This window comes from Heterodontus francisci, chromosome 17, assembly GCF_036365525.1.
Source record: "Heterodontus francisci isolate sHetFra1 chromosome 17, sHetFra1.hap1, whole genome shotgun sequence".
Lineage (NCBI taxonomy): Eukaryota > Metazoa > Chordata > Chondrichthyes > Heterodontiformes > Heterodontidae > Heterodontus > Heterodontus francisci.
In genome coordinates this window covers 90,127,656-90,199,744 of record NC_090387.1, presented here as the reverse complement: position 1 = coordinate 90,199,744, position 72,089 = coordinate 90,127,656, and the positions used below count along the sequence as shown (strand labels likewise).

General features: G+C 43.4%; 2 protein-coding genes across 5 annotated transcripts; both read right to left on the bottom strand.

Moving 5' to 3' along the window:
* Window positions 1-15,162: 15,162 nt before the first annotated feature.
* LOC137379266 (immunoglobulin lambda-1 light chain-like) lies at window positions 15,163-31,837 on the bottom strand. Of its 2 annotated transcripts, none has more exons than XM_068049986.1 (5): window positions 31,754-31,837; window positions 31,100-31,411; window positions 20,266-20,574; window positions 19,512-19,625; window positions 15,163-15,603 (listed from the first exon to the last, which is right to left on the bottom strand). In XM_068049986.1, exons 1-5 carry the CDS (start codon window positions 31,797-31,799, stop codon window positions 15,500-15,502), a joined length of 885 nt encoding a protein of 294 aa, XP_067906087.1. In that variant the 5' UTR covers window positions 31,800-31,837; the 3' UTR covers window positions 15,163-15,499. The 2 variants fall into 2 exon arrangements, with proteins under 2 accessions (XP_067906087.1, XP_067906088.1); XM_068049987.1 differs by having other exon boundaries at window positions 15,524-15,947.
* Window positions 31,838-58,375: 26,538 nt separating this feature from the next.
* LOC137379265 (immunoglobulin lambda-1 light chain-like) lies at window positions 58,376-68,939 on the bottom strand. 3 transcript variants are annotated; one of them, XM_068049983.1, is made up of 6 exons: window positions 67,726-68,939; window positions 66,043-66,218; window positions 65,575-65,895; window positions 63,273-63,578; window positions 62,525-62,637; window positions 58,376-60,075 (listed from the first exon to the last, which is right to left on the bottom strand). In XM_068049983.1, the coding sequence occupies exons 2-6, from the start codon at window positions 66,095-66,097 to the stop codon at window positions 59,998-60,000; spliced, it is 873 nt and encodes a 290-aa protein (XP_067906084.1). In that variant the 5' UTR covers window positions 66,098-66,218; window positions 67,726-68,939; the 3' UTR covers window positions 58,376-59,997. The 3 variants fall into 3 exon arrangements, with proteins under 3 accessions (XP_067906084.1, XP_067906086.1, XP_067906085.1); XM_068049985.1 differs by having other exon boundaries at window positions 65,758-65,895; XM_068049984.1 differs by lacking the exon at window positions 62,525-62,637.
* Between the last annotated feature and the right edge of the window lie 3,150 nt (window positions 68,940-72,089).

The following is a 72,089-nucleotide window of genomic DNA, read 5'->3' as shown; positions in this document are numbered from 1 at the left end:
CTACACCAAACTATAACTACAGACTTACTGCCCGCTTTCTACCCTGTATCTATTACAATTGCAATATATGTTCTCCCCTGACATCTCCCCCGAATGTTACTATATTACTGTTTATATCCTATAGTTAGCATAGAGAGCTGCATTAAAGGAAAAGGGATAGAAACCATAGCCATACATTGGGCATGATGCAGCAGAAAACTTTGAACATCTGATGAGAAATAATGATTAAATCAATAACAATACAAACTTTAGCACTAATATCTATGTGGTGTGATGAGAATGTATACCATGCATTTACAGCACATAAAACAGGCCGACATGTCCCTACCGGTGTTCCGTACAACTGTCCTTCCATCCTCTTCATCTAACTCCATTAACAAATCCTTCTATTCCTTTCTCCCTTCTCTGTTTATTCAGATTCCCCTTAAATGCGCCTGCACTATTTGCCTCAACTATTCCATGTGGCAGTGAATTCCATAGTCTAACCATTCTCTGGGTAAAATAGTTTCTTCTGAATTCGCTATTGGATTTACTAGTATTTTGTATTATCTTTGGTCCATACCATAAACTCTGCTTTCTAGTTACCTACTCTGCCCCTCTCACTACAAACCGCCTCAGGCTGAACCAGACTATTCGTAATCTTGGTGTCTTATTTGGCTCGGAGATACATTTCTTATCCGATATCTGTCGCAATCCAAAGACCACCTATTTCCACTTCCATAGCATTGTCTGCCTTTGCTTGTTTTAGTTGGTCCATGCCATTGGCACCTCTGGCTTGACTATCTCAATGTACTCAATGTCCCCACCTTAAATGTCCCCACGTACTTCACATGAGCATTATCAAACAAAATTTGACGCCAAGTCAATGGGGATATTAGGGCAGATGACAAAAAGCTTGGTCAAAGCGATAGGATTTAAGGGGCATTTTAAAGAAGAAAAGATAGGTAGAGCTGCAGCAAGTAGCAATGAGGCTATTTCAGAGCTTCGAGGCAAACAGCTGAAGCAGTGGTGGAGTGATTAAAATTGGGGGTGTGCAAGAGGTCAGGATTGGAAAGTGTGGAGATGCTACAGGGTTGTAGGACTGGAGGAGGTTCATAAGATAGCGAGGGGTATGACTATGAGGTATTGGAAAACAAAGATGAGAATTTTGAAAATGAGGCATTGCTCAATTAGTAGACAATGTAGGTGAGCAGACACAGAGGTGAATGGGAGTGGTGTAAGTTAAGATATGGGCAGCAGAGTTTTGGATGAACTTAGGTTTATGGAAGGTGAAAGATAGGAGGCCGGCCAGGCGTGTGTTGGAACAGTCAGGTCTGGATCTAAAAGCATGGATGAGGGTTTCAGCAGCAACTACAGGCCAGTTACTTTAATATCCCTGGTGGTTAAAGTTTTAAAACAATAATTAGGGATGAATGAATAGGGATAAAACATAAGAAAACTTGCACGCTGGAAAGTTAAGTGCCAAATGAACTTTCACATAAATAAGTTTGAGGTAATACATTTTGGTAGGAAAAAGACTAACAACACCATTCCTTAGGAAATAAAAAAGTAAATGGGGCAGAAAAATAAATGGATCCGGGTGTACAGGTAAAAATAAACAATTTAAAGCAGCAAAACAATTAACAATTCCAACAAGGCACCGTGACTTACTTCTTGGGGAATATAATTCCAAGGAAGTAAAGTTGTATTAAATGTGGATATGACCTTGGTCAGGCTGCACTTAGTGCACTTAGCACAGTTCTGGTATCCATCTCATAAAATGGACCTGTAAATGCTGGTAAAAGTTCAAAAAGGATTTACTTAAATAGTACCAAAACTGATAGATTACAGTTATTGGGAATGATTGAACAGGTTGGGGCTTTGTTGTTTACAAAAGATAACACTTAAAGGAGACTTGATAGAGGTCTTTAAAATCATGCACGGGTTGAGCAGGATTATGTGGAGTTCCCACTTGTGGAAGAATCCAAAACTAGGAGCCATAAATACTATTTAGTTAAAAATAAACATTAAAATAAGAAGAAATGTCTTTAGTCTCAGTGGTTAGAATGTGGAACTCGCTACCACAGGAAGTGATTGAGGCAAACAGCTTCGATGCTTTCAAACGGAAACCAAATGAGTGCAAGTGAGAAAAAGGAATTGGAAACATATGCTGAAAGGCCGGGATGAGGTAAATGGAATGGGAGGAGTCTCGCACGGGGAATAAACACAAGCACAGACGAGTTGGGCCAAATGGCCCGTTAGAGTCATAGAGTTATTGCAGCACAGAAACAGGCTCTTTGGCCCTTCGTGTCCGTTCTGGCCATCAAGCACTATTCTCATCCCATTTTCCAGCACTTGGCCCGTAGCCTTGTATGCTATGGCGTTTCAAGTGATCATCTAAGTACTTCTTAAATGTTGTGAGTGTTCATGCCTCTACCACCCCATTCAGGCAATGTGTTCCAGATCCCAACCACCCTCTGGGTGAATTTTTTCCCTCAAATCCCCTCTAAACCTCCTGCCACTTACCTTAAATCTATGCCCCCTGGTTATTGACTCCTCCACTAAGGGAAAACGTTTCTATCTACCCTATCTATGACCCTCATAATTTTGTATACCTCGATAACGCCCCCCTCAGCCTTCTCTGCTCTAACGAAAACAACCCTAGCCTATCTGGTCGCTCTTCATAGTTGAAATGCTCCAGCCCAGGCAACATCCTGGTGGATCTCCTCTGCACCCTCTCCAGTGCAATCACATCCTTCCTATAGTGTGGCAAACAGAACTGTGCACATTACTCCAGCTGTGGACTAACTACTGTTTTGTACAGCTCCATCGTAACCTCCCTGCTCTTATATTTTATGCTTCGGCTAATAAAGGCAGGTATCCCATATGCCTTCCTAACCACCTTATCTCCCTGTGCTGCTGCCTTCAGTGATCGATGGATAACTACACAAAGGTCCCTCTGACCCTCTGTACTTCCTATGCTTCAAGCATCCATTGTATATTCCCTTGCCTTGTTACTCCTTGAAAAATGCATCACCTCACACTTCTGAGAATTAAATTCCATTTGCCACTGCTCTGCCCATCTTACCAGACCATTTATATCTATATCTATGGCTCTCCTCCTCACTATGACACCACCACTTTTCGTGCCATCTGCGAAGTTACTGATCATACCTCCTATATTTACGTCTAAATCATTAATGTACAGTACAAACAGCAAGGGACCCAGCACCAATCTCTGTGGTACACCACTGGTTACAGACCTGCAATTACAAAAACAACCCTCGACCGTCAACCTCTGCCTCCAGCCACTAAGTCAATTTTGGATCCAATTTGCCAAATTGCCCTGGATCCCATGGGCACTTAACTTCTTAACCAATCTCCCATGCGAGACCTTATCAAAAGCCTTACTGAAGTCCATGTACACAATATCAACTGCTTTACCCTCATCTAGACACCTCGTCACCTCCTCGAAAAATTCAATCAAATTTATTAGACACGATCTCCCCCTGACAAAGCCATGCTGTCTATCCTTGATTAATCCATAACTCCCCAAGTGGAGATTAATTCTGTCCCTCAGAATTTTTTCCAATAGTTTCCCTGCCACTGATGTTAGACTCACTGGCCTGTAATTTCCTGGTTTATCCCTGCTACCCTTCTTAAATAACGGTACAACATTCGCTGTCCTCTAGTCCTTTGGCACCTCTCCTGTGGACACAGAGGATTTGAAAATTTGTGTCAGAGCCCCTGCAAACTCCTCCCTTGCCTCACATAACAGCCTGGGATACAACTCATCTGGGCCTGGGGATTTATCCACTTTTAAGCCTGCTAAAACAGCTAATACTTCCTCCCTTTCAGTGCTAATTTGTTCAAGTACACTACAATCCCCCTCACTGATCTCTACACCTACATTGTCCTTCTACATAGTGAACACTGATGAATAGTAATCATTTAAAACCTCACCTATGTCCTCTGGCTCCACACGCAGTTCATCATGTTGGTCTCTGATGGGCCCCACTCTTTCCCTGGTTATCCTTTTGCCCTTAAATGCTTACAAAACACCTAACGATTTTGCTGTATCTTGCCCGCCAGTGTTTTTTCACGCCCCCTCCTCGATCTCATAATTACTTTTTAAGTACCCGCCTACACATTCAATACTCGTCCAGAGCCTCCACTGTTTTCAGCCCTCTGAATCTGCCACAGCCCCCTTTTGTTACCTTATCCAATCCTCTATATCCCTTGACATCCAGGTCTCCCTGGACTTGTTGGTCCTACCTTTCATCTTTATGGGAACATGTTGGCCCTAAATTGTCACTTTTTGAATGACTCCCACTGGTCTGATGTAGACTTTGCTTCAAGTAGCTGTTCCCAGTCCACTTTGGCCAAATTTTGTTTTTTCATATTGAAATCGGCCTCCCCCAATTTAGTACCTTTATTTCAGGTCCATCTTTGTCCTTTTCCATAACGACCTTAAATATTACAGAGTTATGGGCACTATTCCTGAAATGCTCCCCCACTGACACTTCTACCAGTTGTCCGGCTTCATTCCCTAAGATTAGTACCAGTACCGCCCCTACTCTCGTAGGACTTTCTAAGTGCTGGCTCAAAAAGGTCTCCTGAATTCACTTTCAAAATTCTGCCCCCTTTAAGCTTTTTGCACTAAGACTATCCCATATTGGGGAAGTTGAAGTCCCCTACTTTATTACTCTATTATTTTTACAACTCTGAGATTTTCCTACATATCTGCTCCTCGATCTCTCCCTGACTATTTGGAGGCCTGTAGCACTCTCCCAGCCAAAGGATTGCACGCTTTTTATTTTTATGTTCTACCCAAATGGCCTCATTTGAGGAACCTTCGAAGATATCATCCCTCCTTACTGCAGATCCTTGATCAATAGTGCAATGCCACCTCCTCTTTTAACCACTTCCTGGCACGCCTGAAGATTCTATACCCTGGAATATTAAATTGTCAGTCCTGACCTTCCCTCAACCATACCTCTGTGATAGCAAAAGTATCATATTCCCATGTGTTAATCAACACCCTCAATTCACCTGCCTTACTTGTAAGACTCCTTGCGTTAGAATAGATGCAATGCAGCCTTGCATTATTTGCTTGTGCCTTAGCAGTCGATATTTGCTCTGCCGTCCAGACTGACATCGTTTTTCTTCTATATTTGGCTGTGCATCAACCCCTACAGTACCTTCACTCTGTATCCCATCCCTCTGCCCAATTAGTTTAAACCCCTCTAACAGCACTGGAAAACCTCCCTGCAAGGAAGTTGGTCCCGTTGTGGTTTAGGTGCAACCTGTCCGACGTATAGAACATAGAACATAGAACAATACAGCACAGTACAGGCCCTTCGGCCCACGATGTTGTGCCGAACCTTTAACCGACTCTAAGATCAAACTAACTACCTACCCTTCATTCTACTATCATCCATGTACCTATCCAAGAGGCACTTAGATGCCCCTAATGTATCTGCTTCTACTACCACCGCCGGCAGCGCATTCCACGCACCCACCACTCTCTGTGTAAAGAATCTACCTCTGACATCTCCCTGAAACCTTCCTCCAATCACCTTAAAATTATGCCCCCTGGTGATAGCCCTTTCCACCCTGGGAAAAAGTCTCTGGATATCCATTCTATCTATGCCTCTCATCGTCTTGTACCCCTCTATCAAGTCACCTCTCATCCTTCTTCGCTCCAATGAGAAAAGCCCTAGCTCCCTCAATCTTTCTTCGTAGGACATGCCCTCCAGTCCAGGCAGCATCCTGGTAAATCTCCTCTGCACCCTCTCTAAAGCTTCCACATCCTTCCTATAATGAGGCGACCAGAACTGAGCACAATATTCCAAGTGTGGTCGAACCAGGGCTTTATAGAGCTGCAGCATAACCTCGCAGCTCTTAAACTCAATCCCCCTGTTAATGAAAGCCAACACACCATACGCCTTCTTAACAACCCTATCAACTTGGGTGGCAACTTTGAGCGATCTATGGACATGGACCCCAAGATCCCTCTGTTCCTCCACACTACCAAGAATCCTGTCTTTAAGCCTGTATTCCACATTCAAATTCGACCTTCCAAAATGAATCACTTCACACTTTTCCAGGTTGCACTCCATCTGCCACTTCTCAGCCCAGCTCTGCATCCTGTCAATGTCCCGTTGCAACCTACAACAGCCTTCCACACTATCCACAACTCCAGCAACCTTCGTGTCATCGGCAAACCTGCCAACCCAGCCTTCCACTTCCTCATCCAAGTCATTTATAAAAATCACAAAGAGCAGAGGTCCCAGAACAGATCCTTGTGGAACACCACTGGTCACCGAGCTCCATGCTGAATACTTTCCATCTACTACCACCCTCTGACTTATATGGGCCAGCCAATTCAATTTTTCCTACTAAAGTGGAAAACCTCGCGTTTCTCCACATTGTATTCCCTGTGCCAATTTTTTGCCCATTCGCTTAGCATTCCAAATCCCCTTGAAGCTTCTTTGCATCCTTCTCACTACTCGCACTGCCACCTAGTTTTGTGTCATCTGCAAATTTGGAAATGTTACGTTGAATTCCCAGATCCAAATCATTGATATCGATTCTGAATAGCTGGGGCCCAAGCACTGATCGTTATGGTACCCCACTAGTCACAGCCTGCCAATCCGAAAATGACCCATTTATTCCTATTCTCTGTTTTCTGTCTGTTAACCAGTTATCCATACCAGTATATTTATCCCAATCCCACGTGCTCTAATTTTGTTTACTAACTTCTTATGTGGGAACTTATCAAAAGCTTTCTGAAAATCTAAATATACCACATCCACCCATTTCCCCTTACCTATTCTTCTAGACACATCCTCAAAAAACTCCAACAGGTTTGTTAAACATGATTTCCCTTTCATAAATCCACGTTGACTCTGCCCAATCCTACCATTATTTTCAAAGTGTCCTATCATGCATCCTTTGTTATTAATTCTAGCAGTTTCCATACGACTGATGTTAGACTAACAGGTCTGTACTTCCCTGTTTCCTGTCTCCCTCCTTTCATAAATAATGGGGTTACATTTGCCACCTTACAATCTGTAGGAACCATTCAGAATCTATAGAATTTTGAAAGATGCCCAATAATGCATTTACTATCTCTACAGCCGCCACTTTCAACACTGTGGCATATAGATCATCAGGTCCAGGAGAATTATTTAGTTTAAGTCTCATCAATTTCTCTTGTTTCTTTTTTACTAATATTAATATCTTGCAGTTCCTCGGCTACACTAGTTCCTTGATTCTCCATTAGTTCTGGGTGTTTTTTAGTATTTTCTTCCAGGAAGACAGACACAAAGAATTTGTTTAGTTTCTCTGCTATTTCCTTATTCCCCACTATAAAGTCTCCTGACTCCGCTTGTAATGGACCCACATTTGTCTTTGCTAATCTTTTCCATTTAACATACCTATCGAAGCCTTTACAGTCCATTTATATTTTTCTCGCTAGTTTACTCTTATATTATATTTTCTTTGTCTTATTCTTTTTTTGTCCTCTTTGCAGAATTCTGAAATGCTCCCAATCCTCAGGCTTACCATTTTTTGGGACAATTTTATATTCCTCTTCCTTTGCTCTAACACAATCCTTGATTTCTTTCATTAGCCACGGTTGAAACACTTTCCTTGCTGGGTTTTTGTGCATTAAAGGAATGTAGTTTTGCTGTAAACTGTGTACCAGTTCTTTAAAAGTTAGCCTTTACCTGTCTACCATCCTACCTTTTAATGTAGTTTCCCAATGAACCATAGCCAATTTGCTCCTCATACCTTCATAGTTACCTGCTTAGATTTAACACCCTAGATTCTGATTGAACTACATGCTAGTCACATCCTCAAAAAGCTCCAACATGTTTGTTAAACATGATTTCCCTTTCATAAATCCATGTTGACTCTGCCCAATCCTACAATTATTTTCTAAGTGTCCTATCACGTATCCTTTGTTATTAATTCTAGCAGTTTCCATACGACTGATGTTAGACTCACAGGCCTGTACTTCCCTGTTTACTGTCTCCCTCCTTTCTTAAATAATGAGGTTACATTTGCCACCTTCCAATCTGTAGGAACCATTCCATCATGTTATGGTCACTCTTTCCTAAAGGCTCCTTTGCAACAAGATTATTCATTAGCCCTTTTTTATTGCACAATGCTAGATCTAAAATAGCCTGTACCCTAGCTGCTTCCTCAACATGCTACTCTGGAAACCATCTCACATACATTCCAAGAATTTGACCTCCACAATAATAGTACTAATAAGTTTTCCCAGTCTATATGTCGATTGAAATCCCCCATGATTACTATATTACCCTTGTTACATGCACCTCTGATTTCCTGATTTATACTTGATTTACATTATCACTGCTGTTTGGTAGCCTATAAACAACTCTGAGAAATGTTTTATGCCCCTTGTTATTTCTTAGTGCCATCCAAACTGATACTACATCTTGATCTTTAGAAATCATGTCATCTCTCACTACAGTACAAATGCCCTCTTTAATGAACACCACCCACCACCTATTCCCAGCTTCTTTTCCTTCCTGAATGTCATGTTCTCTCGGATATTCAGGTCCGAGCTTTGGTTTCCTTTTAGCCACATCTCTGTAATGGCTATCAGGCCATACATTTGAATTTCTATTTGAGATGACAATTCACCCGTTTTATTGCGAATACTGCAAGCATTTTTATAAAGAACCGTTAATCAATTTTTTGTACTATTTTTGAAACCTCTGGCCCTATCTGCTGGCACACTGTTAAGTTTACAATCACTGTCCCTTCCTGCCATATTCTGATCATTATTACGTTTATTGCTACCTTGATCTATTGCCTTGTCATTTCCCTTTAATTTACTCAATCTTCTCCACTGATCCCTTCCCCCCTCTATTTAGTTTAAAGCTCTCTCTACTTCCCTAGTTATGCAACTCGCTAGAACACTGTTTCCAGCATGGTGCAGGTGAAGTCCTTCCCAACGGTATAGCCTCCACTTACCCCACTACTGATGCCAGTGCCCCACAAACTGGAACCTACTTTTTCCACACCAGTCTTTCAGCCATGCGTTCATCTCTCTAATCTTATTTACCCATGCCAATTTGTACGTGGCTCAGGTAATAATACAGACATTATTACCTCTGAGGTTCTCCTTTTTAATTTAGTGACGAGCTCCTCATATTCCTTATGCAGTACACTTTCCTAGCCCCATCTATGTCATTGGTACCTTTGTAGACCATGACCACTGGATCCTCCCCCTCCCATTGCAAGTTCCTCTCCAGCCATGAGCAGATGTCCCGAACCCTGGCACCAGGCAGGCAGTACAGTCTTCTGGACTGTCGCTCTTGGCTGCAGAGAACAGCGTCTATCCCCCTGACTATATTATCCCCTCCTACCACTACATTACTTTTAACTCCTCTCACTTGAATAGCTTTCTGTACCATGGTGCCATGGTCAGTCTGCTCATCCACATTACAGCCCTCACTCTTGTCCATACAAGCTGAAAGAACCTTGAACTTGTTGCTCACTCACAAGGGCCGAGGCTGCTCCACTCCCACCTTTTCAATTCCCTTACCTGTCTGACTCACTGTCACACCATCCTGTCTCTGACAACTGACCAAATCAGATCATCCTATCCTAAGGGGTGCCTTCTGGAGCAAAGTGTCCAGGTAACCTTTCCCGTCCCTGATGCATAGCAATGTTTGCAGTTCAGCTCCAGCTCATCTACTCTGAGTCAAAGCCCCTCAAACCGCAGACACTAACTAGAGACGTGGTTGCCATGAATTACCTTGGTATCCAGGAGCTCCCACATGCTGTAACCTGTCCCGCCATCTTTATTGTATTAATTATAGTAAATTCATTTTCATTAATTATTTTATAGTTCTCCTCTTCACTGAACCCTCTCACTCACCAAACACCCTTCTTCACACTCCGCAGCACTCAGTGCAGACAGTGCAAAAATCAAAGACGTTTCTGGTGAGCTCTGGACATTAATTAGTCAGCAGAGTGCGGTATGAATCCAAGTGGATCAACTGCAACTAAATTGAAGATCTACAGAAATAGTGTTTGAATAAAAATGTATAAATATCTGTATGTTATTATTGGAAATGCAGTTTTTAAAAAATTTGTAACTGCGTTCTGCACATTTTTCTTCCTGTTTGGAAAGTCTGGCAATTCACTATAAGTAATAAAATACCGTTGTGATCCTTTGAATTTAAATAATTCCGAGAAAACGAAAAGCAGTATCACCTCTTCTGCACTCAGTGAGAAACTGAATTGTGACTTACTTTTTAGCTAAACGGTGCTGCAACCGCTCTGGGAGTGTTTGGTGGGACAGTGTTGATGGAGGATTACTTTGTATCCACCCCATGCAGTACCTGGTCTGGAAGTGCTTACCGAATGCTGTAAGTGCTTTACTCTGTATCTAGCCATACTGTAGTGCACATAGAAGTGTTTGATGGTTCAGGGTAGAGGGGGCTTTATGCTGTATCTAAGCTGTCCTGTGCCTGGCCTGAGAGTGTTTGATGAGGCAGTGTAGAGGAAGGTTTCTACTGTATGCAACCCTGGAAGTGTTTGGGCAAAAGATGCAAGGGAAATTTGAGGAAACACTTTTTTTACACATTGTGTGGCAATGGCCTGGAACTCGCTGCCCACAAATGTGGTGGCAGCGGAGAGAATCATTGACTTCAAGAGGAAGTTGGATGGCCACTTGAGAGAAATAGACTGGCAAGGCCACAGGGTTCGAGCCCGGGACTGGGACTGACAGCATGTCACTGTGGCGAGCCAACATAGACTTGATGGGCCAAATGGCCTCCTTCTGTGCTGTAAATGACTCTATGATTCTTACTAAGGCTGTAGAAATATTGGGCTGAATTTTATCAGTGCTGCAAAAGCAGCAGCCTTCCGACCTGGAAGTGCCGCCGCACAGCCCCTGCACCGGGGCTTATTTAAATGGAGGAGCTGGAGCGGCCGCCCCCGATGCGGTACAGCCGGCAGCCGCTGGCTCTCCGGCAATGGCGTCCGACGCCGCCATGCAGGCGCCAGCGCCATTTTAAAGAGCTTCAAACCCTTAGCAAAAATTTACATTTTTGAATGTATATTAAAGAATTAGAAGATGGAGGCCCTTTCGCAACATCCTCGCCCCCCCCCCTCCCCACCCCATCATTGGTCATTTCATTGCCCTAAATCCACAAAACTTATTTTATTCCCGACCTGAACGTTCCACCCCAACCATCTGACATTTACCCTTCAACCCCTTCCCAATATCCCCACAGCCAATAAAAAGTGTTTTCCCCACTCCCCATCCCTCCTGCCCTGATAATTTCATTCCTCCCCACCAGTGTCTCGCCTGGGAACTCCAATGGTGTTCGGAAGCTGCACGAATGTAAATTCGGCGTGGGATGGCCGCTGTCAGCAGGCAAGTTAATTTTCATTTTATTAATGCTCATTTAAATATTTAGATGAACGCCCCACCACCCAGCATCGTGGGGGCTGCACCGGGGCCTATCTGCCACTGCTAATATCCAGCAGGGCCTTCTTGACTTTGCGGATCGAGGCAGGCCTCTCCCGGTAGAATTTTATGCCCCCCACCCACGCCATGACCCCTGACGTTGAGAGGCTTGTAAAACTCAGCCTATAAGGATAGAAGAAATATCAGCAGGTGTAGGCCATATGGCCCTGGCACCTACTGGCTATTCAATACAATCATGCCCGATCTTCTGCCTTAACTGCACTTTCCAGCCCTTTCCCAGATCCCTTGATTCCCTGAGAGACCAAAGATCTATCTCAACCTTTAATATACTGGAGGATAGAGCATCCACAGACATCTGAGCAGAGAATTCCAAAGACTCACAACATTTCTCCTCCATCTCAGTTCTAAATGATCGGCCCCTTATCTTGAGACTGTCCCCCCTATTCTAGCCTCATAAGCTAGGGGAAAACACCTCCTAGCATCTACCCTGTCGACCCCCTTTGGAGTCTTGTATGTTTCAATTAGATCACTTCTCCTTTTTATTAAACTCTAGAGAGTATAGGCACAGTTTACTTAGCTTCTCGCCATAAGACAGCTCTGTCATCCCAGGAACCAATCTGCTGAACGTTCTCTGTACCATCTCTAAGGCAAGTAATTCCTTACTTAAATACAGTACTCCTGGTATGGTCTCACCAAATTCCTATATAAATGCAGCAAATTGTCCTTCTACTTGTACTCCAATAAAGGTGAACATGCCATCTGCCTTTGCAATTGCTTGCTGTTACCTGCATGCAAAATCTTCAGTGTGGCCTGTACAAGTAACCCCAGGTACATTTGGACAACAACATTTAAGAAGTCTTTCACTCCTTAAAAAAAAATCTGCTTTTCTGTTCTTAATGTCAAAGTGAATAACCTCACATTTCCCCACATTATACTCAATGCACAATGTATTGCCCACTCACGTAATTTGTCTCTAGCTCTTTGCAGCCTCTCACTGTCCATCTCACAGCTTACATTCCCACCTAACTTAGTATTTTCGGCAAACTTGGATGCATTACTCTCGGTTTTCTTCTTCTTAGTCATTAATATAGATTGTTAATAGCTGAGAACCTAGCACTGATCTTTGTGGCACTTCACTTATTACTGCCTGCCAGCTCGAAAATGCCGTATTTATCTCTACTGTCTCCTTCCTGTCCATGAACCAATCTCCCATCCTAATGCTGCTATATTGCCCCGACATCCATGAGCCCTTTACTTGTATATTAACCTTTCATGTGGTAACTTATTGATTGCCATTTGGAAATCCAAGTATTCTACATCTACTGGTTCCCCCTTTATCACTTCTACTCGTTACAGCCTCAAAAACCGTAACACATTTGTCAAACACAATTTCCCTTTCGTAAAACCATGTTGATTCTGTCTGATCACGCTATGATTGTCAAAGGTAATTGTTAACAATTTTAACACGACTGATGTCAGGGTAACTGGCCTGTAGTTCCCTGTTTTCTCTCTCCCTACATTCTTGAATAGAGGCGCTTTATTTGCTAACTTCCAATGCACCGGGAATGTTCTAGAATCTAGGGAATTTTGGAAAATCGTAACCCGTGCAACCAGTATCTCTGCAACTAGATGTAGATCATCAGATCCTGGAGATTTTTCGGCTTTTAGTTCCTTAAATTTCTCCAATACTTTTTCTCTGCAGTTATTAATTACCTTAATTTTCTCCATATTATTAGCCCATTGGTTACCCTCTATTTCTAGTATGAAATTTATGTCTCCTACTGTGACGATGGACACAAAATATTTGTTCAACATCTCTGCCATTTTCTTATTATCCGTGATAATTTCTCCTGTCTCTACCTCTAAGGGACATTTGCTTTAGCTACTGTCCTCATTTTATATACTTTCTAAAGCTCTTAGAACTATCTGTTGTTTTTTAGATTCCAGGCTAATTTATTCTCATATTCTTTTTACTCCTTTTCATCAACATTTTGGTCACCTTTGCTGGTTTCTAAACTCTTCCAATCACTAAACTTACTATTCTTCTTTGAAGCCTCTTTTAATCTAATATTATTGTTAACTTTTCTAGTAATCCATGAATAGATCTTTCTCGTGGAGTTTTATTTTGTGTTTAACTGGAATGTATTATCGTTGAACGTTTTGAATTATTTCTTTGAATGTTTTCCACAACTTATTTAACATCATACATTTCAGTCTATATACCCAATCAACCCTACTCAGCTCTCACCTTATACCTATGTAATTGGTTTTGTGTAAATTTAAGTGCTTCTTTGCGACTGGAGTATGTCGCTCTCAAACTTAATATGGAATTCAATTGTATTATGATTACTTTTTCCCAGAGGATCTTTTACTATGACATTACTAATCAACCCTACCTCAGTGCATAATACGAGATCTAAATTAGCTTTATCCCAGTTGATTCCACGACGTATTGTTTCAGGGAAATGTCATGAAAGTGTTCTACAAACTCAGCTTCCAGACTACTTTTGCCAATTTGATTTGTACCATCTATATGAAGATTGCAGTCCCCCACGATTATTACATTGCCTTTTTTTACAAGATCCAATTATTTCATGCTTAATGCGCTGTCCAATGGCATAACAACTGTTGGGGGGCTTATAAATTACACCCACCAGCACTTTATGATCTCCACCATACTGATTCTACCCCCTGATCATCTGAGCCCAAATCCTTTCTCACTACCATTCTGATATGATCCTTTACTATCAGGGAGACTCCTCCTCCTTTTCCATTCTGCCTGTTGTGTACCCCGGAATATTTATTTCATAACCTCAGTTACCTTCTAACCATGTCTCTGTAATGGCGATTAGATTGGAACCATTCATCTCTATTGGTGCAACTATCTTATTACAAGTGCTTCATGCATTCAGATAACGAGCCTTTAATTTTATTTGTTATTCATTACATAGATTACATTCATTACATAGATCTTATTGACTAATGCACTATTACCATTAAACTTTCTTTTTCTGTCCTACTTTGCTTGTCTTATTCGTCACTGCTCTGTTGCCTCGACTTTTCTTTTTAGCTTTCTAAATCTTCCTTCACATGACCCCCTCCCCCACCTCTTTTAGTTTAAAGCTCTATCCACAGCCCTAGTTATACTATTCACCAGGCTACTGATCCCAGCCCAGTTTAAATGGAGCCCATTCCAACGAAATAGCTCTCTTATTCACCAGTATTGGTCTCAGTGCCCCATGAATCGAAACCCCCTCGTCCCACACCAACTCTGTGAGCCACGCATTTAATTCTCTAATTCGATTGACCCTATACCACTTGGCCTGTGGCTCAGCTGACAATCCAGAAATCATTACCTTTGAAGTTCTGCATTTTAATTAGGAGTCTTAACTCCTCAAACTCTCTCAGCTGAAAATCATTCCTAGTTCTCTCAATGTAGTTAGTTCCTACGTGGACCATGACAATTGGATTGTCCCCTTCACACTATAAGTTTGTCTCCAGCAATGGGGAGATGTCTTTAACCCTAGCACCTGGTAGCCACCCAGCTGCAGAGAGCAGTATCAACTGTTACAGCCCCAGTGAGGCTGTTCACATTAAAACACGACATACAAACTCCCTGGACCAAGTTAAAGAATTAGACAGCAAGATTTAACATTTTAAAGCTTTTATTATAACAACGAAACTAAAATAAAATCACCATTAACTAAATAGTACTTAGTAAGTAACTGATACTCCAAGCTATAGAGAAAGATATTTTCTTCACTTAATAAAACACCTCAAAATTCACACATTTATACATTACATTGTCCTCCTTGAAGCAAAATCTTTGCAGCTAAAAGACCCAAACTCCTCCCAGTTGCAGTGGGCTATATCTCCCAGACAGTCTCAAAGTCAATGTCCTCTTTGCTCACATCTTTCAAGCACTTTTAATTTGGACTTCTGTGAATAAGGCGTTCTCTGGTGACCCTGTTGTTCTTTTCCTTCTCTGCAAACCTCAACTTTCAACTCAGTTTCAAGTTTTTGTAGCCTTTCGCTGTATCAGTGTTCCAAGAGCAGGTGTACTCTGTCTCTCTCCCTCCTGAGGCTGCCAGCACTACTCGTTGTCTTCCCATCTTCCTTACAGCCTGCAGATTTCTCAAAGTCTGTAGAATTTATCCAGAATCAAAAGGGCAATAGTCATTTGCTTTTTAAATATACAGAGCCCACAAGTCTGGCTATAGCAGAACCACTCAGGCCTTCCTTTGTTTCCAGATGTTAGCAACTGTAACTCGAATTTGCATTTTCAGAGCCACTGGCTCCCTGTTTATGATCTGAGAGTCTGGGAAACCGAAACCCATCGTCTGTCGGGTGTTATAATCTTGCATTATGTGCTTTTCAAAAGGATCTTTGATCTGGGTTTCTTCTTGTCCAAGTAACCAATATTCCTGTCATGTCTTTTAGCAGAGTTGATATGAGGTTGCATGCCTCCTCCAGCTCTATCTTTACACTACATTAAAAATCATTTTAAAACAATCAAGTTACAAAGTCCGGTATTCATAACACTCTTCCCTATGTGCCCTATCACTACCACATTCTTTTTTATTCCACCCACATGATTGGCTTCCTGCACCATAGTTCTATGGTCCGTTTATCCATCCAACCTGCAGTTCTTGTTCTCATCCACAGAGGTAGCAAGTACATCAGTACATCCTAGATCCTTGTGCCTCACTTGCAGTCACACCCACCTGTTCCTGACTATTGACCAACTTTAAAGTTCTATTTAACCTAACCTAAGGGGTGTGACTGCCTCCTGGAACAAAGCGTACAGGTGACTCTCCCCTCCCTGATAGCCCACATTGTCTGGAGCTTAGACTTCAATGCAACAACTCTGGGCCAAAGTTACCGGAGCTGCAGATACTTACCATGGATATGGCTGTCTGAGATGTTTTCCATAAAATCCCACGTGTTGCAGTTATAACACACCACCTGCCCTTTCAAATGTGTCTCACCTTATGTATGTATTTATTTGATTATTTAATTTGTTGCTAATTTAGTAAATTAAAGCAATATCAAGTTAATCTCCTAGTTTAGAGACAAAAGAGTAACACTCATCAGCTACAGGAGTTAACGACAAACAAAAAGCAGCATCTCCTTACCCCTCTGCACTGACTTACCACTTGTACCAATTTCCCGACTAATATGAAGCACTCCCCGATCACTCGATGCTTCACACTCTGGAGAGGCAGATTTATTCTGAATCTGCATTGTGAATATGTGATGGGCTGGTGCAGAGGCAACTTTCCTTTAGACTTTCTGCTTTGGGCATAATTAGCGAGCGGACGCAAAGTCCGTTCACAAATGTGCCAGTTTTGAGAAGAATGTTTTCCTCACGTTTTCACTGAACCTAATTTGCATATTGCCGAAACATTGCCATGAACCAGCGCAAACAGGCAGCATATTAAAGTGCAATTTAAAACGTGCATTAAATAACATTCATTGATACATTTAAGAGTGATGCTGTGGTGCAACTTTATTAATACAGCTGAAAATGGAATTATGACAAAACTAAATATTTTTAATCGAAGTGTCTAGTCCCGTACTTGTGAGTAACCCGATTTTAAATAATTGAAAATAATAGAACACAGAATAGAACATAGAACATTACAGCGCAGTACAGGCCCTTCGGCCCTCGATGTAGCGCCGACCTGTGAAACCATCTGACCTACACTATTTCATTTTCATCCATATGTCTATCCAATGACCACTTAAATGCCCTTAAAGTTGGCGAGACTACTACTGTTGCAGGCAGGGCGTTCCACGCCCCTACTACTCTCTGAGTAAAGAAACTACCTCTGACATCTGTCCTATATCTATCACCCCTCAACTTAAAGCTATGTCCCCTCGTGTTTGCCATTACCATCCGAGGAAAAAGGCTCTCACTATCCACCCTATCTAACCCTCTGATTATCTTATATGTCTCTATTAAGCCACCTCTCCTCCTCCTTCTCTAACGAAAACAACCTCAAGTCCCTCAGCCTTTCCTCATAAGACCTTCCCTCCATACCAGGCAACATCCTAGTAAATCTCCTCTGCACCCTTTCCAAAGCTTCCACATCCTTCCGATAACGCGGTGACCAGAACTGCACGCAATACTCCAGGTGCGGCCGCACCAGTTTTGTACAGCTGCAGCATGGCCTCGTGGCTCCGAAACTCGATCCCCCTACTAATAAAAGCTAACACACTGTATGCCTTCTTAACAGCCCTATTAACCTGGGTGGCAACTTTCAGGGATTTATGTACCTGGACACCAAGATCTCTCTGCTCATCTACACTACCAAGAATCTTCCCATTAGCCCAGTACTCTGCATTCCTGTTACACCTTCCAAAGTGAATCACCTCACACTTTTCCGCATTAAACTCCATTTGCCATCTCTCAGCCCAGCTCTGCAGCCTTTCTATGTCCCTCTGTAACCTACAACATCCTTCGGCACTATCCACAACTCCACCGACCTTCGTGTCATCCGCAAATTTACTAACCCACCCTTCTGCACTCTCATCCAGGTCATTTATAAAAATGACAAACAGCAGTGGCTCCAAAACAGATCCTTGCGGTACACCACTAGGAACTAAACTCCAGGATGAACATTTGCCATCAACACCACCCTCTGTCTTCTTTCAGCTAGCCAATTTCTGATCCAAAGCACTAAATCACCTTCAATCCCATACTTCCGTATTTTCTGCAATAGCCTACCGTGGGGAACCTTATCAAATGCCTTACTGAAATCCATATACACCACATCCACGGCTTTACCCTCATCCACCTGTTTGGTCACCTTCTCAAAAAACTCAATAAGGTTTGTGAGGCACGACCTACCCTTCACAAAACCGTGCTGACTATCTCTAATGAACTTATTCTTTTCAAGATGATTATAAATCCCACCTCTTATAACCTTTTCCAACATTTTACGCACAACCGAAGTAAGGCTCACAGGTCTATAATTACCAGGGCTCTCTCTACTCCCCTTCTTGAACAAGGGGACAACATTTGCTATCCTCCAGTCTTCCGGCACTATTCCTGTCGACAATGACGACATAAAGTTCAAGGTCAAAGGCTCTGCAATCTCCTCCCTGGCTTCCCAGAGAATCCTAGGATAAATCCCATCTGGCCCAGGGGACTTAGCAATTTTGGAAAGTGCGAAAATGGATAACACCTCCTCCTTGTGAACCTCAATCCCATCTAGCCTAGTAGTCTGTATCTCAGTATTCTCCTTGACAACATTTTCTTTCTCTGCTGTAAATACTGACGAAATATATTCATTTAACGCTTCCCCTATCTCCTCTGATTCCACACACAACTTCCCACTACTATCCTTGATTGACCCTAATCTAACCTAATCTAACTAATCTAAATTTAAAAGCTAAACAGAACCATTTACTAGTAACATTTGATGTACAGTAATCAGTTCCTTCATAAACTAAAATACATAGAAAAGGTTTTAAAATTTCCATTTTAGTGACCTTGTGCTTAAAAGTACAACTTAATTCGAAGACCCTCTTCGAAGGACATTGGAGGAAACTCGCAATTATGATCCGGGGGCGTACGCATTCGGTTTTGTTGGCAGCGCTTGTTCCAGTGTAATGTTTTTGACACTAGCGCAAACGATTGTGGCAACTAGATTGTCTGCACCTAATGGCTGATTACAATTCATCAACCTTTTGCATTGGGTTGACCGAATTCGGACTATTTGCGCTGAAAAAAATCAGCGCATCTCGGGGAAACTAACCCTGCTGCACCAGGGATGGGGGTTCAGGGGACACAGTAGTTATGTCGGCATGCATCCAGAAAAAGATAAAACCGGGGTTCGTTTATCATGCATGTTGAGTGCATTTAAGCCACTTGTGGACAAATCATCTATTTCAGATCATGGAACCAATTACAGTTGTCCGAGATATCAACAGAATTTCATCCCTGTACACTCTTTAACGTTTCTTCATCTGCCTGACGTCATGTTGTTCCCTTTTTTTCCAATCACAAATGTTTCAGAATGAAGCTACATAGGAGGCTCTTTACCTTTACAATTATTGAGTTGGCAACACCTCTCAATGAAGGTGACGAGGGCTGGAAATATCAGTGCACTCGCTGTACATCCAGCAATCAGTGGATAATTGAGTGAAGGTCTACCAACTGCAAGGAAGATAATAAAACTATTATTAGTAATAATCAATACCCAGTTCTTCATTGTCGCCCATGCTTTGCAACCTGGCTGTTAGTTGTACGATGTAGATTTCTCGTGCTTCCAGAGCAAGGCATGAGGACTTGAGACTGTTAACTTGCCCCAGCTGATTTCATTAATTCGATACACAATATAGTTTCATTGATTCATGTTTCCTCTGAAAGTGAATCCAGAACGCATATTATCTACGTTTCAGGGTTAAAATACAATTGTTGGATTTTCACCGACCACGCCAATGATGAGCTTTGAAGTTATGAAGACTGTGTCGCAAGTCGCAGCGTTATTCTTCATCCGCCTGTGATATCATGGAATCAGTAAACAAAAAAATACTTCAACAAATGAGAATAAGGAATTCTGTGTATTTCTATCTCTGTTAAATAACGAGGAATTGAATCTGCTAAAGATTCATTTAATTCAGTTTATAATTATGATCTGCATCAATTACACTCTATTCCTCCGGCGGTGGGAAATGTATTTTATCTGCTTTACAACTCCGCAAATAAGATCAATCTTTAAAAGGATTGAACACAAATAAAACAGATCGATAGTAGTCAGTGACTGACAATATCTGCACAAATGTCAGCATCTTACCTGAATTAGAATTGGAATCAAAGTAAACAGCGACAGCTGGACTCTGCAGTGTGCGGTGAGATACCACGCAGGTATAAACAGCCCTGCTCTGGGCTGGCTGTGATGCTTTCAAACTGCTGGAAGCTTCATACATTCCCTCCGAATTGAGCTTTTTAATGGTGCTGATCCCCATCACAATGTTGATGTCATTTATATACCAAGTGAAGGTGAGACCCTCCGGGTAGAACTCGGCTGTTTCACACACAAGTGTTAGAGTAGATGAGTTGGTTCCGGCTGCTTTGGGAACCAGTCTCACGGGCTCCGGGGAAGCTGTGGAACAAGCATACACTGATCATCTGGACTTAGCTATTTTAGTTCTGTTTGGCATCCAGTCTTCCTGAATATAACGGCACGACTCTGGGTCACAGGTAAAAAAATAAATCACTGATAGAATTCGCTATCTGCTTCTTGAATGATAGGATAATTCCAAATTAAACTTTAGTTACTTCCCAACTCTAAACTTGATTCAAATTAAAGCAAAATACTGCGTATGCTGGAAATCTGAAATAAAAACAAGAAATGCTGGATCCACTCAGCAGGTCTGGCAGCATCTGTGGAAAGAGAAGCAGAGTTAAGGTTTCGGGTCAGTGACCCTTCTTCAGGTTCCGAAGAAGGGTCACTGACCCGAAACCTTAACTCTGCTTCTTTTTCCACAGATGCTGCCAGACCTGCTGAGTGGTTCCAGCATTTCTGGTTTGTATTTCTGAACTTGATTCTCCCATTAACGTTCTAGTATAACATGCGGACAATTTAAAACAGTATTGCGCTAATCGGAGAAAGTATTTTGTGCGACCAGACACACAGGCCATCGCCGCTTTGACCTTAGTCCACGCAGAAATCACCTTTACACTGAACGTCAGTATCTTTTTGCTCAGTTTTGTTTTAGGTAGGTTTAAATAAATTGTGGTGCATGTTGGTACCAACGACATAGCAAGGGCAGGTATTGAGGCACTACTGTCAGATTTTCAGGAGCTAGGGAGGAAGGTAAAGAGTAGGACCTCGAGGTTTGTAATCTCTAGATTACTCCCAGTGCCACATACTAGCAAGAGTAGAAATAGGAATATAAGGAGGATCAATGCGTGGCTTGAAGCATGGGGCAGGAAGGAGGGCTTCAGATTTTTGGGGCATTGGAACCAGTTCGAGGGCAGGAGACACCTATTCAAAAGGAAAGGGTTGCACCTCAACTGGACTGGGACCTATATCCTCGCGGGGAGGTTCACAAGTGTGGTTGGGGCGGGTTTAAACTAAATTTCAAGTGGGTGCGGGGTGGGGGTGGGGGGTGGAGGGGGGGTGGGGGGTGGGGACGGGCGGGCACCAGCGTATAAAGGTAAAATAAGAGGAATAAGGTGCATAAGGTGAGAGTGTTAGTACTACCAAGATGCACATCATATTGGAAGAGATAGATAGCACCAGATAAAGGAATAATAAGTTATAAGATGGGGCCAGAGTAAGGGAGCAAGTAATGAAGTTTAAATCAGGGTTAATGTGCATGTACATGAATGAACGGAGTGTAGTTAATAAGATTGGTGAATTACAGGTGCAAATTGACATGTGGGAGTATGATGTTGCGGCTATAACAGATACCTAGCTCAAAGAAAGGTAGGACTGGATGCTATAATGGGGGACTTTAATTATCTGAATATAGACTGGGGTATAGTAGTGGAATGGGTAGAGAGTGGAAGAGTTCCTCGACTGTGTTCAGGAAAAATTTCTACAGCAGAATGTTTCCAGTCCAATGAGAAAGGAGGCGATCAAATATCAGTTGGAAAGCATTTTGGGCACAGTAATCATTGTATCATAAGGTTTATGTTGTCTATGAGAAAGAACAGTCTAGAGTAAGAATAATTAACTGGGGGAAAGCCAACTTCAATGGGGTAAGAATGGATCTGGGTCGAATAAATTGGAATGAAAGGTTGGCAGAAAATGGTAGCAGAACATTGGGCTACCTTCAAAGAAGAGATATATCAGGCACAGTCAAGATATATTACCTTCAAAGTGCAAAGGTATAGCAAACAGAGCTCCATGGATAACAAAATAGATAAAAATGAAGATGAAGAATAAAACGTGTGATTATGACAGATGCAAAATAGATAATACAATGGAGAGACACGTTGAATATAGAAGGTTCAGAGGAGAAGTGAAAAAGCAAATAAGAGAAGCAAAGAAGGAGTATGAAAAGAGAATGACAGGGATAGACATATTAATAGTAAAAGGAGGAGGAGGGCCGATTAGGGTCCAAAAGGGGGATTTTTTTGGAAAGTTCTTTCATGGATGTCGGCATCGCTGGCATTTGTTGCCCATCTCTAATTGCCATTGACAACTGAGTGGCATGCTTGGCCATTTCGGAGGGCAGTTAAGATATCCTTCTCTTACAAACATTGGTGAATCGGATGGGTTTCTATGACTATCGATGATAGTTTCATGGCACTAGAAGACCAGCTTTAAATTACAGATTTTCTTAAATTAGCTAACTGAATTTAAATTCCACCAGTTGCCATGGTTGGATTTGAACTTGTGCCTCCTGGGATATTCGCCCAGATTGTTGGATTACCAGTTTATTGACATTACCACTATGCCATCACCTCTCCATTAAACGCATACATGGAGGTGGGGGAATAGTTGAGGTATTAAATGAATATTTGTATCTGTCTTTATCAAGGAATAAGATGCTACCCAGATCACGGTGAAATAGTGGGCAATTAATACACTAGGATTTAAATTGATAAGGAAGAGGGATTAGGTCGGCTGTCTATACTAAAAGTTGATAAAACAGCAGGACCGTTTGAGATACATCCAAGGATACTGAGGGAGGTGAGAGTAGAAATTGCGGAGGACCGGGTCATAATTTTCCAGTCCTCCTTAGACACAGGGGTGGGTCAGAGGACTGGATAATTGCAAATGTTATACCTTTGTTGAAAAAATGATGTAAAGATAAACCCAGCAACTCCAGGCCAGTCAGTTTAACTTCGGTGGTGGGTAAACGTCTAGAAACAATAATTCAGGACAAAATTAATAGTCACAGGGACAAAAGGAAAGTCAGTATGGATTTGTTAAGGGAAAATCGTGTTTAACTAACTTGATGGAGTTTTTTGAATTTGTAACTGAGAGGGTTGATGAGGGCAGTGCTGTTGATGTGGACGTGCAAAAGACGTTTGATACAGTGCAACGCAGCAGACTTTAGATCAAAGTTATAGCTCATGGAATAAAAGAGACAGCAACATGGATACGAAAATTGGCTGTGTGACAGGAAACAGGCAATAGTGGTGAATGGATGTTTTTCGGACTGGAGGAAGGTTTGTAGTGGTGTTCCCCAGGGTTCAGTATTGGGACCCTTGCTCTTCCTGATATATATATATTCATAACTTAGACCTTCGTGTCCAGAGCACAATTTTAACATGTGCAGATGATACGAAACTTGGAAGCATTGTAAACTGTAAGGAGGATAGTGCAGAACTTCAAAAGGACATAGACAAGCTGGTGGAATGGGCGGGCAAGTAGCAGATGAAATTCAATGCGGAGAAATGTGAAGGAAGACCATGGCCTTCCTACTATTTTGGTAGGAAGACCCTGGAGAGACAATATAGAATAAAAGATACAACTCTAATATGAGTGCAGGAACAGGGGGGCGTGCGTGTAAGTCATTGAAGATGGCAGGACAGGTTGAGAGCGTGGTTAGTAAAGCATACAGCATCCTAGGCTTTATTAATAGGGGCATGGAGCACAAGAGCAAGTTGCTTATGTTGAACTTGTATAAGACACTAGTTCAGCCTCAGCTGGAGTATTGCGTCCAGTTTTGGGTGCCACATTGAGGAAAGATTTGAAGTCATTGGAGAGATTCATGAGAATGGTTTCAGGGATAACGAACTTAATTTATGAAGATAGATTGGAGAATTTGGGACTAATGAAGATAGATTGGAGAATTTGGGACTGTTTCTCCTGAAGAAAAGAAGGCTGAGAGGAGATATAATAGAGGAATTCAAAATCATGAGAGGTCTGGACAGAATAGATACAGAGAAACTGTTCGTGCTCGTGAAAAGATCAAAAATGAGAGGGCACAGATTTAAGGTAGTTGGCAAAAGAAGCAATGACGGCATGAGGAAAAACTCTTCATATAGCTGGTAGCTAGGATCTGGAATGTGCTGCCAGAGAGTGTGGAGGATGTAGGTTCAATCGAGACTTTCAAAAGAGAATTAAGTAGTTACTTGAAAAAGGAAGAATGCACAGGGTTTTGGGGAGAAGGCAAGGGAATCGCACTACGTGAATTGCTCACTCAGAAAGCCGCTGCAGACACGATGGGCCGAATGGTCTCCTTCTGTGCTGTAACAATTCTGTGATTCTGTGAAACAGGCAATATTTATTTAGGTAATATTGAGTCAAACTGTTCACGTTAAGATTTTACATTTGTAACAAATGGGAAAAATTATTACGTCCACACAAGTCATACATTGATCCCGGGACCATTTTGAGCTCAGAAAAAAAAATTCTGCCCAAAACTGTAAAGAGAGAAAAAAGAATAACTTGACAGAAAAAAAGTTATTCTGAACGAACAGCAGAAAGTGAGGTTTGGGCTAATCATCAGTGGAGTTGAATGAAATAAGTATCTGAATAACCAATCACAGCCACTTCCATCCTGACAAACAAACTGTCACTATCAGAAATATTACCTCCTATCCCATGTGCTTTAATGTTGTGAACCAGCCTCCTGTGGGGGACTTTATAAAAAGCCTTCAGAAAATCCAAGTCAATTGCTCCTTTCTCAATTCTTTTAGTAACATCATCAAAAACAGCAAGAGCTTCGCCAAACATGATTTCCCATTCATAAATCCATGTTGACTGGGCCCAATCAGATCATTATTATCCAAGTGTCCATTTATCACAGAATTTAGAATAGATTTCATCATTTTCCCAACGACCAGTGTAAGACGAACAGGTCTGTAATTCCCTATTTTCTCTCTCCCTCCCTTCTTAAATAGTGGAGTGACATCTGCGACCTTCCAATCTGCAGGAACCGCTTCAGAATCTATGCTGCAGTTTGGAAAATAATCGCCAATGCCTCCACTATCTCCATAGCTACCTCTTTCAACACTCTGCGATGTAGAATAACTGATCCTGGGGACTTATCAGTCTTCAGCCCCATTAATTTCTCCAATACAACCTTCTTACTAATATTAATTTCCTTCAATTCCTCATCCCCCATAATCCCTTGGATCTCTAATTTGGGGAGATTTCTTGTACGTTTCTCGGTGAAAACAGACACAAAGTAATCATTTAACTTCTCTGCCATTTCTCTATTCCCCATTATATATTCTCCTGACTCTGCCTGTCTGAGCCAAACGTTTCCTTTTTACGTACCAATAGAAGTTTTTACAGTCCGTTTTTATATTTTTTGCTAGCTTACATTCATATTCTATTCTCCCTTTCTTTATCAGTTTCTTGGTCCTCCTTTGCTGTATTCTAAAATCCTCCCAATCTGCAGGTTTACTACTAGTTCTGACAACTTCATAGGCCTTTTCTTTTAATCATATACAATCCTTTGTTATTCACGGTTGACTGCCTTTACTTTTGGGGTTTTTGTGCCTTGAAGGAATGTTCTTTTTTACTTATTCATTTATGGGGCTGTGGGTGTCACAGGCTAGGCCAGCATTTATTGCCCATTCCTAATTACACTTGAGAAGGTGGTGGTGAGCTGTCTTCTTGAACCGCTGCTGTCCATGTGGGGGTTGGTCCACCACAGTGCTATTAGGAAGGGAGTACTACGATTTTGGACCAGCGACAGTGAAAGAACGGTGATACAGTTCCAAGTCGGGATGGAGTGTGACTTGGAGGGGAACTTGCAGGTGGTGGTGCTCTCATGCATTTGCTGCCCTTGTTCTTCTAGTTGGTAGAGGTTGCGGGTTTGGAAGGTGCTGTCTAAGGAGCCTTGGTATGTTGCTGCAGTGCATCTTGTAGATGGTACACACTGCTGCCACCGTGCATCAGTGATGGCTGGAGTGCATATTTGTGGATGTTACAATCAAGTGGGCTGCTTTGTTCTGGATAATGTGGAGCTTCTTGAGTGTTGTTGGAGCTGCACCCATTCTGGCAAGTGGATATTATTCCATCATACTCCTGACTTGTGCCTTGTAGAAGGTGGACAGGCTTTGGGGAGTCAGAAGATGAGTTACTCGCCGCAGGATTCCTAGCCTCTGATCTGCTGTTGTAGCCATAGTATTTATATGGCTACTTCAGTTCAGTTTCTGGTCAATGGTAACCCCCAGAATGTTGATAGTAGATGATTCAGCGATGGTAATGCCATTGAATGTCAAGAGATGATTGTTAGATTCTCCTTTGTTTGCGATGGTCATTGCCTGGCACTTGTGTGGCGCAAATGTTACTTGCCACTTATCAGCCCAAGCCTGGATATTGTCCAGGTCTTACTGCATTTCTACACGGACTGCTTCAGTCTGTGACGAGTCATGAATGCTGCTGAACATTGTGCAATCTTCAGCGAACATCCCCACTTCTGACCTTATGATGGAGGGAAGATCATTGAAGAAGCAGCTGAAGATGGTTGGGCCTAGGACGCTACCCTGTGGAACCCCTGCTTTGATATCCTGAAGTTGAGATGATTGACTTCCAATAACCACAACCATCATCTTTTGTGCTAGGTATGAATCCAACCAGCAGAGAGTTTTCCTCCTAATTCCCATTGAGTCCAGTTTTTGTCAGGGCTCCTTGATGCCGTACTCGGTCAAATGCTGCCTTGATGTCAATAGCAGTCACTCTCACCTCACCTCTGGAGTTCAGCTCTTTTGTCCATGTTTGAACCGAGGCTGTAAAAAGGTCAAGAGCTGAGTGGCCCTGGCGGAACCCAAACTGAGCATCACTGAGCAGGTTATTGCAGGGCAAGTGCTGCTTGAAGGCACTGTCGATGACACCTTCCATGACTTTACTGATGATTGAGAGTAGGCTGATGGGGCAAATATTGGCCGGGTTCGACATGTCCTGCCTTTTATGTGCAGGACATACCTGGGCAATTTTCCACATTGCCGGATAGTTGCCAGTGTTGTAGCTGTACTGGAGCAGCTTGGCCAGTGTCACGAGAAAATTCTGGAGCATAGGTCTTCAGTACTGTTGCTGGAATGTTGTCAGGGCCCATCGTCTTTACAGTATCCAGTGCGTTCAGTCGTTTCTTGATATCACGTGGAGTGAATCGAATTGGCTGAAGTCTGGCATCTGTGATGCTGGGGATTTCAGGAGGAGGCCGAGATGGATAATCCACTTGGCACTTCTGGCTAAAGATTGTTGCAAATGCTTCAACCTTATCTTTTACAATGATGTGCTGGGTCACCCCAACAATGGGAATGAGCATATTTCTGGAGCCTCTTCCTCCAGTTAGTTGTTTAATTGTCCACCACCATTCACGGCTGGAAGTGGCAGGGCTACAGAGTTTAGATCTGATCATTTGCTTATGGGATCACTTAACTCTGTCTATTGCATGCTGCTTACACAGTTTGGCACACAAGTAGTCCTGGGTTGTAGCTTCACCAAGGTGACACCTCATTTTGAGGTATGTCGGGTGCTGCTCCTGGCATGCTCTCCTGCACTCTTCATTAAACCATTGTTGGTCTCCCGGCTTGATGGTAATGGTGGAATGGGGGATATGCCAGGCCATGAGGTTACAGATTGTGTTTGAGTACAATTTTACTGCTGCAGATGGCCCACAGCGTCTCATGGACGTCCAAATTTGCACTGCTAAATCTGTTTGAAATCTGTTCCATTTAGCACGGTGGTAGTGCCACGCAACACTATAGAGGGTATCCTCAATGTGAAGGCAGGACACCAAAATCCTAACTCACTTCAAACCCCTTTTCTCTTTTCCTCTCCATCTGTCTCTTTTTGTCTGTGTGTTTGTGTGCATGCATGCGTGCACGTGAGTGAATGCATCTGTGGGTGCAGTTGCGACCATTTCGGGAGTGAATGTTGCTCAAAAAATAATTAATCTTCTGTTTTAAATCCCCAAGGAAACCTGGAACCATCTACATGACAATTAAAACATAAAGGTCTCCCTCTCAGTCTCTACAGGAAGCTGCATTTAAGGTCAAAATGGTCTCATATCTTGCCTCTGTGTTGGGACATAGAACCTCTTCGCTGTGGTGACTGACAATGGCCTAGGACGTGGCTACTTCACATCTTCTTCGTTTTAGAAGAATCCATTCAAATTAAAAATGTCTCTTGATGGGTTCAGGATGGGTGTTATTGACAGCTTTTAACTTAGAATGTACCCCTAGTAACAAAATCACTTGTCGCGGTTCATTGGGTGTTGGACAGTGGGGCTCTAATGATGTTAAGCTCTTGAAGATGGTGCAGAATAGATTCACTAGAATCATAACAAGGATGAGGGACTTGAGTTTTGTGGAGAGACTCGATAAACTAAGATTGTCTTTCTTAGAACAAAAAAAGGTTAAGGGGAGTTTTACTGGAGGTGCCCAAGATGATGAGGGGTTTTGCTTGAATAAATAATTATTTCTGGTAGCAGGAGGGTCGGCAAGCAGAGGGTAACGAATTAAAGAAGATATGTTTTTACACAATTGATAACACAATTGATGCCATATTTCAGGATTTGATCCATCTGCTCGTTCAGTCTTTACTTTTACAGCCAGTTCAACCTCTGCAACTTTCGCCTTAAAATCTACTTACACGAGAACCAAATAGCTTAATTGTATCAGTTTTGTTATGATCCCGTTCGGGACTGTTAACTTTCAGAAAGAGAAAGTCGAATTCCCCGTTATTGTTGGTAAATTATGCCACAAAATTCCAGGTCTTAAAAAAAACTTTACTGTACAAGAGTTAAACAAAGCAAAACACTACTAATTTAACAGTACAATTTGTAAGTACTTATATGTTAAACTTAAAACAGAACTTAAATCAGAACATGAAGATATATACTTCAGACTCGATATGTCAACAGAACACTGCTATTTGACTGTAACTTCCACCCCAAGAATTTCCCAATACGTAACAGGGTCTTAGCCGTTTGTTCACTTTTCCTGGGGCCAATCCAAAGTATTTCACAGCTCTTAGGAATTCATTTCGATTTCATTAATTTCTCAGCTGTCTCCGAAGTTTTAGATGACCAGGGAATTCTCCCTCTAGCTTCGGCCAGCAAACTCTCCAGTTCACATTCAACACATCACGAATCTGGATTTCCCAGCTTGAGCATGAGCCTGCCTCAAAACAGACACATTCCTGGTTCCTGAGAGCTGCTTTGCGCCTGAATCCAACTGACTTCCAAATGCCAACAGCTTTCCAAAAGCCAACATCATTTTCCAAAAGCCAATTCTTGTTTAAATGCCAACTGCTTTTCCAAAAGCCTTATATTTGTCTGTCAGCAAGCATACATATTAAAAAACCAACAGACACCCCATGCATCATCCATCTCTATAGCAGGTGGTACAAATGGGATGTCCCAGATAGCAATTTAAACTCATTATTTCGAACTCCAAGTCTTCTGTTTGATTCCTGATACCTACATGAATAACTGATATTGCTAACAATAACAGAACAAACTCTCCCAAACTTTCTGGTTCCAATTGCCCAACTAAACGAGGTCAGCTGTGGCGTTATGGATCTCTAACACTGTCTCTGTAAGTACTCATGGAGAGATTTTTGAACTTTAGTTCTTCTGTCTGTTCTGGGAAATCATATGAATAATTTAAACCCCTGACTGAGGTAGCTGTAGGCACTCCATCTCCATCAACAAATTAATAGGGGTTCCCAATGTGTAGGGTCTTTACACTTGCCAATATTAAATAAACATGGACCACCCTTGAATTTGTAACCACCCCCGGTTTGTTTGCCAGCTTCTCAAACCAGGATTTTTCATTTGTCTTACAATAAAAAATAATTGAATTCCCAAATTAAAAGTTACCGCTAGAAAATTAATACAAACCATGAACCAGATGATTGTAACAGGATCCATGCGAGTTTTTGAAATCACAATTTCCACATTGATAGTTATGACCGGGAATGCCCTGCCTGAAAGCATGGTGGAAACAGATTCAATGGTAACTTTCACAATGGAGTTGGATATAACTGAAAAGGTAGACTTAAAGAGTAATTTGGGAATTGCAGGGGAGTGGAAGTAACTGGTTCGCTCTTTGAAAGAGCTTGCACAGCACGATGGAACGACAGGCCCGTTTCTATACTTTAAGATTCTCTGAAATTAGAGGCGATCACTTTCCTTATCACGCGAGTTTTAGCATGCAAAATTCCCAGCCAGGGGAAACAACCTGTCAGTGTCTACCCTGTTAAGCCCGTTCAGAATCGTGTCCGTTTCAATGGGATCACTACTCATTTTTCTGAACTCCAGAGAATAGAGAGCCTATTTTCTCAGTCTCATCCCAGGAAAACCCTCTCATCCCAGGATCCAATCCAGTGAACCTTCAGATCCCACTTCAGTGTAGTGTTCTGGAAACCAGAACTACTTACCGTTTATGTACTGGATAATAAACATCATAATGGGTGATAACCGTGATATAACGTCAGAACTGATTTGAAATAATGTTTCTTAATTACTTACATCAACTGATGTCATGGATAAAATCACGAAATAATCAAATCAATTTATGATACGTTCTAATTAATTCTATATATAGTTGAAGCGCTTCAATTATATCTGCATTGCAAATATCTGAACAAGAGGTACAGTGTTTGAAAAGAAGTCTCATTAACGCGGCCACTCCGCCTCATTTCGTTATTTTACAATGATCGTCTTACAATAGCAACAGTCGCAAAACTCTCCAAGGCCGCTTACCGAGCACAACAAGTTTCGATCCGGTTCCATTTACGATTGTGTTTTCTGTGTATCTCACTCCGCAGTAATAGGATCCAGAGTCGAAGACACGGACACTGAGGATCTGAAAGGAAGTTGTTCCGTTCTTAAAGGGAAAAAAACGTTTTCTGCCGTCAGAAGATGGTTGCAGTAAGTCATTGTCGCCAAGTCTCCACCAATAACCACGCACATCTGAATTATTCTGAACAGAGCTCGCCGTGCAATGGAAAGTAACATCTGTACCGGCCATCACACTGGTGCGTTCAGGAGTTTGTGACACCCGACCGGAAGCAGCTATAAAATATTAAAAATGTAGTTAGACAATACAAATAAAATATATTTGGGCACGCATAGTTAGATGGCTAAATAGATTAAAAGACATAGATAGATAGATAGATAGATAGATAGATAGATAGATAGATAGATAGATAGATAGATAGATAGATAGATAGATAGATAGATAGATAGATAGATAGATAGATAGATAGATAGATAGATAGATAGATAGATAGATAGATAGATAGATAGATAGATAGATAGATAGATAGATAGATAGATAGAAAGAAAACAAGAAAGGATGACTACAAGATTAATTGGAAGAAACAAAGAAAAAGGGCTGATTATAACGGAGAATACCTTCGCAAATAATCCCCAGGGCCCATATGCACTGCCACACAAACATTGTTCAATGGCTGCTGATCTGGTATTGAACTGCGACTCTGACGGCTTGGAAATATTAGCTTGTAGATAATCCGATCTGATTTATAATATGGTGAGGTGTTTATCACGTGCCTAAAGCTGCTTCCGATAAACTAATTAACAGACAGGATGTGAGCCGATAAGGTATTTAATGTGTGTGATAAACTTATGTCAACAGGCCCTGCAATCTGATGTTAAAGCGAAGTCCCATTGGTCGGCCTTTATGCGCTTTATCCCAATTGCCACGTTAACGTCAGAGGTTCACAACACGTTGAAGACAATTAATGATTAGTCAATGACATAAAATAACTGGAAAAAGCGATATAAAGGAAGGGGTGGGGGAGGGTCACATTGCCACGGAGCAGGTCGGGAAGCATTGAGAAAGATAATATTTTAGATCAATATGCTCCAAGTGACTCCGCGCTGAAACCGACGTATTCCCTCTCTCGGCTTTTATTATTCATGTCGTCAAATAGGCTGATGCTGATTTCTAAAGACTGCGGCCTGGTAAGAGGGGGTGGGGGCACCAGTGAATTTATTCTCCATTTTAGGTCTGAATTGCTTGAAGGTGGGACTTCCACCCGCTCTTCCGACTACATCTCGAACCTGATCCATGTTTATTTGTCGAACGACAACTAACTCATCTCTTAGTGATATCTCCGCCACAAAAAAACAAAACAGCGCGTCAGAGAACAACGGCCATTTGGCAGTGGATCACTCTGCAGCATCTGAGGAGATGGTCAGAGTACACGGCAACTGGAAAAAGTGACCGGTAACCACAGCAGAGAAGAAAGCCCAAGACAGAAGATAAGTGGGTCAAATTAGCGGCTATAAGCACTGCCACCGGGCTCTATTCCTCCACTGGGATCGTTTTGGCTGCTGTCGCCACCTGCGTTGAGTTACCCACCACATTGTGCACCCTGGTTGGGGCGAGCAATGTTGAATCCCAGGGATAAGAAATAAAATGAGACTAAACGCCTCCTCTTCACTATGGACATCCAATCTCTTTACACATCCGTCCCCCACCAAGACAGTCCGAGGGCTCTCTGCTTCTTCCATGAATAGAGGCCCAACCAGTTCCCATCCACCACCACCCTCCTCCGCCTGGCTGAACTTGTTCTCATACTCAGCAACTTCTCCTTCAACTCCACTTACTTCCTGCAAATAAAAGGTGTTTCTATGCGTACCTACATGAGTCCTCGTTATGCCTGTCTTTTTTTTTGGCGGGGGGCGGTATAGTTATGCCTGCCCTTTTGTGGCGTATTCTGAACATTCCTGGTTCCAGGCATACTCAGACCCCTCCCCAAACTCTTTTCCCGAGGCATTGATGACTGTATTGGTGCTGTTTCCCGTTATCAACCTGAACTAGAAAACTTCATCAACTTCACTTTTAATTTCCACCCTTCTCTCCTCTTCACATGACCCATCTCGGACACTTCCCTTTCCTTCCTCGACTTATCTGACTCAATTTCTGGGAATAGACAAGCTACTGATATTCATTATAAGCCCACTGAATCCCACAACTACCTCAACTACGCTTCCTCACAACCTGCCTCCTGTAAGGACTTCATTCAATTCTCCCAGTTTGTCCATCTCAGTCGCACCTGTTCTGATGACGCAAACTTCCACAACAGTGCTTCCTTTTTCCTCAACCGAGGATTCCCCAACACTATGGTTGACAGGGTTCTCGAAGGTGCCCGACCTATTTCCCGCACTTCTGCCCTCACCCCTTCCTCTCCCTCCTCGAACCTTGACAATGTCCTTACTTTCCACCCACCAACCTCCGCATCTAAAGGATCATTCTCTGCTATTTCTAGACCCCCTCCAGTGAGATGCCACCACCAAGCACATCTTCCCCTCCCCTGTCCTGTCAGCATTCTGAAGGGACCATTCCCTTCTTGACATCACCCTGCTCTCACACCCACATTGATGTCCTCGGCCTGTTGCAGTGTTACAATGAAGCTCAATGCAAGTTTGAAGACAGCACCTCATCTTCCAATTAGGAATTCTACAGTCCACTAAACTCAACACTGAGTTCAACTTCAGACCGTGACTGCCATTTTGATTCTTTTTTTCTACCATGTGACAGCCTTAAACTTGTTTTTTTAAATATATTTCTGCTTTTGGATAGAGCTGTTCATTATTCATCCATTAATACTGTTTCTGATAAATGCTTTTTTCTTTTACTACGGCTATTACCGCTTCATTTGCCTTTTATTCCATGACATCGTTGTCATTTAATCTCTCCTGTCTTCTGCCCTATCACAGACTTTACCGTTTGTTCTTCTCCTCGCTCCATTTTCACTTGCTCAAAGCCAGTTACATTTCTAACCCTTGTCAGTTCTGATGAAAGGTCACAGACCTGAAGCATTAACTCTGTTTCACTCTCCACAGATGCTGAACTTTCTGTTTTTATTTCAGATTTCCAGGATCCACAGTGTTTTGCTTTTATTGAATACCAGGGAAGTGTGTAGTGAGTGGAATCCTGACCCCCCCCCCCCCCCCCCTCCTTGTACCACCATTTGCATGTGGCAGGAGGAGAAGAAGCGAATCTCCTCATTGTTATGTCCTTACCTCACCCAGTTTCTCGCTGGACCATGGAGGAAATTGCAGTGCAAGGTATCTGAGAAAGCATCAGCGCTTGGGGGGAGGAAGAGCTCCCAGATTCTCTGATGCTCAGTGGGGATGCTTTTGGTTCAAATCAGGGCGAGAAGTGATCAACACACGACAGTTGAAATTGAATGTAGGTAAATGTGATGTGATACATTTTGGAAGGAAGAATGAACAGTGGCAATATGAAAGAAATGGTACAATTTTAAAGGGTATGTAAGCATCGGTAGACATATGTACCAGAGAATGTACATACATGAATCGTTGGAGATGGCTGGACAAGGTGATAAGGTTGTTTAAAAAGCCCAAGAGATCCCAGGCTTTATAAATAATGGTATAGATTACAAAAGCAAAGAAGTTATGCCAGACTTTTAAAAGATTGCAAATTATTTGAAATTCTGATAAAGTAAATAATGAGAACACATTTCTATTTGCTGGTAATGGGAGGACACAGATTTAATATAATTGGCAGAGGAACCAGGGCTGAGATTAGAAGATATTTTTAACTCAGCGATTTGTTATAATCTGGAATACACTACCTGGAAGATGGGGAAGCAGATTAAAATAGCTTACAAAATGGAATTGAATGAATACCTGAAAAGAGAAACATTGCAAGGCTATGGGGAAAGCGCAAAGGGAGTGGAACTTTCAAAAAGTGGCACAACCATGAGGGTAGAGTGTTTGGAGGAGGTAGGTTGGGAAAATTGTGGAGAAAGGGCTATTTCCAGTTTGTTCCCTCACCTGTTCTTGCCTCCTGACACTTTTCCTGGAGGCGGATTTAGTGTGGTGATTGCAACCCAACTGTCAGGGCCAATTTAGGCACATCAGCAACCAATTAGTAGGAATTTTTTGGTGTAATTGAGATTTTAACAAAGCTGCATGGAACCCGTGCTGTGGGCTGCATTTAATGAGCCTTCCACTGGCATCAGCTGTGGGCCTGGTAATGATGCTGTTCCCATTCGTAGTGTGGGTGCTGTCCCCAGTGTGATTACACGGCAGATGCCCATTTTGCAGAGGGGAAGAGCGGGTCCCCCAATCACATCACGGGGCAGGAGGCTATTTATTGATTATGGCAACAGATGACTTCACAGCAGGTTCTTGTGCCATATTTAAAGGCCTGCCAGCCTGCATTCACCCCTGCCTTGGACACATTGTCAGCTTGTTGCAGCCAACAACATTTTCCAACTGGTTCCTGTATCCCCCCAGAAGACGATGTCTGAGCAAAGACACAGGGTGGACCCACAGATCAATGATGCCTCCCTGCAGATTCTCCTCCAGGCTGCAAAGGAAAGGCAGGAGGTTCTGTTCCCCCACAATTGCACGAAGAGGCCTTCCTGCATGACCACGCAAGCCTGGGTGGAGATTGCAGAGGAGCTTAACAGCCATGCGGTCACCCAGCACAACTGGGTTCAGTACAGGGAGAGGGTCAATGACCTATTGCGTTTGTCCTAGGTGAGTGCTCCACACGAGTAACCTTCTAGAGAATTGCATGTGACAATATGGGAAGTTGTGTGTCATGGGGAGGGTAGCAGTGTTGCAGCATTGGCTGAATAGATGGGGTTCTCTCTCTTCCTGAATGCATGGAAGTCTCTCAGCCACAGGCCACTTTCCTTCATAGTTCACCCTCCCCCCCCCCCCCCCCCCCCACACACCCCTCCACACCGCCCCTCCCCCCTTATCTGCCATGACAGCGAGTGTTGGCATGACAGACAGTAGGCCCTCAGAGGCTGAAAAGAGATGAACAGTCATGCTGATCTCAGTGCCAATCCTAATCATTTCCATTCTTCCTTCTGTGGGACAAGAGGTCCCAGAATAGGAGGGAGATATCTCGGATAGGCAGAGGAATCCCAGATGTACATCTACTTACCTCGACCAAGGAAGAGGCCTTGGAGCTGGCGGGCGTCGACTGAATAGTCAACGGGTGATTGGAGTCCCTGTGAGGATTGTTAACTGTCGGCATGCGCATCAATGTTGGAGACTCACATAACACATGATAAACATCAAGAGAACTGCACAGCCTATCCCACACACGTTTGTGTTCTCTCATGCAGGCAGCCATTCACAGAAGTCTGCAACTACTGAGGGGGAGGACGACTTATAGGATACACCCTCCTATCACTCTCTTGCACCCTCCATCAATGCAGATACTTTCAGTTTGGTGGGTAATCGCTCGGCTTTAGAATCAGGGTCACAAGCTGGTAAGAGTATCACACATGTACCCGAGCAGTTGGTGGAGACTGAGACAGCCGACACCACTGTCAGTTGAAGGACTGCTGAGCCCCAGGAAGATGACGAGCCTTTGGTGTCGACAGCACAGATCATGCTGGAGTTGCAGAGAAGGATAAGGCAAAATTTGACGGAGATGCCAGAGGCCATGCGCAGTCATGAGCAGAAGATGGAACAGCCCATCTATGCCATGACAGCTGCCATGTGTCAGGACAATTAGCACATGGCTTCCTCCATTGAAAGGCTGGCAACACTCCTGGAGAGCCATATCCCACGGATGCGCACAGACCTGCACACAATCACCTCGGCCATGAACTCGACACAGCAGTGGGAGGTGAGAGAAGGAACAGGAGACCAGATGATACTACAGCTCCTGGTCCTTCTCTGATAAGAAGGGAGGCTCAAGAGTGACATCAAAGGGAGGATGAGAGGCTGACAGCCACATCTGGGGGCTTCTCTCAAAGTGCTCCAAGCGTGGCATCCTGCTCCTCAACCACTCTCACAGCGAGCCCAGTTCCAACAGCCACAATCCCTGAGAAGAGTCCTGCACCAGTCCAGGACACCCCCAGTAGCATGGGCCTTCCAGGCCTCAAGAAGCCAGAGGACACCCGCCAAAATCATCTAGGGCCAAGGGGCAACTGGATCAGCTGCTTGCCCCCCGCCCAGCTGTTGCCACCGGGACCACACTGCGTAGGAGCATCTGCAAATTGATTTGAAAGAACATATAACAACACTTTGGGTTTCATGGGTGTTAAATGTATGTTTTATGTTAAATAATTAAAAGATCCTTTGTTTAAATCTTTAGGTTTCATTTTCTGAAAGCCATGTGCCATTACATCTTAATTGTGACATATAGACCTTACCCTTCCCTCTTAGGGCTATGCCAGTGTGAGCATAGCTCTCATTAATATGACATGTGATGACAGGTTTACTAACATGTGCTCTCCCATGACCACTAGCGCTCATTGCCCATCTGCTCGCAAGACAGGTAACACAAATGGAAGCACACGACAGAGTTCAGGTATTGAGATGAGCCTTTATTTCACTCTCTGTGGATGGACACCAGGATGGCTGCAAATGAGTCATTGTGAGGTTGGCTCTTGCCTCTTTTGCACGTAACCCTACCCATCTGGCAGCCTGCCTTGGTACCTGGAGATGTGCCACTTCTGTCTGCATAGGTGCTTATGGACCTCAAATACCAAACTTGATGATGGCCCACCCTCTGCTCCAGCTGTGTGATCACACAGACCCATCACACAGCAATTTGCCTACCGCAAATTGTCCCCTCAACCCCAACTCCCTTGCAAGCTCCCGCTACCTTGGACGCCTTTGCAAAGTCCCTGCTACCCTGGACCCCTTTGCAGAGCCCTCCAGCAACCCAAGACCCTTTTGCAAAACCCCAGAAACACTGGACTCCCTTGCAGAGCCTGCAGCAACGTGACCCCACAATGTCCTCCAAACCTCCATTTTCCCCTGTACTGCCGTTCTTAAGGGTGCCTACTCGTCATGTCAATGTGTCCTCTCACCTTGGTGCCACCAGGTTTCACTGGTCATGAAACCAAGGCATGTCAGTGTAACCCACTGTTAACAAAATCAGTCATCGATCGTTGAATCACTTATAATGTTACTTAAATACATTCAAATCAGCATCTCAATAATTTAACATACGTTCAGGTCGCATTGCGCATCGAATGCCACCTTGCGCTTTCCCTCCATTGACAAACCCCAGAACCAACGTCATGACGCCGGATTTCCGGACAGATGACTGCGCTACCATTCTCCGGCCCATCGTCCACCATTCCTGTCCTGGACAGACGCACAAAATATTGCTCCGCAGGAAGCAGGAGGCGCATGGACAGCGGGAGATCCAAGCGCTATGGCAAATAAATTAATTCTACTGCCTTAAGGTGTAAATCAGCAAGGCTGACGTTCTCTGCAGGCAGAGGGTTCCAATTTATTTCCAATCTCCTGGAGACTGCAGTTAGAAATATTGCTGGACATGAGGAAGTGGCTGCTGTTACCCACAGCCATTTCACTCCTTTATTTTGTCCAGCCCTCTCAGGTCAAATGCACTCTAGCTGCACTCTCACTGCCTACACAGTTAAGGCTGCCGGCTGGCCTTGCAATCTCACACTGTGACTTCTCCTCCTGCCTCAACAACCTGCTCGCTGTCTAACCGGGCAGGAATCCTGGAGCAACCTCTTAATTTGGTTCCTCCTGTAAAATGACCCTAGGAGGCCCACTGCAGTTGTAAATGGAGTCTGGACTAGAAATTTGTCCCGATTGCCAAAACATTTCTAAGTGTGGAACATTCGGCCTAATGATTCTATGAAAATTTGTGGGAAAATTGCACAAAAAGCTATGGGGGTGAAATTCAACTTTGCTGAGAGTCCAAAATGGGCAGTAATGGATTGGCCAGCCATAATCCTTTCCATCCAAGTTGCTTTCCATTGACTTCAAGATTATTATTGGCGGACAAGTTCCAGTCAGTTCTCCTCAGGAAGAATTAGGATAAAATGAGATCGTGACCTCTGACCCCATTTTTCTTCCTTTTGCATTGCTGTTTTTTTGTTTTCTCTCTTCTTTCTCTCATTTTTCCCCTTTCCTTTGCTTTCTGACAGCAGCTATTCAGGATCCTGCCTTTTAACAACTTCTCTTTTAACTCATCATATTTCTTCCAAATAAAATGTGTTGCTATGGGTAGCCCTATGGGTAGACGTGTCGCTTTAGCCTGTTCCTGCCACACTGGCCTGACATTTTCGTATCTTGACTCTAATTTATCTCCCTTGTCCAGTCTCTCTCTACCTACATCCATGACTCTTCAGATACTCTCCGTCACTTTAACAGTTTCCAATTTCCTGGTCCTAACTGTCTCTTCTCACAGACGTCCAATTTTCGACACCACCATTCCCCACCTGAGGGCTCTCTGCTTCTTACTTGAACGGAGTCCAACCAATTTCAATCCACGACCGCCCTCCTCAGCTGAACTGATTATCTCATTGAACAACTTCTCCTTTAACTCATCTCAGTTCCTCAAAATAAAAGGCGCTGCTATGGAAACCTGCATAGGTCCAAGATACGGCTTGTTCTGGAAGGGAGGGGAAGAAATGAGAGCAGAAATGCAGGTAATGAGTCGGACATGGTCGAGGACCCTGTCAACCACGATGGGGAGGAATCCTCAGTTGAGGAAAAAGGAATTGATTTTTGTAGGATACGTGGAACAGTTTTTGTTGCAGTCCCACTCGGGCCTCCTGCCCCAACATTCTTTCCAGTAGATTAATGACTGAATCAGTCCCATGAACAGGAAAACTTCATCAACTTTGCTTCCAATTTGCACCCTTCTCTCACCTTCACATCTCTGACTCTTCCTTTCGATTCCTCAAATCCTGTAATTTAATTACTGGGATAGGATGCCATAAATATTCGTTGTAGGCACAATGACTCCCACAGCTATCTCGACTACTGTTCCTCACACCCGGCTTCCAGTCAGGACTCCATTCCATTCTCCCACTTTCTCGGCTCTGTCACATCTATTCTGATGATACAACTTTCCACACCAGCGCTTCTTATGTCTTTCTTTTCTCTCAACCAAGGATTCCTCCCCATCTCGGCTGACGGGCCCTCGATCACGTCCGACCCACTTCTTGCATTTGTGCTCTCACTTATTCCTCTCCCTGACAGAACAAGCATAGGGTTCACCTGGTCCTCAAGTTCCACCACACCAGCCTTTGTATTCAACAGATTATCCGACAATATTTCCACCAACTCAAACGTGACGCCATCACCAAATACATCTTCCCCTTCCCTTCTCTCTCAGCATTCCAGAGGGACCATTCCATCTGCGACACCCTGGTCCCCTCCTCAATTACCCCCAACACCTGGTCCTCATCCCATAGTAGTTTCCCAAGTAAGCACAACAGGTGCAACATCTGACTTTTCACCTCCTCTCACTTCACTGTCCAAATCGTCAAATACTCCTTCACGATGAAGCAGTGATTTAAGTATAGTTCTCTCAATTTAGAATACTATATTCACTGTTCAGAATGCAGTCCACTCAACAATGGGGAGACCAAATGCAGATTGGGTGACTGCTGTGTGGACCACTTCCTTTCAATCCACAAGCATGACCCCGGACTTCTTGTCACGTCATTTTAATTTATCATCTTGCTGTCACCCTGACATCTCTGTCCTAATGTTCTAATGAATATCAACACAAGCTCGAGGAACAACATCTCATCTTTTGATTTGGCACTTTACAGCCTTCTGGACTCAACAATGAGTACAACAATTTCATTCCACAATATTCACCACCCCCCCCCCTCCCCCTCCATGTAGTGTCCTTTTTTCCTGTTTCAGTCTCGCATTTGGTTTTGGACGGCAGCTGTTCATTAATCTTCATTCACACCTCCTCTAGACGCATTTGTTGTCTCATGTCCCAGTATTAAGTCCGTTGGCTCTGCCCCACCAACATACTGTCTCCCATCTCCACCTTATCACAGACCTTTTTTTCATTCATTCATGGGATGTGGGCATCACTGGCTATGCCAGCATTTATTGCCCATCCCTAATTGCCCTTGAGAAAAGGAGGCGGTGAGCTGCTTTCTTGAACTGCTGCAGTCCATTTGGGGTAGGTAGACCTACAGTGCTGTTAGGAAGTGAGTTCCAGGATTTTGACGCGGCGACAGTGAAGGAACGGCGATATAGTTCCAAGTCAGGATGGTGTGTGACTTGGAGGGGAACTTGCAGGTGGTGATGTTCCCGTGTATTCGCTGCCCTTGTCTTTCGAGTTGGTAGAGGTCACGGGTTTGGAAGGTGCTATCTATGGAGCCTTGGTGCATTGCTGCAGTGCATCTTGTAGATGGTACACACTGCTGCTACTGTGCGTCCGTGGTGGAGGGAGTGAATGTTTGTAAATGGTGTGCCAATCAAGCGGGCTGCTTTGCCCAAGATGGTGTCGAGCTTCTTGACTGTTGTTGGAGCAGCACCCATCCAGGCAAGTGGAGAGTATTCCATCACACTCCTGACTTGTGCCCTGTAGATGGTGGACAGGCTTTGGAGAGTCAGAAGGTGAGTTACTAGCCTCAGGATTCTTATCCTCTGACCTGCTCTTGTAACCACGGTATTTAGATGGCTACTCCAGTTCAGTGTCTGGTCAATGGTAGCCCCTAGGATGTTGATAGTGGGGGATTCAGCAATGGTAATGCCGTTGAATGTCAAGAGGATATGGTTAGATTCTCTCTTGTTGGAGATGGTCATCGCCTGGCACTTGTGTGGCGCGAATGTTACTTGCCACTTATCAGCCCAAGCCTGGATATTGTCTAGGTCTTGTTGCATTTCTACACGGACTGCTTCAGTATCTGAGGAGTCACGAATGGTGCTGAACATTGTGCAATCATCAGCGAACATCCCCACTTCTGACCTTATGATTGAGGGAAGGTCATTGATGAAGCAGCTGAAGATGGTTGGGTCTGGGACACTACCCTGAGGAACTCCTGCAGTGATGTCCTGGAGCTCAGATGATTGACCTCCAACAACCACAACCATCTTCCTTTGCGCTAGGTATGACTCCAGTCAGTGGATGATTTCCCCCTGATTCCCATTGACCTCACTTTTCCAAGGGCCCCTTGATGCCATACTCGGTCAAATACGCCTTGATGTCAAGGGCAGTCACTCTCACCTCACCTCTTGAGTTCAGCTCTTTTGTCCATGTTTGAAGCAAGGCTGTAATGAGGTCAGGAGCTGAGTGACCCTGGCTGAACCCAAACTGAGCGTCACTGAGCAGGTTATTGCTAAGCAAGTGCTGCTTCATGGCACTGTTGATGACACCTTCCATCACTTTATTGATGATTGAGAGTAGGCTGATGGGGCGGTAATTGGCCGGGTTCCATACCTGGGCAATTTTTCACATTGCAGGGTAGATGCCAGTGTTGTAGCTGTACTGGAACAGCTTGGCTAGGGGTGCGGCAAGTTCTGGAGCACACGTCTTCAGGAGTATTCCCGGAATATTGTCAGGGCCCATAGCTTTTGCAGTATTCAGTGCCTTCAGTCGTTTCTTGATATCACGCGGAGTGAATCGAATTGGCTGCAGTCTGGCATCTGTGATGCTGGGAACTTCAGGAGGATGCCGAGATGGATCATCAACTCGGCACTTCTGCCTGAAGATTGTTGCAAATGCTTCAGCCTTATCATTCGCACTGATGTGCTGGGCTCCCCCATCATTGAGGATGGGGATATTTGTGGAGTCACCTCCTCCAGTTAGTTGTTTAATTGTCCACCACCATTCATGGCTGGATGTGGCAGGACTGCAGAGCTTAGATCTGATCAGTTGGTTATGGGATCGCTTAGCTCTGTCTATCGCATGCTGCTTATGCAGTTTGGCATGCAAGTAGTCCTGGGTTGTAGCTTCACAAGGTTGACACCTCATTTTGAGGTATGCTTGGTGCTGCTTCTGGCATTCCCTCCTGCGCTCTTCTTTGAACCAGGGTTTGTTGGTAATGGTAGAGTGTGGGATATTCCGGGCCATGAGGTGACAGATTGTGGATGAGTACAATTCTGCTGCTGCTGATGGCCCACAGTGCCTCATGGATGCCCAGTTTTGCATTGTTAGATCTGTTTGAAATCTATCCCATTTAGCACGGTGACAGTGCCACACATCACGATGGACGGTATCCTCAATGTGAAGGATTCGTCTCCACAAGGACTGTGCGGTGGTCACTCCTACCAATGCTGTCATGGACAGAAGCATCTGCGGCAGGCAGATTGATGAGGACAAAGTCAAGTATGTTTTTCCCTCGTGTTGGTTCCCCCACCACCTGCTGCAGACCCAGGCTAGCAGCTATGTCCTTTAGGACTCGGCCAGCTTGGTCAGTAGTGGTGCTACCGAGCCACTCTTGGTGATAGACATTGAAGTCCCCCACCCAGAGTACATTTTGTGCCCTTGCCACCCTCAGTGCTGCCTCCAAGTGGTGTTCAACTTAGAGCAGTACTGACTCATCAGCTGAGGGAGGGCGGTAGGTGGTAATCAGCAGGAGGTTACATAGCCCTTGTTTGACCTGATGCCATGAGACTTCATGGGGTCCGGAGTCGATGTTGAGGACTCCCAGGGCAACTCCCTCCCTACTGTATACCACAGTGCCACCACCTCTGGTGGGTCTGTCCTGTCGGTGGGACAGGACATACCCGGGGATGGTGATCGCAGTGTCTGGGACATTGTCTGTAAGGTATGATTCCGTTAGTATGACTATGTCAGGCTGTTGCTTGACTAGTCTGTGGGACAGCTCTCCCAACTCTGGCACAAGCCCCCAGATGTTAGTAAGGAGGACTTTGCAGGGTCGACAGGGATGGGTTTTCTGTTGTCGTTTCCGGTGCCTAGGTCGATGCTGGGTGGTCCGTCCGGGTTCATTCCTTTTGATAGACTTTGTAGCGGTTAGATACAACTGAGTGGCTTGCTAGGCCATTTCAGAGGGCATGTAAGAGTTAACCACATTGCTGTGGGTCTGGAGTCACATGTAGGCCAGACCAGGTAAGGACAGCAGATTTCCTTCCCTCAAGGACATTAGTGAACCAGATGGGTTTTACAACAATCGACAATGGTTTCATGGCCATCATTAGAACATAGAACATAGAACAGTACAGCACAGTACAGGCCCTTCGGCCCACGATGTTGTGCTGAACCTTTAACCTACTCTAAGATCAAACTACCTACCTACCCTTCATTCTACTATCATCCATGTACCTATCCAAGAGTCGGTTAAATGTCCCTAATGTATCTGCTTCTACTACCACCGCTGGCAGCGCATTCCACGCACCCACCACTCTCTGTGTAAAGAACCTACCTCTGACCTCTCCCCGAAACCTTCCTCCAATCACCTTAAAATTATGCCCCCTGGTGATAGCCCTTTCCACCCTGGGAAAAGGTCTCTGGCTATCCACTCTAAATATGCCTCTCATCATCTTCTACCCCTCTATCAAGTCACCTCTCATCCTTTTTCGCTCCAATGAGAAAAGCCCTAGCTCTCTCAGTCTTTCTTCGTAAGACATGCCCTCCAGTCCAGGCAGCATCCTGGTAAATCTCCTCTGCACCCTCTCTAAAGCTTCCACATCCTTCCTATAATGAGGCGACCAGAACTGAACACAATATTCCAAGTGTGGCCTAACCTGGGCCTTATAGAGTTGCAGCATTACTTCGCAGCTCTTAAACTCAATCCCCTTGTTCATGAAAGCCAACATACCATACGCCTTCTTATGACCTGCCCCTCACAAAGCCATGCTGACTGTCTCTAATCAAACCATGCTTTTCCAAATAATCATAAATCCTGTCTCAGAATCCACTCCAATAATTTTCCCACGACCGACGTAAGACTGACTGGTCTATAATTCCCAGGGTTATCCCTATTCCCTTTCTTGAACAAGGGAATAACATTGCCACCCTCCAAACATCCGGTACTACTCCAGTGGACAGTGAGGACACAAAGATCATCACCAAATGTGCGGCAATCTCTTCCCTCGCTTCCCGTAATATCCTTGGGTATATCCCGTCTGGCCCTGAAAACTTATCTGTCCTCATATCATTCAAAATTTCCAGCACATCCTCCCTCTTAACCTCAACCAGTTCGAGCATATCAGCCTGTTTGACGCTGCCCTCACAAATGACCAGGTCCCTCTCACTAGTGAATACTGAAGCAAAGTATTCATTTAGGACTTCCCCTACCGCCTCCGACTCCAGGCACAAGTTCCCTCCATTATCCCTCCACTATATTGTAATTCCAGATTTATTAATTAAATTCAAATTCCACCTTATGCTGTGGCGGGATTCGAAACCATGTCCCAGAGAAATACCCTGGGTCTCTGGGTTACTAGTCCAGTGATAATACCACTATGCCACCGCCTACCCCTTTTGTTCTTTTTCCACCCTCCCAGTTTGACCTACTTTGACCTTCTTTCTAACTTTTCCTATTTCCAATGAAGGGTCATCGACCTTAAACATTAATTTTATTTTTCTCTCTCTGCAGATGCTGCTCGACCTGCTGAGCATCTCCAGCATTTTCTGTTTATATTCCCGCCGTTCACACTTCCTCGAGACTCGATATTTGTTTACTTACGTGTCGCATTACCCCTCCCTTTGGCTTTGCACAATGAAACATTTTGTCATTTTTTCTCTCCTGCACTCCATCCTGTCATTTCATTTCCCCACCAACCCCCTTTCACTTGTTCAAAACCTATTGCATTTCTAACTTTTCCCAATTCTGATGAAAGGTCTCAGACCTGAAACATTTGCTCTGTTCCTCTGCCCACAGATACTGAAAGACCTGTTAAGAATGTTCAGTGTTTCTGTTCTTGTTTCAGATTTAAAGCATCTGCACTATTTTGCTTTTGTTATTTAATCTGGGCCGTTTTCGTTGGCATAATGCCGAACGTCCGTCCAGGGTGCAATCCAAAATGGGACAAATTCCTGCAGACAATTTGAGTTGCTTTCCAACATGCTGTACCCATCATGGTTAAACCCTTTAGGGTAGAGGGGCATTGCCACATATCACCTCATAGAATTGTTCCTCCACAGGTCAGAGTCCCATATTAGAGTGAAAGTGAATAGAAAAGGGCACAAGACGCATATAGGAAGCCATTCCTATGGTTTAAAGGTAACAAATAGTTTCCTGAAATTTAGAGGGCATGCGAAATTCAGAGAAATTCTGCAGTGGTAAAAAAACACGCAGTCCTTCCCAGTGTTCCATGTTCTATCTCCAAACCCAATCCTACCATTGGCAGATTCAATGTATCCCGTGAGTCGTAGCAGACACTAAAATACACATTTGAAGAAGTGCAGAATTAACTGACACCTGGTGCACGACCTGGTTGTTAAATCTATATTGAAAGGTGGTGTGCAATAGTTAGATGCTAACCAGAAAGCATGTTTCGTTATGCTGCAATAAATGTAGCTTGAAGTACTGATGCACTGAGATGTGGTAAGAACCGCTTCCTCTCTTGTAAACATCAGTATTAGCAACAAATTCAGGCCAACCGTTTTCACTGCAACAACAACCGCATCGCAGTTTTGGTAAAAGGTAAGATTAATTCGTAATTACCTATGTAAACGAGCAGCAAAACATACACCCGTTAACCCTTTTCCAGCTGCAGCTCAAAGGCCGATATTTCTACTTCGTTGAGTATATCACTGTTAAAAGGATAATTTTTCTTTGAGCCCTCTCTGTAGCCAGCTGATCATGTTGCAGGCAACCTCAGTTCTCCACAGGATGTGCAAGATACCTCATACTAACTAGTTTTTCCTGTCTATGCACCTAATATATTACCGAACCGTAATTACCTGACACTTGAGCACACAACATTGAGCATTTTATACAAATCTGTACAAATTTCAGAAATGATAGTCGCGATGGGGCGCCAGGAACTTGGGGATTTCTCCACTGAAACTTTCAGCTGTGGTCCTTCATCTGCTACAGATATTGCACAAGGATCATTATTGCCCAGTATAAGGAAAGGCGCACGTTGCATCTGTGTTCACACCATGTCATTAAATTGAAATTGTTCGGTGAAAGTCGAGAATGCATCATTGCTTGTTAAGAAGGTGGAGAAAACGAGATCAGTCCGAAAGCACTAATGAGGTGACACGCAAGAATCCCAATTCTCCCATTATATCATTCAGACAAATTTTCAATTCACCTCGTGTTGGTTCTGTAACCCCTCTTGAACAGGTATTGCAGCCTTTGAGTAACAAACAACACTTCTGATATTTATTTATTTATATTTTTATAGATACAGCACTGAAACAGGCCCTTCGGCCCACCGGGTCTGTGCCGCCCATCAACCACCCATTTATACTAATCCTACACTAATTCCATATTCCTACCACATCCCCACCTGTCCCTATATTTCCCTCCCTATACTAGGGGCAATTTATAATGGCCAATTTACCTATCAACCTGCAAGTCTTTGGCATGTGGGAGGAAACCGGAGAACCCGAAGGAAACCCACGCAGACACAGGGAGAACTTGCAAACACCGCGCAGGCAGTACCCAGAATTGAACTCCGGGTCGCCGGAGCTGTGAGGCTGCGGTGCTAACTACTGCGCTACTTTTTGTAAAAAATATTTCTTATTCCAGTTACGGTTTGTCTCCCATTTCCCGGATTTAATTTGAAATCTTTGCATTCATACAATCCAAACTTTTCAGCGCTTTATTCTGCACTGCATGACATTCATATCTATTACTTTCGATCGGGTATTGAATTTTGCATTCAGCTGTAAGATCGCGCATGAAAGCACAGCAATATATCTCATTTTAAAACTTGGTTATTACAGTCTTTATTATAGAGTTCCTGGCATGATCCAACTAATCAATTATGATCGTTTTTTGGCTTTATCGTGGTGTGGTCATGTGGCGCCATTTTGATTACACGTTACAAGGTAATGGGGATAACGACTTAACGCTTTGTGATACGAATTCGTATGCACTTTTGAGACAACTGCAATTCGGTGCATATAAAGGACAGCAGAAATGTTTTCTCCTCCAAAATAAGCATACAAATTGTATATAAACTTGAAGGAAAAGCTTTTTTTAAGCAGCTACCGGTTATAATCTTCAGTGCAGTGTCTGTTAGGCGATGGAGGCAGATTCAATCATGACTTTCAAAAGGAAATTAGCTTAGTCCTTGAAGAGGAAAAATGCAGGGCTGATGGGAAAGGGTGGAGGAGTGGGACGAGGTGGATGTTCTTCCAGAGAGCTGGCACCGACTCGACGGGCCAAATGGCCCTTTCTGTGTTGTCACCATTCTTTGATTTCACCTGTTCGATATTTCTAGCGAACGATATTCACGATGTCGCTACAGCAATGGATTAGAGAATTTTTTACCCCTACAAGTCGAAAGAGGAGCGATTACATGTTGTACCAATATGCCGTCGCGCCTTTAATTTTTAGTTTTGAAATGGAGTTCGCATCCGAAGCAGTAACTTATATGTTCTCCTCACAGATGCGGACTAAACTGCCCTGTATTTCTGTCTTCGTTTCACATCTCTACAATCTACACTACTTCTAAGTATTAGCTTTCTTCTTATGAATCAGTAAAATAGCAAAAGGCAAATAAAAACTTCATCAATATCCCATGAACTTAATTCTCTTTTCTCCAGACCTTCTGCGAATACTCAAACAACAGTGACGCACTGGATAGCAGATCAGTGTTAAATGGACGATGAGAACAGGAACAGTCAAGAAACAACACAAGAACAGTTTGTCCACTAAAATTCGTGGCCTTGAAACCCAGCTCTCCCATTATCGTTTGCAGTGCAAACAGTTGAAGTATTATTTTAGCTGTGAGCAAAAACAAAATACACTTTCCGATATCTGTTTTAAAACTATGTCTTGTTTAGAGTTTTTGACTTGTAGTTTTTGACTACTTTCTGGATTTTCTGTGAACTCCACTCATCTTATGTTAGATCCTACTAAGTTACTCAAGTAACTGTCGTCTTTCTAATCTGTCAGTTCTAGTGTTGGCTCATTGGTGACAGTCTGTCCTCTGGCCTTCAACCGTTTAAGCACGTAAACCAAGCTGACATTTAAGTTGAATGCTGAGGGAGTGCTGCACTTCTACAGGTGCAGGCTTTCGGATGAGAAAAACTGGACAGTGCGACTGCACCTACAATATTGCGTACAGTTTTGTTCTCTTTACTGAAGGAGGCATATACTTGCATTGGAAACAGTTCACAGAAGGTTCACTCGGCTGATTGCTGTGATGAAGGGGCTTTCCTATCATGAAACCTTGAGCAGGTTGGGCCTGTACTCATTGGAGTTGAGAAGAATGAGATTGTTGAAACATGTAAGATTCTGGCGGGGGTAGAGGGGGGTGGGGGGAGGTGGTCGGGGGCGGTTGTTGACAGGCTGAGAGGATGTTCCCCTCGTAGGGGAATCTTGAACTCAGGGACACAGTTTCAAAATAAGGGGTCTCCTTTTTAAGGCAGAGATGAGGAGGAATTTCATCTCTCAGAAGGTCATTAATCTTTGGAATTATCTTCCCATGAGATCAGTGAAGGCTGGATCATTGATTATATTCAAGGCTGAGGTAGAGATAATTTTGATATACAAGGTAGTTAAGAGTTATGGGGGCAGCAGGAAAGTGGAGTTAAGGCCACAATCAGATCAGGCTAGAGGGGCCGAATGGTCTTCTCTTGCTCCTATTTCTTATAATGCAATTATAATATTTTGACTCATTGCACTCACTACCGCCAGATTAGAGGGTCTGACATCCTTGAAAATCCTTGGATAAATCGCCAGGCTGGATGGATTGCATCTCAGGTTGGTAAAGGAAGCCAGGGAGCGAATAATGGATGGGGTGCGGATCATCTTCAAATCCTCACTGGATACAGTAGAGGAACCAGACGATTGGAGGTCTGCAAACGTTGTACCATTGTTTAAAAAGGGTGCGAGGGATAGGTCAAATATTTATAGGTAGGTCAGTCTGACCTCGGTGGTGCGTAAATTGCTAGAATTTATTCTGAGGCACAGGATATACTGCCACTTAGAAAGGCACGGATTAATCAGGGATAGCTAGCCGGGACTTGTAGGGGAAGGTCATGTCTTACGAACTTAATTGATTTTTGTTTTGACGAAGTAGTGGGTGGGTGCGTGGAATGCGCTGCCAGTGGTGGTAGTAGAAGCAGATACATTAGGGACGTTTAAGCGACTCTTGGATAGGTACATGGATGATAGTAGAATGAAGGGTAGGTAGTTAGTTTGATCTTAGAGTAGGTTAAAGGTTCGGCACAACATCGTGGGCCGAAGGGCCTGTACTGTGCTGTACTATTCTATGTTCTCTGTTCTATGTTCCATGAAGTAACCAGAAGGATTGGTAAGAGTAGTGCAATGGATGTAATCTACATGGACTTCAGTAAGGCATTTGACAAGGTCCCACATGACAGACTGGTCAATAAAGTGAAAGTCCATGGCATACAGGGGAGTAGGGCAGGTTATATCCAGAATTGGCTCAGGGACAGGAAATAAAGGGTAGTAGTGGACGGAGGTTTTTGCAGATGGAAAGCTGTTTCCAGTGCCGTTCAACAGGGCTCAGTGTTGGATCCCTTGCTGTTTGTACTATATATTAATGATTTGGACTTTAATGTGGAAAGCTTGATTAAAAAAATCTGCTGATGATACAAAAGTTGGGCATGTGGTTGATTGTGAAGAGGATAGTTGTAGACTCCAGAATTATATCAATGGTTTGGTTGAGTGGGCAGAAAAGTGTCAAATGCAATCCAATGTAGAAAGAAATATGAGGTAATACATTTGGGGTGGGCAAATAAAGCGAGGGAATACACAATAAACGGGAGGATATTGAAAGGGGTAGAAGTGAGAGACCTTGCAGTGCATGTCCACAGGTCCCTGAAGGTGGCAGGACAGGTAGATAGAGTGGTAAAGAAGGCATATGGCATGCTTTCCTTTATTGGCCAAGGTATAGAATTCAAACGCAGGGATGTAATGCTGGAATTGTATAAAGCGCTGGTTAGGCCACAGTTGGAGTATTGTGCACAGTTCTGGTCACCACGTTACAGGAAGGACATAATTTCGCAGGAGAGTACAGAGGAGATTAACATGAATGTTGCCAGGGCTCGAAGGTTGCAGCTAAGCGGAAAGATAGGCTAGCGTTGTTTTCCTTAGAACACAGGAGGTAGAGGGGTGACTTAATAGAGATGTACAAAATTATGAGGGGGCCAGATAGAGTAGACGGAAGGGATGTTTCCCGTAGTGGAGACGTCAATTACCAGGGGCACAAATTTAAGGTGACTGGTCGAAGGATTAGAGGGGACCTGAGGAAATCCCTTTTCACCCAGAGGATGGTGAGTGTCTGCAATTCACTGTCAGGAACGATGATGGAAGCAGAAACCCTCAATTCTTTTAAAAGGTACCTGGACCTGCACCTGAAGTGTTGTAACCGACAAGCTACGGACCAGGTGCTGGAAGGTGGGAGTAGATTGAGCGGCTAGTGTTTTTCCGGCTAGGCACGGACACGACGGGCTGAATGACCTCCTTCTGTGCCGTAATTTTTCTACGGTTCTATGGTTCTACTTCAATGGATAGGAAAATCGAACAGAGAGCAAATGAGGCTACAGATATGCTACCGTCCACTTTGCGTTTCTGCCCAAGGCAAATTTATACCCCATAAAAACTAAATCCACATTCCGATTAATTTTCGAGTAATTCAAGCTACTAACCGAACATGGGGTTCTGAAATAGGATTTATCTGCTTGGGGAGTAAAATGAACGGTGCAACTGATTAGAGAACAACTTTTGTGGAGGCAGACCGTATGGTTGAGCTGCTAACTTTGTATCTGTCTTCACTAAATGAGAACATGCTGTCATTGTCAAAATAAAAGAGTGGGGGTGGTGGTGGAGGGGGTGGGGGGGGGGGGGGGGGGGCGGTTGCAGGGCAGGGGGGGTTGCCCGGTACAGACATTGTAGAGGATAAAAATTCAAAAAGAGGGTGTGCTGAAAATACGTGCAGAACTCAGGAAGGAAAGTCACCGGGTCAAGATGGGATGCATACTGTGTTGCTGAGGCAAGTAAGGATGAAAATAGCGAAAGCTATAGCCATGATGTTTCAATCCTCCTTGGATAAGGGATTGGTGCCAAAGAACCCGAGCTTTGCAAAAGTTACACCCCTGTTCAGAAAAGGAAGGAAGACTAAACCAATATTTACAGGGCAGTCAGCCTAACAACGGCGGAAGGGAAACGTCAAGGCTGTGGACCCGCACTGACTGAAACTGCGAATGGATGGAGTCTGGATTTTGGGGCCTGCTGGCATTGCTCTGCGCAGGAAACATTCAAACATGATATCCGCCCGAGCATAGAATTAAAGAAGCAGTCAGGAGAGACAGAGCCCATTCGGCCCGTAGTGCCTGTGCGGAATCTTTGGAGAAACTATTCAATCGGTTCCACACACCTGCTCGTTTCCCATATTCCTCCTTTTCAAATATATGAACGGTATTATTGAATCGTCATCCACCACAGCTGGTGCATTCCGGATCAGATCGAATCGCTGGATTGTTGTCAATTATCCGTGTTCTCGGGTTATCGACCCCACTGCCAATGCAAACAGTTTATCGCTATCTATTTTATCAAAACCCCACAACATTTTGAACACATCTATTAAAACTCCCATTCACCTCCTCTGCTCTCAGGAGAACAATCTCTGTTTCTCACGTCTCTCCATCTAGCTGAAGTCCCTGTTCTCCGATACCATTTTGGTGAATCTCGTCTGCTTTTTCTCCAAGGCCTTGACACCCTTCCTAAAGTGTGGTACGCAGAATTGGCCACAATGCTCCAGTTGAGGCCTAACCTGTGATTCATAAAGGTTTAGCATAACTTCCCTGCTTCTCTATTCAATGCTTCTATGCCTCCATTTATAAAGCCGAGGATTCCCTTTTTTTTAACAATATTATCAACTTCCCCTGCACCTTCAAGAATTAGTATATGGTAACTCCCAGGTCTCTCTGTTCTTGCACCAGTTTTACCATTTAATTTATATTGCCTATCTTCACTGTTCCTTAGAAAATGCATCGCTTCACAGCTATGATATTTCACCGATCATGTTTACCGATGTGCTCCTGAAGTCTTTTACTTTCCTCCTTACAGTTCCAAGCTTTGTGTTATCTGATTTAAACTTATTCCCCACAAATCCAAGTCCAGGTCAATAATATATATTAAGTTTGTCAGAAACGATTTGCCTTAATCAAATCTATGTTGACTGTCATTTATTAACCAATTTTCTTTACACGTTTTCACGGATTATGGTCTCTTGAAGACTCCTCACAAAGGTACATTAGACTGTCTGGCCTGTACTTAACTGGTTTGTTTACCTACTTTTTTTGAACAGGGGTGCAAGATTTGCAACGCTTCCATTCTCTGGCACTACTCCCATATCCAAGAAAGATGAAAGTTTGCGTTCAAATCCTCTGCTATTTCCGATTATAAACTATGTACTCAGCAACTTGGGATGCATCCATTCTGGACCGGGTGACTTTTTTACTTTGTATGCGGCCTGACGTGTAAGTACCTCCTCTGTCTATTTCTAACCTAACCAATTTTTCCACCGCGTTCTTCTTTGCTGCGATATTAGCAGCATTATCCCCTGAGTGAAGACAGATTCAGTAGCTTCTCACAATTTACGACAGTAGCTTCTCACAGTTCTGCCAATCGTATCAACTTCAAGCTTTGGAATTATGCACTGTATATCAAGTCCAGGTCATTAATATATATTAATTCATATCAAAAAAGTAGTTATCCCAATACTGACCCTGGGAATATTATTGTTTACTACCCCTTCTCCCACCCCTGCTTTAAAATAGCCATTAACCAGTATTTTGTTTTCTGCACCTTACCAATTTCGTACACATACCACGACGGCCAATTTAATCCCTTGGGATTCAATTTTGCTCGTAACTCTATTAAATGATACCTTAGCAACTGCCCTTTGAAAGTCAATGTGCACAACATTAACTACACCAGCGTTCCCTACCTTTTTCAATTTTTTAAGTAAAGAGCAGTCAACTATGCAGGACACGATTTGCCTTCAACAAATCCGTGTTGCCTATCATTTACTCATACGTGTTTTTCGAAATGGCGATTTGGTTAGACCGGCCCCCTGCTGATGCAGAAATCTGTAAGTAACGGGAGATCACAGGAGCTTCAGGATTTAAGTGAAATGTATTAATATGAGAAAGTACGTTGTTCAACTCAACAAGATCACGACCTAAAATATCGGAAACCGGTTAATCTATGTTAGTGCTTTTACATTTCATGTATAGTTTTTGGAAACAAAATAAAAGTAATAAAAAGTGCCGTGTTATGTTTAATGTTTTTCAAGCTTGACGAATGTGTTCGACATTATTTTGCCTTAAACTCAAATTTGATATGAAAGTGCTTTCTTATTGATACAAAACTTAAATATAAGGATAAAATTATGATTTTGTCTGATAGTTTAAAACCAAAGCCCGTTTCACCTCACTTCAGTGTGATAATTTGTTTATTTCTTGTTAAAATGGCTAATAGCTAAAATTACAGCTTGCTGTCGAGTCTGAGCGCAGTTTACATCAGGAGTTACTGCCCGATATTGCTCAAAGCATCAATTCGCTATTTCGACCCTGGCTGCCACTGAGGTACAAGATGCTAACAGCAGTTGCAAAGGCCTTGGAGTTTAACATGCAGCAGAATTCAACAGATGATGAGATTTGAGTGAAAGTACATAACTGATCGGAGTGGGGAGGGGGCACTGCAAACGGTTCGGTTTGTAGGATAATTGAGATCTGCAATCTTCCCTGTGTTGGGAGGGGTGCCAATATAATGGATGTCAGAAAATGTAGAATATTAGAAAGTCAAGGGATATCGAGAAAAGGCGGGTAAGGGATTTAAGGTCCAATTAGACGTGATCTAATTGAACAGTTGAACAGATTCAAGGTGCCGAATGGTCCCCTCCTGCCTGTATGATTCTATAAACACTTATGGAATGAAATTTGCCTCGGCTTTATTTGTAGCCCATTCGTTCACTTCTTGTTGATTTTCCTCATACGTGCAACAACTTTGAACAACGGAGGCTTTCATCTGATGTCTTATTAACTAAAAGTCTAAGAACTGGAAGGAGTTGAATTTGGATTTGATCTTTAAGCACAGAAGAAATTAAGAGTCAGAAGTTAACAGTGGACAGCTTGAAATGTGGTTACGAACAGAACACTATTTTTACATGATGTTTGGAGGTGTACTTCAGTCGTTTTGAGCTGAGCATTGGCTGGGCGGCGCGCGCAGCAAGGAAAATGTGGTCGGTACATTTACAGGCCGGTAACAGAACTCGCCGGAATTTCGTCCCATTGAAACTAACGGGAGGAAAATCTGGCGGGTTCTATTCAGGCCAAGTGAAATTCCCCGCCAGATTTCCTTCCTGTTCTGCGCCCACGGAGTAAATACGAAAATGCAACTCCACTATCTCATGGTGGAAGAGGTCCGTTCAGCAGGACTTCTCTCACCTTTATGAGCACAAAACTGAATGAGGAACTTTACCTTAGGATACAGGAAAAATGCGGCAAAGGTAGGCTAGTGGGTTGACTCAAGATCACTTTTATTCTTCACAGCATATCATATATATATGCACACGCACGTATAACCCATTATTGCGCATTTGAAATTGGCGAATTCCATTACTGTCAGGTACCTTCCTGTTTATTTTCTGGTTACCGTCAGGACTGATTAATGAGCGGGAGCTTATCGAAATCACGATGCCCTAGAATTTGCTGAATAACAAATATTATCTTACCTTGCCTGTTTGTGTAGTACAATGTGTATTAAGCCGCTCTGGCAGTCTGGTAACCTGACCCGCAATACTGCACATTGGATCGTATCGGGATAATGAAAGATATGTCGACAGGACTTAAACAAATCTGTAGTACCAGTAGAACACCAGAGAAGGCCGTTATCTTATTGAACTAAGAACAAAGAACAAAGAACAAAGAACAGTACAGCAAAGGAACAGGCCATTCGGCCCTCCAAACCTGAGCCGATCTTGATGCCTGCCTAAACTAACACCTTCTGCACTTCCGGAGCCCATATCCCTCTATTCCCTTCCTATTCATCTATTTGTCAAGATGTCTCTTAAACGTCGCTATCGTATCTGCTTCCACCACCTCCCATGGCAGCAAGTTCCAGGCACTCACCACCCTCTGTGTAAAAAACTTGCCTCGCACATCCCCTCTAAACTTTGCCCCTCGCACCTTAAACCTATGACCCCTAGTAACTGACTCTTCCACCCTGGGAAAAAGCTTCTGACTATCCACTCTGTCCATGCCGCTCATAACTTTGTAAACCTCTATCATGTCGCCCCTCCGTCGTTCCAGTGAAAACAATCCGAGTTTTTCCAACCTCTCCTCATAGCCAATGCCCTCCAGACCAGGCAACACCCTGGTAAACCTCTTCTGTACCCTCTCCAAAGCCTCCACGTCCTTCTGGTAGTGTGGCGACCAGAATTGCACGCAATATTCTAAGTGTGGCCTAACTAAGTTTCTGTACGGCTGCAACATGACTTGCCAATTTTAATTTGCTTGGACCTCTTCACTGAGATCCATGATATGTACAGGTTATGAAAACAAACATGTCTCAGATACATGAGCTTGGGGTGTTGTCAGCAGATACCGACGTCCTCAAATGAAAGATGCGGCCAGAGAGCGGAACGGCGCCAAGTTTGTAAAACAGGGAGATGAATAGTAAGACATTGGCAAATTAGCGCCAAGCTTGGGTTTTTAATCTGCAATTTCTGAAATACTTTATTGTGTGCCTGATATTGCAGCAAACGCACCTGCTGAAGGAAAGAAACGCCAGTAAAAAATCTTGCTTGGCAATCAGAGTATTGCAATAAAAGCAAGAAATGCTGGAACCACTTAGCAGGTCTGGCAGCGTCTGTGGAAAGAGAAGCAGAGTTAACGTTTCGGGACAGTGAGAAGGATCACTGACCCGAAACGTTAACTCTACTTCTCTTTCCACAGATGCTGCCAGACCTGCTGAGTGGTTCCAGCATTTCTAGTTTTTATTTCAGATTTCCAGCATCCGCAGTATTTTGCTTTTATTTTAGAGTATTGCAATATTTGTTATCAAAATGATGACATGATTTAAACTATTAGCGCTAAACCATTTACGCCTAAATGCTAGAATCATGATTTAATGGCTACTTTATTTAAAAATTGCGTATAAAGCAACAATATGGAGAATACCTTTAGAAAACACCGGGACATTCCATTGCAAAACATTCAGACAAATCTTTCTCCTGAAATCGAACTGAGTTAAAGGGTAAAAAGAAAGTTCTTCTTGTCTCCAGTTTCTACGACAACAACATTAAAAACTTATATTTGTTAAACGCTGTTAACGTAATAAAAGGTCCCAAGGCGTTTCCACAGCAGCATTATAAAATAAGACACCGAGATATTCGATAAAATGCCAAAATCTTGACCTAAGAGAATCGTTTTAAGCAGTGTGTTAGAGGAGGAAAGCGGGGTAGAAAGGTGTGGACGTGTGGGGAGGGAATTCCAGAGCTTAGGGCCTAGGCAACTGAAGCGATGGCCACCAGTACTGGAAGGAATAACATCAGACACTCAAGAAGCCAAAAGTAGATGATCACACTATCTCTGGGAATTGTGGAACTGGAGTAGATTACAGAGATAGGGATGGGCTAGAACATGGAGGGATTTCAAAACAAGGATGAGAATTTTAAAATCGAGAAATTGTTTGACTGGTAGCCGATTGCAGACAGGGATGGAATTGGTTGCTAGGGAATGGAGTTTGGAGCAGGGATCAAAAGAAGGGGCTTCTGTCTTCCTAATATTTAATTGCAGGAAATTTCTGCTCATCCAGTACTGGATGTCAGGTAAGCAGTCTGATAACTTCTCAACAGTGGAGGAATCAAGAGAAGTTGAAGTGAGGTAAAGCTGTGCATCAATGATGTCGTCGAGAGGCAGCTAACAAATAGGAGGGAGTTGAGGATAGATCCTTGGGGACACTTGATGCAACTGTATGAGAGTGGGAACAGAAGACATTTTAAGTGATTTACTGGCTATGATTCGTTAAATAAGAATGGAAGCAGGTGAAAACAGTCCCACCCAGCATATCAAAGTGTTGGAGAAAATCCAGATTGTGCCCAATTGTTGAACAAATTCTCCGGACTAGACATTGAAAATCAAACACTTTATTGCATGATATCATGGGGCAGCACACCTTACCTAAAGGCGGTCCAGTGCTACTCCCAAAGAGCTACAGATCGCCGTGGATTTATATAGTATAACAGAGGCAGAGCTAACAATTTCACAATTAGATAAACGCCCACAAGATGATCACAAGACCGCCTACGTGACTGTGCACCATGCAGAGTCCGAGGTCAGCAAAACATCAGTTTCAACAATAACAAGCTAGTTCCTTAATTCAATGCCCACTCCAGACACCATATCTGGCCGTAACGTCTGATTGTGGTTATCTGCTCTGTCTACAAGTTGGTTGTGGTTAGATTAGCTACAAGCTGTGTCCTGCTTTTCTGCTTCTACAAAGTTAAGTAATAATTAGCAAAGCTCAGAAAAATTTCTCCAACACAAAGGTTGCAGACAGGTCGAGAAGGACAGGAGGGATCGTTTGCCTTTGTCACAGTCAAATTGGATGCCATTTATGACTTTGATAAGAGCTGTTTCGGTGCTCGAGCAGGGCTGGAAGCCTGAATGTAGGGATTTAAACGGAGTACTGGGAAAGATGGGAACAGATTTGGAAGGTGACAAAATGTTGAAGAACTTCAGAAAAGAAAGGGAGGCTGGAGAAGGGATGATAGTTTGCAAGAGTGGTGGGGTCAAAGGTTGTTTTTTGAATAGAGGGGTGATGATGGCAGATTTAAAGGAGAGAGAGACAACACCTGAAGGCAGAGAACCATTTGCGATATTGGCTACATGGGGATCAGGAGGGAAGTTTAGTTGTCAGCAGTTTAGTGGGAATAAGATTGAGGGAGCAGGAGGTGGGTCACATGGAAAGGATTAGCTCAGACGGGACATGAGTGGAGATAACAGAAAGTTGAGGAAGTTGCAAGTTCAGGCCTAGGGCAGGAAGTTTGACCCCCTGGGCTAATAGAAAGGAGAGTGCGGCAGAGGCAGCTGATCGGATGGTCTCGATCTCATGACAAAGAGGTCCATGTGCTCCTTGCCCTTATTGTTGAAGGCGAGGTGGAGGGGCCGGGGAGGGATGTTTAAGAAGACAGTTTTCCGTAGAAATTCTACGCGATTCGTTCTGTATTTTTTTAAGGAAAGAACAGTCGCAATGTCACTACATTTCAGAACCGGAACATTTCTGAGCCCGATATTATTAAAGCATGTTTGTGATTAAACGTTAACTAATAATTTGCTTCAGATTTAGCAGGCCACGTGTCAGGAATGACTGAACTATGCAATGTGTTAAACATTATTAAAAGTAGTTTTGTCTTGAATATTAATGAGCAAAATACATTACAGACAGTCACAATTTATAATGTGAACCCTAAACCATGTGAAAATTCTACTAAAGCGAGTGACATTGGAATACACATTTTACTAATCGATTTACAGGAACATAACAGAAGACCTGGAGTTGCAATAGCAGCCAGGATTTTACATAATAGATTCCAAATGCGACTTGTTTCCCAGCATAATACAGACGTTGCGAATCGGGCGTCCATGAGGAAAACCGCTCGATTCCGAACCAGATGCATCCTATTTGTTGCATCGTGATGTATTTTGTTGGTTTAGGGTGAGCAATCTGACGCTGTCTGTTTCGACTCCCATCCAGATGCTGCCCTTTCCTTTAAAGTTTATCCCTGTAGTTATGTTTGGAGTCTGTCAATGGTATTGCAACGTAAGGCGCTTTTGCATCCGCGTCTGTCTGCAGGGACCGAAATACAAAACAAGTTATTTATTTATGCTCTCACTTCAATTGTGCGGACTCCCAGTTCAGATTTTCCGAAAGGGAGCGTCGACAGGAAAATCGCCGGTCGGCGGTACATGATTTTTTTGAGCCATTTAACTTAGTAATAAAAGAAGAAAAAGGTTTCTGTGACCTGGGATTTAACGTGAAGCCCAATCGAATTAGCTCGTCCGTTACTATTCAATCACACCGGAAGTTCGGGATAAGAACAAATCTATTCGCACTGAGCAGACCAGTCAAGGTTAAATAGATTTGCAGACACAATTGTTATAGAAAGAACGCGAAGCGAATAGATCCTTTAAGAAGTTTAACACAAGTAAATGAGAAGGTTTATACCTAGCCTAAACATTCATGCAATAAATAATATTGAATTAGCACACAGCGATTTAGAAAGAGTCTGAATCTCACTATAGGCAGATCACTTTCAACATCCAGACCCCTAAACAGATAATAGAATTCCAGGACATAAAACCAGAACCTCGAATACAAGCGGTCCCGAGAAAGCTAAAAAAAATGCAATTGGGGACCACATTTGGAATATAACGTTAACTTTCTCACTAAAACCAAAAAGAGGCTTACATACAAGAACGAAAGAAGAAAAAGAGCAAGGTTAATCTTAAACGTAAAAAAAGGGTGAGATAGGAGGAAATTTTGAGACGCTGAATCTTCCCAAATTGGCATTAAATCTCGGAACGTATGTAAAATTTTCCATGATTTAGATATGGTGGGACGGTTTATTGCTTTAATCTTTGCTAAGGAACAAACAATGTGTATGGAAAATACATCGGGAACAGATATAAGGGAGCATTTTCTATACAGGCTATTGGAGGTAAAAGTATTAAAACATTGAAATGAGACCAAACGCATTCTTGCATGAAATAGATCGAACCGCTTCCTACTGATTCTGAAAATAAAGTTACATATTTATATGTGGCGTTACTTAGGATAAATGAACTGTTTGTTCATGAGAATTTGAGGGCTTCGCATAGATCTCTACTCCTGGCAATGAATGGAGTTCACTATTTTACACTGAAGCATTCAGTCCGCGGGTATGTACATAATCAGAGGTTACAGCTGGCAGATTTAATGCAAAAGTTTAAATTATGTTCACAAATCTGGATTCAGACGTGTGCGTATTGCCAGTTTATCTGTGACCGTTATACATTCGAATCCATGACTGCCGAAATGCTAATGGCAAGACTTATTCAAGTCTACAAAGAATTATATAGAATTTAAAGCACAGAAACGGGCCACTCGGCCCCACAGGTCTATGCCAGTGTTTATGCTCCACACGAGCCTCGTCCCATTTTGTTGACTTCATCGCCCTCAAGCATCACATCGAGTTGTTGCATTTCATTACGTGAGCTGGTAGGGGCGTAAGTTTTTTTTTAGTTTTTAGAGATACAGCACTGAAACAGGCCCTTCGGCCCACCGAGTCTGTGCCGACCATCAACCACCCATTATATACGAATCCTGCACTAATTCCATATTCCAATCACATCCCCACCTGTCCCTATATTTTCCCTACCACCTACCTATACTAGTGGCAATTGCTAATGGTCAATTTACCTATCAACCTGCAAGTCTTTGGCATGTGGGAGGGAACCGGAGCACCCGGAGGAAACCCACACAGACACAGGGAGAACTTGTAAACTCCACACAGGCAGTACCCAGAATTGAACCCGGGTCGCTGGAGCTGTGAGGCTGCGGTGCTAACCACTGCGCCACTGTGTAATATTACTAGATCGCTGCTTTGTGACAGAATAACGCACCCCGATTCGTCCAATTACCTAAATAAGTTCGCCTCTGCACCAACTCTTGAAAAGTGCGACTGTTTCATCAGAGCAGAGAAGATTATTGGTGATTTTTCTGTGTTTAACATTATGGAGGATGGGACGGAGTAAATAGACTTAATTATGGCGATAGTGTAAAACGGGCAGCATTTGATTGGCTGCCCGTTCTACATCTCGCCTGATTTTGGTTTCCATTCGAGCAAATCGGGTTCGATTTCTAAGGCTGATCCAATATTGCCAACTTTACACTTTGATCAAAAGTTAAAATTACGCCGGACTTTTTCCATTGATGTTATATCTATACAGATATAACATAAACTATAAGAGAGCAGGAAAGACTTTTTCCACAGATGGTTTTGAAGATGTGGAAGGCACTTCTGAAGTTGGGAAATGGATCAGATGTCATGCCAGCATTAAATAACAGGTTGGGGAGGTGCTGAGTTAAATGGACATGGGATTTGAATACTGCGAGTTTGGAGAATAAATACCAATATGCGCTGTTAGGACAACGAGCCTGTTTTGCATTTCAATATCTATCTAATTCTATGTAATTTGCACTGAATGGTTCCTTAAGTCTCTAAGGCTGTCTTTAAATTACAGAAGAATTGTATTACCTTTATTCTTTTTAAATGACATTGCATCCCAATAATGAAAGCCACCATTAGAAATACAAATCCACCCCATGCACATCTAGAAATCAGTAAGGAATGGGAGATGTTTTCACGATCTAAAATATTAGTACAAAATATAAATATATAAATATGAAGGACATGTTCAAATTGTCACCCAAACACAGCTGTAAACAATGAGTTATTGTCTGACAAATTATTCCCAGCAAACCTGCGGTCTGAAAGAACAGACAAATTTAAATCAATGCTATTTTTATATTTTTATTCACCGTCGTATAGTTACATGAAAAAGTATATTCTTAGATCTCACTTTGAACTAGTTTCCTGTTGATAATAAGATTGCAACTGAAAGGGACAATGATTAATTTTAACATTGTAGAGTGTTTAATAGCCGCAGCAGATTGTGAGCACGGATTGTAGGATGCAGGGCACAGCGATTCCGGACCAAATTACAGGCCCCAAGTTACTGCCGGTTTTGTCTAAAGAGTCAGTTGCACACCTGAACCGTGACTCCAGGTTTCCAGGCGAACCACAGGATGAGGCAGGAGACCAACAACCGTAATAGCGGAGCTCTTGGCACGGAATTAAACCTTATTAAAAGTGAACAAAAATAAGCAGATGTCCTACATTTTCACGGATTTAAAACCTGGTGAAAGAGGGGGAATACACCAATGAATGAAACCGGAAGAGTCGCATCTGTTCTATCTGCAATAACTGAAATTTGCAATCTTACCTGTGCTGAGATATGTAGCAATGTAAGTGGCTGGAAAGTGGAGGGTACTGTGAGACACCAGGCAGGTGTAAATGGTCCCGGGCAAGACAGGATGCGTCTCTTGCAACTGACTGGAAGCTTCATATAGTCCATCGGTGTTGCGTTCAATAATTTGATTTATCCCTGTTGAAGTTCTGGTGCCATCCTTATACCAAACGATGCTGATATTCTCCGGGTAAAAGGGAGATGTCGTGCACACAACAGTCAGAGATGCAGAAGGATCTTGTTTAGGTTCCTGAGACGTAATTTTCAGTAGAGTTGGCGGAACTAGAAAATGGAGGTAAAAAAAGTCACATGTGAATCATTGAAGATTAGAAACCCATCATTGCATTTGTGACAGGACATTGTTTTCTCTGCGCTTTCAGCAGCCACATTGGTAGCGGCACCTTCTAAATTTAAACTTGATGTTTATGTTCCCCTCTTTATTCTTGAAAAAATGGTATAATTTTCGATCGCATTTGCTCGTTAGAATTTCTTGTTGTATTCTATTATTCAGTACTGATTTTCAGGCTTTAACAATTGGAACAAGGGAGGATTGTTCTTCAATCTCTTAAAGCTAAACTCACAAATTTAAAATACACCTCAGGGGAAAGACTGGATCTTTCCATAAGGGTAAAGATCATAGACTGCTTAACCCCTCGACGGTTCCTTCGACGAAACAAATAATACGACTTACGCAATTTAGGAAGTTTGTTGAAATCATCTGTTGCACAAAGAACCGAGGAGCGGGTTGAATCGATTTAAAGCCTGTCTAAGGGCGCCAGTATTACAACTGGTGAAAAAGCACAATTTGTCGAAGCGGTCGAGGCTTCAGAACTCAGAAACTGCTCAATATCTTATTTACTGACGATTCGGAAAATGATAGAGATTTAGGTTTCTTGGCCCAGGATACAGGCTGAGGCCATGAACTGTTATTATCACCCCGCTTTCAAAACTCTCAATATGTGGTTCAAGTAATTATAAACCCGTAGACGGGAGTAAATATCAGCTCCGATAAGCCAACACAGACAATGAAGTACTTTCGAATTATACCATCATATTATGATGGGGAAACTGCAGCCAATTTGCACAAAGCATGGATCCACTAATAAGAGGGAAATCTGTTTCAGTGGCTTGCAGTGGGATAAGTATTGGCCAACATCCCCCGCAATTCTTCGAATAGTGCCGTAGGATCTTTTACATCCAATTGAGAGCGTAGATGGGCTCGCGCGTGAACGACTTATCAGGCAGGCGGCATCTCCAACAGTGCAGCACTCCCTCAGTACTACATTGAAAGGTCAGCCTGGATTACATATTCAAGTCTCTGGAATGAAACTTAAGTTCATAAGCTCAGAGGCAGGACTCACACCAGTGAGCCACACAGGCAATACTGGAGGAGATTTCGAACTTGCTAGTTGGCATTTCTGATCGATAAACCCGTATATAAACAGCTGGACCTCTATTTTCCTTATCAGGAACGGTCTCCATAACAGGTGGCTCATTCCCAGCTCCAGGTTCACCCTGGATGTGCAAATTGAAAATCTGCCTCATTAAATAGAATAAGACGCCAGCTTACGACGGTAGGTAAACACCTCCGAGTCGGTTTTGCTTTTGCGCGAGAGTGTAACACGGGTGATAGCAAATCGACAGTCCGTTTTATATCTCTATCGATTTTTATTACCATTTATGTCAGAACAAATGTGACGCAGGCTGCCGATTTGCTATGGCCGTTTTTAGATTATCACTCGAAGTTAAAACGTGTCCATAGAAGATCATTGCAGCCCATATACTTCAGTGACGGATCATCCTCCACTTATATTGCAAATTTGAAGCGTTTGTTATATAGATAGTGCTCGTAAATCGTACGATGAATCTGTTCACATATTGAACTCTAGTTTAACTTTGGGGCCGATTTTTACAGCTATCTTTTAATCAATTGACTTCTAAGAGGAAAATCGGGCTGATGAACGAGCAGTTTATCCGATAGAACGCGTTTACACTATCTGCAGGAATTAAAAGCACACTTAATTTGTTTAATGGTGGCGAAGCATTGCATTACTCATCAATATGTAACTCTATCAAGTTTTCTGTGTAAATTGAAGTTATACAAAGAAGCAGTTGGAATCTGAGTTCCAAACTGAATCGTTCAAAAGGTAACTGGGAAGTGCTTTGACGTGTGAGCCAGTGTAGAATGAAAATATTCGAAAGCACGAATGATCCGCTGGGTATCTTTGCTGTGAAATATTACAGTTACAGCGATCTCATTCGTGGTGTTTATACTTACCCGTTACAACTAATTTCGACCCTGTTCCGTTTCCAACGATTTTGCCTCGATGAGTGACAGTGCAATAGTATACTCCTGAGTCCTGTACACTCACATTGATTATCCGAAGGAAGCCGCTGAATTTAGTCTTGAAGCCAATTACTTTTCTATCATCTTGTCCTGTGCTTAAAAAATGATTCTCACCCTCCTTCCACCAGTAGACTTTCACAGGTGGGCCGTCTTGAAAGAAGGGAAGCGTGCAATGAAAGGAGATGTTTGTACCCATGTTTGTGCTCGCACTCTCAGGGAGCTGAGTCACTTTGACCGACGTTTCGCTGTAGCCTATAGGAAGAATCAGTGAGAGATAACATTGCAGGAAAAAAAGCTCGAGGATAAGGGAGTCAGTCAAACAGTACAGAGGAAAGCGATGCATTTGACATGAAAGGAAAGTTATTTGGTGAGAAAGAGGGTCATACAAAGGGCAGTTACCTGTGAAAATGATTCCCAGAATAGAGAGGTACTGAAGTACATTATTCGCCAACATTTTGAACCAATTGATCTGTCGGAGGAACAGACCTGAACGAGTGATGGTTTCTAAGAACGCTGAGCGGTCGCAGTGTGGAAAACCTCACAATGAGGATTGACGTCCCCTGGTTAAGCATTTCCTGTGGGGGTGGAGGGAAATAATGAGGTCGGGACCCGAAGTCATGAAATACTGGCCCGTGCGTGTTGTTGAAAGTAAAGGGTTGGGGGGCGGGGTTAAGAATTATCCGCACCCCTATTGGCGGGGGTAAGGAAATGACGGCTGTTACAGGATGACATCAACCATTCCAAACCCGTCATTTATGGCTGAATTGCCTCGTCTGATAGCTGAAGCAGGGATCGAGGTGGAAGTAACTTTTAAAAATACGTTTTAGGTTGGACAAGAATAAGAGAATCACAGGATTGTTACAGCGCAGGAGGCCATTCGGCCCGTCTTGTCCGTACTGGCTCTCCGCAAAAGCAATTTACTCAGTTCCATTACCCCGCCTTCTCTCCGTAATCCTGCACATTCTTCCTTTTCATATAAAATTGCTTCAATTGAAACTGCCTCCATCATGCTCTCAGGCAGTGCGTTCCAGACCTTAACAACTCTCTGCGTGAAAAAAGTCTTTCCTACGTCACTTTTTCTTCTCTTACCAAATATTTTAAATCTTTGTCCTCTCATCCCCGATCCTTTCACGACTGGGAACAGTTTCTCTCCATCTACTCTGTCCAGACCCTTCATGATTTTTAATACCTCTATCAAATCACCTCTCAGTCTTCTCTTCCCCAAGGAAAACAGCCCTAATGTCTCAAATCAATCTTCATGACTGAAGTTCTTCATCCTTGGAACAGTTTTCGCGATTTTTTTCTGCACTCTGTCCAATGCCCTCACGTCTTTCCTAAAGTGTGGCACCCAGAACAGGACGCAATACTTCAGCTGAGGCCGAGCTAGTGTCTTATATAAGTTCAACATAACTGCCTTACTCTTGTGCTCTATGTCCCTATTAATAAAGCCCAGGGTACTGTATGCTTTATTAGCCATTCTCTCAACCTGACTTGCCACCTTCAATGATTTATGCACACATACACCAAGGTACCTCTGCTCCTGCACCCCCTTTAGAATTGTACCCTTTATTTTATATTTTCTCTTCATGTTCTTCCTAACAAAATGAATCACTTCATATTTCTCTGCATTGAATTTCATCTGTCACCTGTATGCCCAATTCACCAACTTGTCTATGTCCTTTTGAATTTCCACACTGTCCACCTCACAGTTCATAATGCTTCCAAGTTTCGTATCATCTGTAAACGTTGAAATTGTGCCCTGTACACAAAGGTCTAGGTCATTAATATATATCAGGAAAAGCAAGGGTCCCAACACTGACCCCTGGGGAATTCCACGACAAACCTTCCGCCAACCCGAAAAAATCATCCATTAACTACTCCTATTTGTTTCCTGCCAGTCAGCCAATTCCATATCCATGTTGCTACCGGCCATTTTATTCCATGAGCTATAATGTTGCTCATAAGTCTATTGTGTGGCACTGTAACAAACGCCTTTTGAAAGTCTATGTACACCACATCAACAGCATGGCCCTCATCAATAATAATAAGTTGGTAATTTATTCATAGAATTCGGCCTTCTACCTGTCTTTGTATTGCCCTTCAGTTAAATGGAAAACCTTTTTCTTAGATCTCACACAGCCTTCAGTATGGGTTTCCCAACGGAGATTCTTATCTATAGTACCTTAACCGGTGCAGAGGATAAGCATTACATTGAGTCAAGCTTCATTACGCATCAAAGGAATAGGATAAGTCCGAGGCCCAGTCTCCTTTCAAGAAGTCACTCAAATCTGGTGAGGCTGCATTTAGTAAAGAACCTCTGGAGGAGCAGCCTGACCCGAAACCGGCTTCCACTACTATGAGATCACTTATTCTCAGTCAGGTCCACAGGACCAGGGGGATTGCTTTTGTCACCTAGGTTGCCATGATGATCTTTCCCCTAAGAGATCATTTTTTTGGACAGACGTTTTCACTCCCTTAAAGTACAGTTTGTGTGTGATAATAGGCAAACGATCCTATTGTTCAATGTGAGGTATGTTAGAAGTTGCCACGAAAATTCGTCCATTAACATTTGACTGCCCCTGCCAGCTTCAAGGAGTAAAATCATGTCAGCAGATGGCTTATAAGTGGCAGCGCGCACCCTCGTTCTCATTTAAAAGAAATCTCATGAAACGCGGCTTGAGCAACAGGAGAAGAGCGCGATAACCAGCCACACGATGGATAATTAGAAGGACCATTAATGCTGCCTATTGTAGACCCTTCAGTCAGAGTACGCCGGCAGTGAGTCACAGAATCATAGACAGTTTACGGCACAGAATGAGGCCCACTTGCCAGGGCTTTGACATGCTGCGCAAGTTGAGTTTCTGATCAATGGCAACGGCCAGGATATGTATCGTGAGGGATTCGGCGATGGTAATGCTGTTGAATGTCAAGAACAGGCGGGTATGTTCTCTTTGGTTGGAGAAGGACATGGTCTGGAACTTGTGACTTAAATGTCATTTGTCGCTTTTGCGCCAAAGCCTGCAGTTCTTAGTGCTGACAAGGACTACATCATTAGTTGAGGAATTGTGATTGGAATTGAACATTCTGCAATCATCAGCTGCACTTCAGACCCGATGGTGGAGGAAAGTCACTTCACGTTGAATTACTGAACCCTTCCCTGAGCAACTGCCACAGCGATGTCCCGGAGTTGAGATGATTATCCTCTAATACTCACAATTATATTATTTTGTGACTGTTGTGATTTCAGCTATTAGAATGGTTTTCCGCTTATCCCCATTGATTTCAGTTCTGCGCTTGATCCGTGACGTAGTTGAATGCTGGGCAGACCTGCCGTTGCAGGAGATTGCCGATGACCATTCTATTAACTGACTACTGTTAGGAGGCGGCAAATACAGTTCCACTGACGCCACTTAAAAGCAACCAGCTCCTCCTAAATGGGAGGTGCATGCTGCTGCAACAAAAGAAAACGTTTCTGAGTAAAGAAATGGCAACCAACTGATTAGATCCCCAGATTCTCTGATGTGTTTTACGAGGCCTTGGCGCAGGCGGTGCACAACAGGAGGGACATCCAGTTCTCCCCCCGTGTGGGACAGAAGCCCTTCAGGCAGCAGGTCCTCCGTCAGTGGGACGAGGTTGCAACGGAGATTAATGCCAGCAGCTTAGCTCCAAGGACCGGCTGCAATAGCGTAAAATGTTCCATGAGATCATCAGAGTCCTCACAACCGCCAATAACAAGAACAACAGTAACAATAACTTTGATCTATATAGAGCATTGGACGCAATTAAACGTCTCGAAGCGCTCCACCGGTGCGTTATGGTATAAAGTATCACACCACATAAGATGAGGGCCGATGACAAAAAAATTAGTCGGAGAGTTAGGTTCGAAGGATCGTCTTTAAAGAGGATCGCGAGTTAGAGAGGTGGGAATGTTTAGGAAGGGAATCCCAGAGCTTCCGGCCTTGACATCTGAAGGCCTGACAACCAATGGTGGAGCAATGAAAATCAAGGACGCTCAAGAATCCCTAATTGGAGGGCAATAGATATCTCGGAGGGTTGTGGAATTGGAGGAAGTTGCAAAAAAACGGAGCTGTTGAGGTATTTGAAAACAAGATGACAATTTGAAAATGGTGGCGTTGCTTAACCTGGAGCCAACGGAAGTCAGTGAGTATAGGAAATATAGGTGACCGGGACTTGGCACGAGCTAGGGCAGGACAGCAGAGTTTTGAATGACCTTAAATTTATGGAGGGTTTGACATGGGAGGCTAGCCAGGAGTAAGTTGGAATAGTCAACTCCAGAGGTGACTAAGACATGGATAAGGGTTTCAGCAGCAGATTAGCTGAGTCAAAGGCAGAGTCAAGCGATGTTCCCAAGGTCACAATACTGCTCTCTTACTCTGTTCACAACTCCACCACTTGCAGCCTTGCTACTCACATTAGTTGCCTGCCCTGCTACCCTTCACTGTCCTGCAATCGCTATAGCGCAGCTCATTTTATTGCCTTTTACTGATAGTCATTTATTCTACACCTCCTCCTCTCATCAGTATTGCTACTCCCTCTTCGTCATATCTCATACCTTACACACAACATAGGAATGAATCAACTTTAACAGGGACATTCACAGAACACCTCTGAACAATGTCACTAACCTATACTTTCTTGTAGGAGAGGTTTGTTTACAACACATTGCAGAAGGCTGCAACTGGAAAAGGCCCAGTTCACCTGCACATTGTGTTCCCTGTGTATTATAGTGTGCTGGCCTTCATGGACAGGGGCAGAATGATGACTGAGTTGAATGGCAATGCTCGAGGAGACGTCGCACACGGTTTCTTCACAACTTGCCCTCTTTTCCTTTCTTACTTCTATCTCACGTTACCATTCCGCATTACAAACTGAGTCACCTTTCAGTACCCATTTCCCTCTATTTTCTCTCGGCACACTAAAAGAAAACCTTGTCCCTCTCTTCCATTTCAGATGATGAAAATGTGAACAGACCCCTTCCACTCCAGGAGAGGGAAGATACAGCATGACTCGATAAGACTGGACCAAGCGGCAGCTCAAGCTGACACCATGTAAAAGTGAGAGAGAAGCCTCCGGAAGGTTTCATTCCTCGCTAAATCACTGGCAACAAGTGTGCAGGAGCGAAGACGGGGATGGGGTGCTAAAAGTGCCAGCTAGATCTGTCGCTGCTTCAGAGGGCTCAGATGTTGAATTCGTGGGCGCAGTCTGCTGAACCTGTTGGTGCACTGGACAGCCTGCCAGCAGGCCTGCGTGGAAAGGCTCAGGGCAAGCACAATTCCAGCTCCAAATTGTGTCACAGCTTAACGCAGAGCATGGAAACAATACTATCAACAATGAACTCAATGATGAGCTCCATGGAGATGAATCCACTGTTGCCCGCTCTGACAGTTTTCCTGGCAGCAACCCCCCCCCCCTCCCCCCACCCCCACCCCAACCCCACTCCAATGGAAGCATGCATTGCTGCCATTTTGGCTGTGAGGGATACTGCCGACAGGGTCTCTAAAATTGACGCATCATGCCTAGACTCATTTCTTGCAAAGCATTGCTAGGACACAGTGCCAGGAGAGCATGCCAGTATCCCTGCCAGCCACTCCGACTATGCCCTTATTAGTGCCACACAGCCAGCACAACCAAAATCACTAAAACAGATTTTAATAGAAACACAGTATGATACAGAAGAGACAAAGGCGATTATTACAGTTTTTATTACAGTTTGTAGGAGCTTCCTAATCGGCCTTGAGCCACCCTATTTCCTACATTGCAACAGTGACAGCACTTCAAGAGTACTTCATTTACTGCAAAGCGCCTTGCGACTTCCGGAAGTTGTGAACGGAGCTATAAAAATATCAGTATTTATTTTCTTTCTCTGCTGGGAATAGGGTCCCTCAGACACTGTAAATTAGCTGGGACCACATGCTCACTCGACTGCTGAAATACACCTCTCTTGTATTTTATAAGGGTGCAGATTTAGTAGTGTAACTCTTATTCTTTACCCTTGTTATATTACCCTATTATATAATGATCGGATTCATACAGAGTCTCATGATAGTGATATATCTGACAGATGGTCATTAGTTAAAGACAACAGGCGGTGTTGTACGTGCACGACATCCATGAACACATAAAGAGAGAGGGCGCGGCTGTAAGTTGAGTGGTTATTAAGAGAGAGCCCTGAGAGCAGAGCAGTTAGAGGGAGCAAGGGCCAGGAACAGAGTGGACAGAGAGGGTGATGTCTGGGAGCTGAGTAATCAGAGGGGGTAATGCCCCGGATTGGAACGGTCAGAGAAGGCAAGGCCCAGAGACAGAGTGGTCAGAGCGGACAAGGCGCGGGAGTGGAGTGGTCAGAGGGGGCAAGGCCCGGGAACGGCCAGCGAGGGCGATGCCAGACAATGGAGCAGTCAGAGAGGCCGGCACCTGGGAACAGCCCG

Bases quoted from the DNA above. Each gene is read 5' to 3' on its own strand.
- LOC137379265 (XM_068049983.1), bottom strand. From the start codon at position 66,097: ATGTTGGCGAATAATGTACTTCAGTACCTCTCTATTCTGGGAATCATT. The intron at 63,579-65,574 runs GTAAGTATAAAC...TCCATTTTCTAG, and splicing joins GTCGAAATTAGTTGTAACGG to TTCCGCCAACTCTACTGAAA. The intron at 60,076-62,524 runs GTAATACAATTC...CGGTCCCTGCAG, and splicing joins GTCATTTAAAAAGAATAAAG to ACAGACGCGGATGCAAAAGC.
- LOC137379266 (XM_068049986.1), bottom strand. From the start codon at position 31,799: ATGTTTGTGTGGCAGTGCATATGGGCCCTGGGGATTATTTGCGAAG. The intron at 20,575-31,099 runs GTAAGCGGCCTT...CTTGTTCCACAG, and splicing joins ATCGAAACTTGTTGTGCTCG to CTTCCCCGGAGCCCGTGAGA. The intron at 19,626-20,265 runs GTAAGATGCTGA...TCTTCCTTGCAG, and splicing joins TGATTCCAATTCTAATTCAG to TTGGTAGACCTTCACTCAAT.